The sequence below is a fragment of the Martes martes genome (genome assembly GCF_963455335.1).
Source record: "Martes martes genome assembly, chromosome: 12".
Lineage (NCBI taxonomy): Eukaryota > Metazoa > Chordata > Mammalia > Carnivora > Mustelidae > Martes > Martes martes.
Genome location: NC_137900.1, coordinates 37,560,124 through 37,632,212, shown reverse-complemented (window position 1 = coordinate 37,632,212; position 72,089 = coordinate 37,560,124). Strand labels below are relative to the sequence as shown.

Here is a 72,089-nt window from a genome sequence, read left to right as displayed (position 1 = left end):
GGAAGCCACCCCCACCCAGGAACAAGGGCTTCAACACCTCTGCCACTGGAAGTCTTGGTCTGGGAACCCTGGCTAGTAGGTGTTGATCATCATCTGCTTTTGAGATGCTAAGTGCAGGGCTGAGGGAGGGGAAAGCCGAGATAATATAGCCTAAGAGGTGCTCAAACAAAAGCCCTAGACTCTGAAACAACCATGAATGACCCTGAAGGACTAGAATTCACTGAGATACAAGATAATGCAGGAGAGAGTGAAAACGTTTGAAGAATCTGAAAACAGGAATGGAGACTAGAGCCAATCCTGTTTTCAAAATGTATTAGTATATATTTTCAACTCAGTAAACACCTGCATTTCAGTTTTTGGTGTTTTTTGCCTTTTTTTGTTTTGTTTTGTTTTGTTTTTCACTGAAGTATCTCATTGGTGGAAGGGCGTGAGCAAGTTCTTCAGGGAGAATTTAATTGGACATACTTCTTTTATCAGAAACATGCATTCAGAATGTCCATTCTATGTCATAGTGTATTTGCCAGTTTGTTTTAACATAAAAATGTATTTTTAATTAAATGACTAATCTCAGTGACATGAGAGACTGTGCTTGTGTTTTTCACAACCATACCCCCCAAACCTAGTCCAGCACGAAGTATATGCTCTTAGCAAATATTTGCAGCATATGTATTGAGACGATAAGAAGATGCAAAATTGCACTGTGGTTTCTCACGAATACTCCCTACAACACTAATTGTACCCTCTAATGGTAAGAAATAGGTGACATGACATATCTGTCATCACAGTAACTTTCTTATGGTTAGGCATAATAGAAAGAAACCCAATTTTTCAAAAAACAAGGTGACCGTCTGGACTTGTCACGAATCTGGGGATCCAGTGGCAATTGCTCTGGTGATGGGAGCAGCACTTGTTCCAAAGCAGCGTTGTTTCTAAAATAGGTCTTCATATATAGCAGCCTGCCTCTGTCCAAAGTTTTGCTAGTGTGTACTCTTATACTAAGCTTTATGTCCTCAGACTCTTAAACAGAAATGCTCTGTCATACATGCAGACTGAGGTCAGGCACTCAAGCTGCTTCAGCAACACGCCCTTAGGACATAACAGGATGGTAGGGCAGAGGCAGCATCCAGATGTCTGTTATGTAAAGGTGGAAACAGATTTGAAATTTGCAGGTCAAGGCAAAGGACAACAGTACTTTTATTGACCATGTTTCCACTTGTAAATTTTAGCAAAGAATCTAAAAGAGAGAATTTTTCTTTTTGTATCAAAGTAAAACTTGTTATCACCCACTTCGATTAAGATAGAGCTTGGATGACTTCCAGGTATAGCTTTCTGTGTACAGTCTCCATGCACAGGTTGCCAAAACAACTTTTATAGAAGGGAACCACTAAATTGTTCCAAGATAGATCTAGAAAGCAATTCTAGTGAACAATCTAATTTGATTTGTGAGAGAGCTGTGAGTTTGTTGGCAAACTGAGTAATTTTTAACTCCTCCCTATCACCACCATTGCCTTGCAAATATATGATCAACAACAAAGACAATAATAGTAGCAAACACTTTTGAGTATTCACCATGTGCCAAACGTGGGCTAAGAGCTTTATGTGGATGGCTCTTGTCATCCTGACAGCTACTCTTTGACGTACATAATGTTGTCATCTGTATCATTTGATTTACAGGGAACTGAGATGGGGGGCTGTTTTGGTGTTTTGCCAAAGGTTATCCAGGTAGTAACAGGCAACCCTGGGACTGCAGCCTAAACATTTAGACAGCAAAAGCTGAGTTCTTAACTACCCCAGCTATCCCAGGAAGCCATCTTCCTGTAAGTGAAAGTGAAGCCTCTCATATAAGTTTACAGTGCTCTTTGGAAAACTAAACCTGTTGTCTACTTTGCTTATTGACTTCTCCATTGACAATGTTAGCTAGCCTAGTAAGACCATACCCCTCAATTACAAGCCCCATTTCATTTTTTTTTAAGATTTTATTTATTTATTTGACAGAGATCACAAGTAGGCAGAGAGGCAGGCAGAGAGAGGAAGGGAAGCGGGCTCCCTGCTAAGCAGAGAGCCCAACGTTGCGCTTAATCTCAGAACCCTGAGATCATGACATGAGCCGAAGGCAGAGACTTAACCCACTGAGCCACCCAGGTGCCCCACAATCCCCATTTCTAACTGCAACACTTTCCTTTAGCTTTAGTAACCAGATCATTTTCTTATTTTATCACCTCGGGCTTTATTGTACTAGTAAATAGAACTGAAATTAAATATTCATTAATATCCTGAAATAAATATCACTGAATGAGGATTGAATGGTACATTGAGCCATTCATTTCATAAGAGTGGAATGTTAGGAGCCACTTAAATGGGGTTTTCTTTAGTGTGCTTTTCAAAGCAATAGTCTCACATAGACTGGATTATTTTATTATATTTTACTTTTAAATGATTAGTCTTTATGCATCCTTTCTTCCTCAGCTGTCCCCACAGTTTCAGTTCAGACTGGGACCAAGCAGTATTTTCTTCAATAGTGGATGCAAAAATGTCAGCCATATGGGGGTGAGCACTTGGTGTTCATGGCACGTATGCATCGAATGACACGACATCAGGATCAGGTTCTTCTACAAAAAGGAGTTATATTCCCCCTCCTTTCTGTTGAAGTCAAATTGATTTCCACATATAATTTCAGCTTGGGTTCTTTGACTTCATATGTAAATAAATGAAGCATATTATATTTTTTTTATAAACCAAATGATAAGCCCTTTTAAGTGCCACTGAAATTCAGCTTCCAGAAAGGGTTGCCATCTCAGTTTTCTGATTTATCAAAGCTACTCTGAGGTAATTTTGTACAGCCTACTAAAATTAAAGTAACCCCTTGAAGTAAGACATGCAATTTTTTTTCCTCTATCAATAGCTGTTTCTCTGACAACAAAGAGTGTTATCGCTGTTCATCATTTTGTCCTATATATTTGTGCTTTCCTTCCAAATTCAATATAAAAGCTTCCCTTATGTATGTGTGTGTGTGTGTATATATATATATATATGTATATGAGCTTACATTTCCAAATAATTTTTGCTTATTGCTTTTTTCAAGAATTTCAATCTGTTGATTTTTAAGAATTAATCAAAATAGATATTTTAAAAAACTAAGTCAATCTACTTTGAATGATCATATTATCACAATAGCTACTCCACATATATGTTTCATTGTTATTGCTCTAAAAACTGCTTTGGAGCTATTGAACACAGTAACAGTTTATATAGTCTACCAGTTTATAGTATGCTTCCCAAATTACTGTTTTATGTCTAAGGATCATTTTTATTAGTAAAAATGCCGTATTACTTACCTAACATATTTTCTGTCACTTAAAATGTTGACTATTTTTTTTTTTTACTATGTCAGAAATAGCCTTCAAGCCTGGCTTCTCATTGAAATAATCAAATATTTTTAAAATTTCAAACACATATTCATTTAATCATGTGGATGCTGCACGAAGTGATCTCTAAGGTCCCTTTGAGCTCTAAAATAAATTAGTTGTGAGGATCTATTCGTGGTGACTGTAAGCCCTAATCAAAGGAAAATGTCTTATTACAGTAGTGCTCAATGATCAGTGTGCATAAGAATCACCTGGGGTTCTTATTAAACATGCAGACTCCTGAGCCTCATCCCAGAGATTTGAATTCAAGAGGTTTAGGGCTACAAATATTGCCTTTAAACGATACCCTAGGTAATCCTCCCATAGCTGGTCCATATATCACACCTTGAGAAACACTGACTTACCACAACCAAATATATAATTGTGCTTGACAGTAGAATTAAATAAAAGGAAAATTAACAAATTTGCTTTTAGTCATGCACAGTGGTGGTCTAATATAGCTAGTACAAAATAAACAAGCTCAAGCTTAGAATTTAACAGGCTTGGTATTCTGGATCACATTGCTTAGCATTAGGAATTATGATTGGTGGAAATTGCTTAACAAAACTCCTCTTTAAGCCACAATTATGGCCTAACAGAATTAAGCACTATTAAAGTGGTCATTTTTTTTTTTTTAAGGACAATCTGCTAAGCAGGTGTAGTCAACAAAAAAGTTAAGTGAAAGTGACATCAGGGCCCTCTCATGCTGATCTCCATGCTGATTCCAAAGCAGAATATTCATGGTCAGGGTGTTTTTCCCTGAGTTGCACTCGTTGGCAATGCATGACTATGTTCACTACACTTCCTTAGATGTGATCGGATTGCTCTTGAGTGCTATGGTCAGATACCTGTTCCCTGACAGAAATCACAGGTACCAGAGCATCCTATGAACTTGAACAAAAAAAGTACCTGGCCAAAGTCCCAGCCTTCCATTAGAGTTTGGTTCTATTATATTCCACTCACTCCTTGCTTCAGTATCAGACCAAAGCATGTTACTCCCCATGGCCTCACTTAGACATGAAGACTTGTCTCTCTTTACCTTATTTCCACCTAAGATCCTCTCTAAGAAGTCAGATTCCTATTACTATTGGCCCAGCAGCTGTTTTTTTCGTTTGGGGGTTGGGGGGAGAGTTTAATCATATTTTATTACACTTACGTTTAGCTTAGAAATTAAAGGATTTTGATGATCAGGTATTGTTGACTAATTCAGAGGTATCCTTGATTGTTATGTATTCTGAATTAAAATCATACTTAATATCTAAACCTAAACAAATTCAGTATACTTTTCCTTTTTCCCAAGAAAAATTATCATAAGCAATAATCATAGAAAATTCTCTGCACACAGATTGTCAATGATTATCCTATAATCATTTTTCCAGAGACTGTGGTCCAAAAAAACATTAAGAAACATCTACTGGGCACCTGAGTGGCTCAGTGGGTTAAAGCCTCTGCCTTCAGCTCAGGTCATGATCTCAGGGTCCTGGGATCAAGCCCCACATGGGGCTCTCTGCTCAGCAGGGAGCCTGCTTCCCCCTCTCTCTACCTGCCTCTCTGCCTATTTGTGATATCTCTCTCTCTCTCTCTATCAAATAAATAAATAAAACTTAAAATAAAAAGAAACATCTACTTGTATTTAACAGGACACTGACTTACTTGTGTGTTCACTGAACTGGGAGGTGACTCACAGTGGCCAACATAGTTATGTTGCATAGCAACACATACTTAGATTCTTAAGAAGAAACAGAACATGAATAGACTAGAGTATCTTTAAACAACATTAGTAATATGTTCTGGAATTTAAGCTCTCAGGCCTATGATTTTTAATGATATTAAATGATTCAGATCACAATAATCTTCTTCCGCTTACAAATATTTGTTTAAAAGTTGCCTGTTAAACTTTCAGAATATCTATATAGTGATCAATTTCCCAAGTGGTGCAGTTATAATCAGAACATGATATGAATACTTTTAAGATATGATGAAAAGATGTTCTTGTGCTTTTAATGACAATATTGCTTTTATGATATACCAAATTGTCATTAAAGGATATTTTAAATCACTTCAATAAATCTTAAAGTGATTTTTAGGTATCACTTAATGTTTCCAGTTGACATAACAAATGAACCATTTCAGATTTCACTGAAAGCTCTTTAGTACATGTCAGCAGACTATTTTGGAACAGTTTCAAAAAGTGACAAATTGCAGTAAATCATCTCAAGGCAGCTCAGCATCGCAGCAGCCATTACAAGGTAGAACGCAGGCCTTTGTAAATCACTGAAGATTGCATATCAACCCAGTTTTGTCACACAACAGAAATAGCAAATAAAAAGCTGTCAGGGTGGGATGTTCCCTTTCCTAATATTTCACTTTATTTAGCATTTTTAATGTCGACACATTATACGGATTTGTAATAAATGGAAGAAAACACTCTCTACACTCATTTATCAGACATTTGGTGGGGTTGCCAAGCTATCACTGTCCTAATGAAAGAACTGACCTTAGGGAAAAGGTGCCATCTAGCTCCATACAAACATCTGCTCCTAAAGAAACAACAACAAAAAATCTTAGTGCCTCTTTGCGAACGATCACGTGAGGAAACTTCACAAAACCCGTACTAAGACAGTACATGGAATAATTTTTTTGTTTGTTTCATGTCAGATCACTTAGTACAACTAGCCAAATATATTTTATAAATAAATGTGTTACTGTTGAAACCCTAATGATTTTTCACAGACTGACTGGCAGTGTCATACCTACCCTCCTCTGAAGATGGGTCAATTGTTCATTCAAAATCCACAACCAAATTACTAGGCAAATTATTTTTCCATCACATGCAAGGTTTGTGAACGCTTGGTATACTAAACTTCCGATGCTAAAGATATTTGAAGAGATCCATGTTGTGATGATCTTCTGTGATTGTTAATTATGCCATTATAAAACATTCACTCTTAAAAATTACTGTGATTAACATCCACATTTCCATGAATGATTTGCATCAGTGATTTTCATTTAAAAGGACTCTCTTTAAATGCCTGATCTTAACTTCGAAAATATAATAGAAGATGATAACTAGTTCAGCGTTAATTCAGTATAATGTGGTTAACATGATTAAATAATTGTAGTAAATGGAAGCAGTGCAGGAGTGCAGAGCTAACATTTAATGAGGCAAATTGCTGAACTCCAGCCATGGACTAGCTTTGTGACCTTGGGCAAATCATTTTCTTTTTCTTTTTCTTTTTCAAATCCTTCTATTGTGAAATGGGGCAGTTTGTTTGTTTGATTGTTTTTTGCAAAAAGTTGGTGTAAACATCAAATGAATGATAGATCTGGCAGCATCTCAGAGGCAAACGAATGACACGATCCAATTAAGATTTGATGAGGACTTAATAAAGAGACTATTTGCAAAGACAAGAAGAGGACCAGGGATCTTGAACCGTTACCACCTGGAGGTGTAAGGGGAGGGAATGAGCACTAGAACCCAAAGACAGAAGGAGCTGTCTGGAAAGAGTGACTTGTCAGAAGCTTTGACTTCTCCTGGAGGGATGCAGCTAGTCCTTGGTGAGCACTCCTTTCCTCCGCTGGTGCCAGTACTCCACAGTGGTTGAATTTTACAAGCAGCCAGAGGCTAAAAAACCCAGCAATATGGCCCCATAAGTCAGTCTCCCAGGAAAGGAGCAGGATGCACAGGGAAAGAGTGAAGTTAGGGGAGGAAATGGAAGGCATCTAGGGCAGATGAGGTGTGCAAAAATACCTTGAAAGTATTAGCCAGCAGAAAATATTAACCACCAGCTAAAATTCAATGACAGAAGGTAGAAATTCTGAATTATCTCTTTTCCTTTCTTACTATGTAACTTTAAATAAATATTGCAGTTCATTTTTGTATCAAGTGATCTATAAAAGCTATGAGCATTTTTGTTAAGCTTATAATACACAATGAACATTATTAGAAAGTGTTAAATTTCAATGGTCACTTCTGAGACTCCCAGGTGCAAAAAAGCCCCTGCTAAATTAAGCAAAATTTCAGAGCACTGATTTTATAGCCAAAGAAGTAAATACATTTTGAAGTTGCTGATGGCAACCACTTACCGTTATAACTTTAGTAAGATTACCCAGCTTAAGGAGTTATAAAGAAAGCATATTGTTTGAAAATGAAATTCTCAAATTCATCGTTAACATTTTAACCAGAGAAACTGTAAATCACTGCCCATTGACCCACCTATCGAGTCCCTTATGCCAATCATTCTACTGGTGCTGATGCTGAGTTCTCTGGAGATGGCCCCAGAACACCTGCTATACTGCTATCCTGCTCTTGTAGGGCTTCTTGAGCTTTGTTTCCGTGGAGCTTAAACTGTAATGAGCCTGCATTCAAAATCACCTGTCCGAAGCCCATATTTGTTTTGTAGAACTGCAGGAGTTCTACATAAGGATATGGTTGAATAAGGTTGGAACATTGAATCACTCAGTTTCATCAGCACCCCATTTTAATTTCCTAATGGAGCTCCCACTGAGATGATCACTACAAGGATGGATGTGTATGTATAGCAGTTAAGCCACATACTTTGCAGGCATTACAAAGAGAAACTATTATTGCTCCCTGGGAGAAAGGAGACATGAGAAGAGCAGCTATTTATAAAAAAACTCTCATGGTTCCCATACCCACCTTCAACCATGAAGCAGGTATTTCAGCCTAAATAATAACATTTTCCTAGAAATAAATAAACACACACACACACACACACACACACACACACTTCATTCTTGATTTATTTACATTGCTCCACATTGGTCAAAGTAGGAGATTTTTCCCCCCAAATTATGTAAAGACCAAAAATAGTTGACTAAAGAAAATGGTACACTGTTACTGAATTTTATCTTACATATAGAATGGTGTTTAATACAGTTCAAAAACAATAAGCTAAATTTTGGCTCATAGTCCCAGTTCTTGAGAGGTTATCTATAAAAAAGAAACCACCTTTCTAAAGTAAGTCGGACTAGGATAACTGTTGTCACAAAGAACCCAAAATTGTACTGGATTAACATAACAAACATTTCTTACTCATGTTATAGTCCAGGGCAAGTTTCAAAGGAGCTTTGTTTCATGAAGTCGTTCAGGGACACAGGTTCTGCCATGCCTCAGATTCTCATAGATTGCCCCTAAAAAGAAGAGGAGAGAGCAGCACCTGGGTGACTCAACTGGCTAAGCATCTGTCTCTTGATTCTGGCCTGGGTCATGATCTCAGGGTTGTGAGATCAGGCTCTGTGTTGGCTCTGCATTGGACATGGAGCCTGCTTAAGATTCTCTCTCACCCTCTCTGTCCAACCCTCCCCCACCTCTCTCTCTCTCCCACTTATAAAAAAAATAATTTTAAAAGAAGAAGGAGAGAAAGAGATAAATAATGTAAATGAAGGAAGGTAGAAATGAAGTCTTCAGTATATCTAAGCACCATGCTTAGATTTCATCAACATTCAGTCACATGGCCCCATCCAACTGCAGAGACCGAGAAATGAAGTCCAGCTGCACGCCCAGAGGGAAATGGAAGTCTGGGCTCTTGAATGCTGAGTGTTTGTCACAGTGGCTTTCAGAGCTTTAGTTGTTGAGCATATCTTCTGTGTAACAGCAAAGAAAAGTATTGAAGAATGATAGAAACAACCTTTGAAAAATATCTGAGGGTCTTCTAAATTTAAGAGTTCAGTAGTCCAAACAACAGCAACGTTTAGCTAATAAGCAGGGTGACATTCTTCAGGTCCTTGGTGGGGATATGATTGTATGTTGAGTACACATTATACTGAGTGCTCAAAAATGCACAAAAATTATGTGGGGCATTATCTATGGAGAATCAACACTGCATTTAGTGAAATGCCCGAAAACTGCTAAAGAGCCCTCCCCCCTCCAAATCTATTATTACACAATGACTCAACTGTTGTCAAGATGTTTAAAATGTCCTAATAGTAACTATATTATAGAAATATTAGACTGTTCTTCAGTATTACAAACTGCTCATTAACTTTGGATTTACAACTGTAATAAATCTTTGTTTTTAACAAAATAATCTATTCTCTTCATCAGAAATCAAGGAGATATGCATATAATATACTAGATGTCCCCACCCTGTCTTTATCAAATAAAAATCATAAGGCAATGAAGGTATTAGGACCCTATAAACTTATCTTTGTTTTCCTTTTATATCACTTTTAATCCGTTTTACATGAGTTAGTCTGAATTATCAAATGTGCATTTCCTGGAGTTTAGAATAGTTTACCAAAACCTAGTCTGCCAGTACAGTATGTGTAAAAATGCGGGAGAACCAAATTTGATTTGAAATCCATAGGTGCCTGTCCTGGCTCCCCCATTTACTGGCTCTATGTTGCGGAAATAACTTGATAAAGATGACAGCAACTTAATGAAGCTAAGTATAATCATTATTACTGTTATGCTATACTTAATGCCTAGTTTAGTTTTAAAAATCAGATATGATGTTGAAAATATATGAACTGCAAGTAACTTCAGCCCAGAATGGTAACATTATATTAAACACAAAATGGTCTAATTTCTAATTTTTTTCAACAGTTATTTATTAATCCTTATTAAAATATGAAACAGTTTTATAGACAATTCTGATATTAAAATACTAGCTTGATATTAAAATGTATAACATAAACTCAATTATCCCTCATGATGCTTAGCTGGAAAAAAATCAAGCTAAGAAATATGCCTTTAAAACTTTGGATCCTAATCTTTTTCTCCCACATAAACACAATGAATGTGCTATAATTTTTAAAAGTTAGGACATTTATTAAAAGCGAAAGATATGAAAACTTTCATGAGTTGCTTTTATTTTTTTAATTTAATTTTATTTTTTTCAGTGTTCCAAGATGCATTGTTTATGCACCACACTCAGTGCTCCATGCAATAAATGCCCCCCTTAATACCCAACACCAGGCTCACTCATCCCCCCAAGCCTCTCCCTTCCCAAACCCTCAGTTTGGTTCTCAGAGTCCACAGTCTCTTATGGTTCATCTCCCCCTCCAATTTACCCCAATTAACTCGTGTTATCCCGTATGCTCCACAAGTAAGTGAAACCACATGATAATTGACTTTCTCTGCTTGACTTATTTCACTCAGCATAATTTCTTCCAGTCCCATTCATGTTGATACAAAAGTTGGGTATTCATCCTTTCTGATGGTTATGTAATATCCCATGGTATATATGGACCATATCTTCTTTATCAATTCGTCTGCTGAAGAGCATCTTGGCTCTTTCCACAGTGTGGCAATTGTGGACATTGCTGTTATGAACATTGGGGTACATCTGGCCCTTCTTTTCATTATCTTTGGGGTAAATACCCGGCAGTGCAATTGCAGGGTCATACGGTAGCTCTATTTTTAATTTTCTGAGGAATCTCCACACTGCCCTTCCAAAGTGGCTACACCAACTTGCATTCCCACCAACAGTGTATGAGGGTTCCCCTTTCTCCACGTGCTCTCCAACACGTATTGTTTACTATCTTGTTAATTTTGGCCATTCTAACTGGTGGTATCTCAATGTGGTTTTGAATTGAATTTCCCTGATGGCTACTGATGATAAACATTTTGTCATGTGTCTGTTAGCCATTTGTATGTCTTCTTTGGAGAAGTGTCTGTTCATGTCTTCCTCCCATTTTTTGACATAATTATCTGTTTTGGGGGTGTTGAGTTTGAGAAGTTCTTTATGAATCTTGGATATCAGCCCTTTGTCTATAGTGTCATTTGCGAATATCTTCTCCCATTCTCTGGGTTGCCTCCTTGTTTTGTTGAGTTTCCTTTGCTGTGTAGAAGCTTTTTATCTTGATGAGTTGCTTTTAAAACAACCACAAAGAAACACTTTTTGATATTTATGAATTTCTGGTAGGGCCATCCTAAAAGTAAGGACTGCCTCTGCATGAGGATATGTTTGAGCTTTATGTACAAATAGTACTAAAGGATGATGATGATGGTGGTGATGATAATGATGAGGATGATAAATAATAATTTATCTAACAACCATTGAGAACTTCTCTGTGCAGGACACATAAATGATTTGACATCAAATAATTGCACTCAATCAACTCTCGCCACATCTTGATGTGAGGTCCCCATTTGGGAGATAATAAAGTTGAGGTTTAACATGGGTAATTTCATTATTCTTGCTTATTTATCTTTACAGCTCTCAGATAAAATAGCCACATTTTGGAGATTTTTAAGTATACAATGTTTCCAAGAAAAAAATGCACTCTATTCAAAAGTGTTACTTTATTGTGTTAAAAAATCAAAACCTATCATATCAGAAGATTCTTGATCCTTAGCATCAGACAGATCTAAGAAATATCCCAGTTCCACTCCTTTCAGCTGTGTCATTTCAACAAGTGAAAAAGTATATCTGAATCTGAACCTGTTTTCTTAACTGCAGAATAAGGTAATAAGCTCTACTTCATGAATTATTCTCTGGGGAAATCAAGATATTACATACAAAGAGTAATACTCAAGAAATGGAAGATGGTATTATTTACATCAGAGTTGAGGCCAGGTATAATGGAGATAAAGAATTTCTTAATTCCCTGCTCTTCAAAATTTTTCCACTCTTGTGAGATAGACTGATGTACCAAGAATCCAGCTATAAACCACAACTGAGAAAGAAACACTTTTACAGAGGCAGAGTATACAGTGAGAACACAATACAAGGAAGATTAATTTTGACTTGCTTAAGGCTTTTGCTTAATAATTTTGTTAGAGTAAATCAACTATACTAATTGGTAAATGATCCAAGTACTTGGTCATAACATTTCATGAAGAAAGTCATCTACAGATTTCAATATATACCCATGGTTATTTGATGGAGAGTTAATAATAATTTCATATCTTCAGAGACATTAGGGCTTAGAAGGAATTACATTTCAATTTGTCCAGTATCCCTAATGTTCAAGCAGCATATATGAAGACAAGGTAAATAAAGGTTTTTGCAAAAGTTTGCCAAGTGAGTCATTGGTAGCTTTATACTTCTCAAGCCCAGATTAGATAGCATTGAGTCAAACAAGGTTTTCAAAAGAGAGCAAGAGATGAGAAGTTCAGGCACAATTGTCCCATCTGGTTTAAAACAACATAGGCTAAGGAATGTAACTCAAGAATTGAGGCTTAAATATAAAGTATTGTTGCAATAGAAATAAAATTCCATGTATCAAAACTGAAATGCACCTATTGTAACAGGAGAATCAATAATTCCTCTTGAACAGCAATTTGCCTTACTTACTTGACTCTACATTCTATAAACCATGGAAACATTTTTTTTTGTGATTCCATTAGCAACAAATTACATTTTGAGCAGGCAAAATCATGTGATTGGACTTTTGAGATTGTTGAAAAGCTGATGTTTTATACTTAAGGACCAAACAATAAACAAGAAGAAAATAACACCTTCCTCTCCATGCACTGCCATTGCAGATCTAGTTTATCCCTGAGTGAATCAGAGAACGACTAAGTCCCCTATCAGGTGACAAGCCTTAAAAGCAATCCCAGATGGGCATATCGTAAGTTGGAAATACACAGTTCCCATTGCTAAATGGTTTAGTGGAACTACAAAATTTTAGCACTTACACTATTTATTTTACCAAAGGAGGATTATTTTATGGAAAGTTAATCATTCTTGATTCTATATGTTATTATTAGACATGCTAATGTTTCTCCTTCTAATCTTCCCTTCTAGGAACACAAATGGTGGTCATATTTGGGGTTGTTTATTAATTGAGTTTTTGTCACCTTATCAACATGAATACAAGAGTTCAGATGATGATTTTAAAGTGTTTGCATTTCATTCTGCAAGAATCTATAACTTTATTTTATTAACTTTTACAAGCAAGTAATCAAGAGGAAAACGTAATAGAATGTTACCGTGGTGTAGTAAAGTAGTCAAACCACTTTAACCTAAAAACTACCATGACTAAAGGTAAATGTTAGAGACTTAAAAATGAAGATAGAACTAAAATACTTGAGATCCTAGTGCTTGCCATTTGTTCCCCCTTGAAATAAACACAAAGTTCTTGCCACAGTGAATTATTCTTTTCAACATTTGATGAGGTTATGAAAGCTGAAAATTCACATTCAGATATCACAACTCTACCTTATAAAAAGGATAAAAATATTTTGTTAAGAGAAGAAATAACCTGTCCTCTCAAATTACTATTTGTGTGTATCTCTGTTTATGTGTGTACACACATGTGCACATGCATAAAGGCAATATACAAGATAGTTTCATATTAAAAATTGCATTCCATAATTTTCTCCTTTATGCTTAAAAATCTGTCATAGACTAATGAACTTACTTACTCCAAAATATCTTCTCAGCCACTGGAGAATAAGGGGAAAGATGGGGAAATTTTCTTTTCAATATGAATATTTTTAGTTATGACCAGGTACAGCTAATGTTCTTTATTTAAACTGTTAAAAAAGTATTTAATAGGGGCGCCTGGGTGGCTCAGAGGGTTAAGCCTCTGCCTTCGGCTCAGGTCATGATCTCAGGGTCCTGGGATCGAGCCCCACATCGGGCTCTCTGCTCAGCAGGGAGCTTGCTTCTCCCCCTCTCTCTGCCTGCCTCTCTGCCTACTTGTGATCTCTCTCTCTGTGTCAAATAAATAAATAAAATCTTTAAAAAAAAAAAATAAAAAAATGTTTAAAAAAAAAAAAAAAAAAAAAGTATTTAATAAAATAATTCCTTATAATATAACTTGACATCAACAACCAGATTTCTAATGTATAAGATACACTCACAATATTTTGACCCAAATAATTCTGCATAAAATGAGTTCCTTGTTAGATTAATGTCAACATTTCTCAGTAATTGGATTCAAATCAAATTGTTTCCCTCTTTAGTGTCCTTTATTATGCTTAGCATCCTTCTGGGCATGTAGTGGAGAAATAATGCATTGGAAGACTTTTTTTTTTTTTCTATCTAACACTGCCTCCTACAGTAAGAATTAGTTGACAGCAATGTGAAGATCTCATGGTGTCAACCATAGAGGGGAAAATGATCCAGTCATCTTGAATGTCTTTAGACACATTGTACACTCACATTGATTTTGGCTGTTTTATTCAAACAATCTAATCCAGAACTAAGGAAGCCATATGTTTCCCTGAACCAAAGGATTACATAGCAAGCAATAAATCAAGAAATATTGAATGCATTTTCTACTATATGCAAAGGATCATGGCAGTGTGATATGTGTGTGATATGAAGTGTAAAATCTTCTGAGTCAGAAGTATAAGAGCATAGTGGACAGACACAAGTCCCCTCCACAGCTCTCCTGAGAATTTAGACAAAACACTACATTTCTTCAAGCTTAGGTAAAATTAAAATTCCAGACCTGACTCCCTCTGCCCTCAAGGAATTTACAATCTGGTTAACACAGATGTGATTTCAAATTAATATAATTCAAGGTAAAGCATAATAAGGCGAATATAAGTGTCATTACTATGTCATTGCACAGGGAGGGCCTAAAATAGTTAGTTATGCTGTGGGCACATTCCTTACCTCTACTTTCTGACACAGTAACATTCTGTGGTGTATCTACAGATTTTTATTTAACATTCTAAAATTACTTATTGGACACCAGCAGGGTGCTAGACAGGTTTCTTGGGGACAGGGGATAAAGAAACACACACACACACACACACACACACACACACACACACACACGTGTCTGTACACAAAAATCCCTGATTTCATGGAGCATGTAGTCTGTTGGGAAGAGTCAATAATCAATAAAGCAATCAAATAATGCAGAAATAACTAAGTAAAACAGAAAGTAAGTTAGATGATGAAAAGTGCTATGGATAAAAATAAAGTTTGTAGAGAGAGATGGGGAGCACTGTGGGAAAGCACAGGCGGCTTTGTTGTGAGCATTTCAAATACCAATGCTGTTACTTTCAATAATTAGGAGACCACTATATTTATATGGAAAGGGTACATGATACAATTCAAAAGCATGATTTTGGCTTGGTCAGCATCAGAGAGACCTGTTTGATGGCTGTTGCAATATTCTAAGATTGTAACAGTAGAAGTATGAGAGGTAGTGGGGATATTTTGAAAATAAAGTCACCAGAATCACTGATAGATTATATGAGGGGAATAGGGAGAGTGAGGAGTCAGAAAGAACTATATGGTCTATTGGGAGTTGCAGTTGCCATTATGACTGTAGAGTAGCAGAATTTGAGCATTGAGATCAGAAACAAGTCTTTGGAAATCTTGCTTTGGTGTCCTGTTAGAACAAAACATCTTCCTGCTCAAGCTAGACATAGCCTAATCCAGTTCTCTTTTCAGCAGTGTTGGTTTGGATGAACTGGGAATGTGCCAGTGCCCTCAAGAGGGAACAAGACTATTCCTCATTCTGCATGTGCATGGGTAGCTCAGACTTTGTCCCTTAACACCTTGCACTGTATTTCAATGGTGATAAACAACTAGAATGTCTGTGTGCTCTATGTTACAGGCTCAGTGATCATATAAGACACCGTTGTTCAACAATGAGTCACTGAGATACCTAATATGTCCAACAGTGATTTTGACACAGTACTTACATCTCAAATTCCTGTGTATCCAAGTCTTCAAAATTACTTTTCTTATAACTCTCTTGATTTAAAAAGCTTCCCTCACACACATAACTGCTCACTTTTTGTTCTTTACAAAATCTTTTGCCAAAATTCTTTTGTGTGTGTGTGTGTTTTTTTTTAGTGTGTATACTCTAACTGTTAATTCCTTAGAGTGAATGTGTCATTCTATATTAAATGGATACTAAATCAATGTTATTCATTTGGAGATAATGTTGGTTAATACTTAGGGAACTTCATATTATGCAAAATAAATGTCCCTGAGGAGCAGATTGTTAGTGAAATAAATTTGAAGAAACTTGCCAAGTCTGGAACATCATTAGAATAACCCTAGGATACCCACCTACCTGCCAGCCAGTCCCAACCATACCTCTATGAAATTCTGTCACAGCGATTCTAGGATGGTTCCTAGGATCTGTTCTTCACATACGCTTTCCCATGTATTTCCAAATACAGGAAATTCTAGGCATTTAATGCCCCTTAAAATATGCGTGATATGAAATGGACCAGTAAGAAAATTAAACAAAATATCTCCTGTTGAAATCACTTCTCTTTGAGAGATTTTTCAAAAAGCTGGTGCCTTTTGTTCCATGTATCAGACTTTATTTGATATTAAAAATCAATATAACTTAATTTATACTGCATATGTAATCAGGTCTCACAATGAATGTTTTTGTTTTATTCTTTTGTAGGCTATTTTTTAAACCACATATCATCTTTTGTTGGAGAAAAGTGATTATTTAGCCCTATATATTTGCACACAAATGTTAATGTTCCATAGTGCATCCATTCCCTGAAGCGTGGGAAGGAAAGGATTTGGAATCTGCAACATTGCCTACAGTTCATTTAATTATGATTGCATATTTGGTTAGGGACAAAGTAAATTCAATGAAGCATTAAAATCAAACATCCCTTTAATTAAACTGGAAAAGAGACTGAGTTTGTCTTAGATATTGTTTATTTTTATTAATAGGATGAGAATACTATGTCTCCAAAGAAGGTATAATTTCTGTGAACTAAAGATACTTCTATCCAGCTGTATTTTCTGTAAGCTTGAGTTTGACCCATGTCTCATTCGATTTAATATTTCCTGAACAATGGGGTGCCCGGATGGCTCAGTCAGTTAAGCGTCTATGTTCGACTCAGGTCATGATATCAGGGTCCTGGGATCGAGCTTCGAGTGGGGCTCCCTGCTCAGGGGGGAGCCTGCTTCTCCCTCTCACACTGCTGCTTCCCTCTGCCTGTGCTCTCATTCTTTGTCTCTCTCTCTCAAATGAATAAAGAAATAATTTTTAAAAAATTCCTAAATAATGGCTTTTAAAGCATGAAATGTTATACAAACTGTTATTGTTACTGTTATATTATGTAGTAATTTGCACATTCGCAGATGGTACACGTGGACTTTACCCAAATCATGAAGGATTTCGGAAAATTCACAACCTTCAAAATGATTAGCCCATACTTAAGCTCAATAGACTAAGCAAGTTCTGCTTATATGAGAGAAACTGTGCAGCTGCTTCTCAAATTAATTAAAGCTAAAATCACAAAGCCTTATCTCAGTGATAACGTCACTGTGTTTTTAAATTTTTTGATAAGTCATAGTAAGAAATACATTTCACTTTGAATCACTAGTTACATATATTCCCAATCCTAATTCTCAACGCGAAAGAATTCATCTGTCCCAGTATATATTTGAAATGGCTCTCCATATGTAATATTTACATTATAAAGAATCTTTTTACAAAGAAACTTTCTGGGCATAAAGAAATACTTCCATTAGTGTCAAATATACTACATTTTTCTTCATACTTAAGAAAAGTCTAAGTAACTATTAGCAAATGCATCTCTCTGTAAAATGGCAATCCGCACCCCCCCCCCCCGAGCCTATTACAAATAGAGTATGATAGATAGATAGCTAGCTAGCATGGTGGGTCATTTTCACAGTGGTAATGATCTACCCCTACAATGTGTTCCATGTGATTGTACTGTTTGAACTCATGTGTTTACAGACAAAATTATAGACATAACTTTTTCATTGGTAAACATTTGTTTGGGCTGTAAAAAGGTATTGTTTCTAGTTAGAGGACATCTGTGGCTGTTGGTCATGCTTTATTTCAGAAATATTTTTTTTTTGTTTTTTTCACAAAAATAAAAATCTGGAAGAAAAAAAAGACTAATTGAAACAAAAATTAAATTGTACCCAAATACGAACAACATAGGCAAATGCAAAGAAAAAGAAGAAAGCATTGAAAAGACTGGTATATGTAGTGTTTGTCCCCAAGTATATTTTTATTCCCTCAGTTTATTTTATTCCTCACCTTAAGCTATCTATTTCCCTTCTTTCTTCCAACTTTTCTCCAGATTTCTCTAACATCCTAGGAAAAGCCAATGGACTCATTTTTAAAATAAAATGTTTATCTTGTATCTAAAAAAAAAAGTTACAGAATTCAAATTTGCAAAGATAAATGAAGATAGAATGAAGTATTCATCATAAAGTCCATTAAAAACAAACTACTTTTAAATGGAGATTTGATTTATATGCAATTTCAGAGCCTACTCTTGATGCATAAAGCGGAGTATAACTCTATCTTCATCAAACTGGCACCTCCTGAGGCCAGTTTAGTAAAATAACTAACCAGAAATATCTTGGCAACCCAAAAATACACTCAACTAATTATTTGTTCTCACTTTGTTTTCAATAGAAGGCTCTCAGGTAATCACAATACAGTGATGTCAGTGAGAAGACTTGTGGAAGCTAATACTTTCCGTGTGTGTGTGTGTGTGTGTGTGTGTGTGTGTGTGTGTGTGTGTGTGGTCTCCTTCACTTTATGGTAAGTCTGAATAAAAGAACAATAAATATATGAACAAGTCATGAGGATTTAATATGCAGTATTCCTACTTTGGTTCCTAGATACTGATTTTTCTGGAATTTACTAGAAGGCTTTGTCCCCACAAAGAATACTAATGACCAATATATTGCTTGTAACCCACCAAGTTAGCAAAACACTAAAACAGAAAGATGGAACTTTTGAAGAATTGAAATGACTCAGTTCACATGATTTCTTAAAATTCCAGTGAAAAGCATCTGGAGAAAGTCTTTAATTTTTATCAAAAATTTTGATGTTTCATTGTAAAGTAAAAAGTAAGTGTGCAGGGGGTTTTGTTTTTGTTTTCCCTTTAGCATTTGTCATTAAACCAATTTTTTTTTAATATTTAGAGTAAATATTCCAAGATCTGGACTTAATTCCTACCAAAGCACACATTATTTTAAAATTACCTATATCATTCATGCATTTCCCCAGCCAGCCTGCAAATATCTTCAGTGCCAGATTATTGTTTTTTAGCAGTGTATCTGTAGTACTTAACATAAGATGCATAAGCACATAATAATAATTAAATGATATTGGGGTGCCTGGGTGGCTCACTGGGTTAAACCTCTGCCTTTGACTCAGGTCATGATCCAAGGGTCCTGGGATAGAGTCCTGGATCGGGCTCTCTGCTCAGTGGGGAGCCTGCTTCTCCTCTTTCTCTCTGCCTACTTGTGATCTCTGTTGAACAAATAAATAAAATCTTTAAAAAATAATAATAATAATTAAATGATATTAAATGATGGCAGCATATAACATTAAGAGCCTACTACATGCCACACATTCTTTTAAGTATTTTATGTACCTTAAATCATACTTATTCTCAGATGTTATTATTATACCAATATCAGAAATGAATAAACTAAAACAGAGAGAAATTATGTAACTTGTCCAGAGTTAAACAACTAGAAAGCTGATATTCTAAACTAGGGAGTCCTCTAAACACTATGTTTTAGTGCTTTGAGAATAAGTAAATCCAAAATAAATATTTGCTGATTGCACAATTAAATACAAAAGTTAGTCACACAGTAGATCTCAGTTACATAGTAGAAGGGAAAAGAATATCGCTAATAACCAATCCAAAAAACTGATCTTGAGATGGGTGTTTGTTATGTATATAATATCTCTTACCTTTTCTGAGGTGTTACAACCATCTTTGGGGGAGTGGAATATTACCTGTAGTGATGTATAAAATTTTAAAATCCTATCAGCAATTGAGAAACATTCCATCTCTCAGGAGCTGAAATCAATATAACTTCCTTATGGTTCTATTGGAGAAATGAGGGTGAGGAATGATAACCAAGGAATTAATTCAATATGTAAATAAGAGAAATCAATTAATTAAGTTCCAAGATTGAATATTTAAGTCAGGTTAAATAAGGCTTTGTGTTAGAACTATTTGTAAGAGCAATAGCCTCACTAAATATGGATGATGTGGACATGTGCTGAAGCATAAAATAAAGCTGTTGTAGAAATTTCTCAAGTAGACTCTTACTGTCTACTTGCGAAATATTCATTTAGTGTGACTTTCTTAATACCTTCTGGCATTAGGGAAATGTTATTGTGTTTAACATTTTCTAAAACTAAAGATTAATAACTTTTAAATTATGCTCAGACCACAATGAAATAGTGCTGTTCTCCTTAAGATGTGAATCTTGCTAACTTCTCTGTTCTGATACATGCAATGAGTAACCCACAGCAACATAATGGTTGTTATAATTTAATTAGTCTTTTCTTTAAGTGAACCCTAAGCTCCTTTTCATTTGCTTGTACCAAGTTCTTCAAACCCTTTGATAGGCATAATCTCATCCCATGCATTATATACATTAACAGCCAAAAAAATCATACAGTATTCAGAAATTTCATGTATGTTTTTAAAAGCAAGTGCCTTTGAGGTTATACTCAGAAATCTGAGATCTGTTCTTGCTAACTAGTTGCCGGAATATGTTTGAGTTTCCAAATAATTGCACCATTTGAGATCAAAATAAGTATGATAATGAACCATGAGGCCATTGCACACACATATGTAACCAAATGCATGTATATGGTTACTTAACAAGCAGTTCTGAATTAGAACCCCCAAATCATCCATTTACTAATAATTAGGCAGTGTATGTATGTTTGTTTATGTTTGGATAGGGAAGGTCAACAGGAGGCTAATGAGCTGAAATATGTTGAATTATAGATATATTTCATATTCAGAAAAACTTATTAACGATGGTCTTCATTTATGAGTTTCATATAAAATTGAAATAGTCGAAGCATCCTGGTCAAGTACCTGTTTTAAGCTGATGATGCAACATCTATTATGTCATGAAGTAAAAACATCTAGGGTTAAATAAACACATAAAAATATGTTTCATGCCCACATATTTCAATGAGTACCGTATTTATTTTTATTTGTAATAAAATTGGCAGCCAATTCAGAAGGTGCCAAGGTGAATGGAGAGCTTGAGTTACATTGTAGACTAGATGTTCTGGCAGGACCAAATTCTGACAAATTTAGGAGACAGATGAAATTTAACCAACATGGTCTCTCTTGCTAACTTACTATCCCCAAGGCATTTCCTCTAGTTGTCCTTATTGGTTTATTTCTTCCAAGCTTATTTTCTTTACTCTTTCCTTAGTTGATCCTATCCAAAAGATTGAGCACATACTGTAATTGTTAAATGTAGAACTCCAGCCTTAACCATTCTTCTCAGGTCAAATGTGGAAACACAGTCATTTATCCAACTTATTCAATCAAATGTCATAAAGAGATCTACATTTATCAGGCCTGAAACACAAATATTAATTGTTCTTCATTAAAATGGAATAGACACCCATACCAAAACTTTCAGTGAGGTTTACTAAAGATAACCTCTCTTATCCAAAGACTCATTACATTCAATCTATCTGCAAACCCTTTCAGTTATACTGTCCAAATACATTTTTCAACAATTCACTTCTCTTCACCCTTTTACTACCCACCTAGTTTAAGCCACCATTATCTCTCATTGCATGCTACAAGGTTAACCAACTACTCAGCATCTATTCAGATATTATGGCCCCATGACTAGTGTCCATCCCAAATGGTTGCTGACTTCCTGACTGACAGGTGTAAGAGGGTATAGAAGCTAAAAAAAAATGTGCTTAATTTCATTCTTGTCTAATTGTTTTCCCTGATTCCTCTCATTACTGCAAACTATTTTTCTGTATCACTGATGAAGGCATCATCTATTTAAATCAAGTAATGGCTTACATCACTCTTCTGCTTAAAACTTTACAAAGACTTCCCCTTGCTTATAAAATAGAACACCAGCTCCGAGCTTTGATTTAGGAACCCTGTGTAATTTGGTACTGCCTATATTGTAAATCTCATCTCTTACTATTCCATAATTTGCAGTGCTTCAGGCACAATAGCCTTCTTTCTATGCCTGGAACACTTCAAAGTCTTACTTACCTTACACCAACTTTCCCTTCTGTCATGATCATTCTCTCCTTTCTGCTCACTTGACTAGCTCCTCTCACCCTTCAGGTCTCAGCTTAAATGTCACCACCTCAGAGAAGCTTTCATGTTCTACAACAGCCCTCACCAGTCAACCTTTATTTAATTATTTTTTATTTTGATTGCCATTATAATAATTTATTTGCTTTTCGCTATTTATATCCTCTCTTGAGAACCTGTCCTTTAGAACAGGCAACTTTGTTTCTGCAGTATACCTGTGCCTACTTCTTAGAATATACTACAGGCTCAGTAAATATTTGTTGACTATTTTGTCAGGGATTGTTAACAGGGGAGTATGTTTCCTTTTTTGTTTGTTTTGTTTGCTTGTTTGTTTTGTTTTTTGCTTTTTTTTTTTTAGGGGGAGTATGTTTTCTAAAGAATCCATTTACCAAGGATTTCCTAAACACTCACTGTGTACACAGTATTTTGTTAGGTGTTGGGAAACTGAAATGGAAGCAAAGTCCCTGCCTGAAGGTTCTCACAGACTAAAGGGGAGATAGCTTGCTCACCAGACAATAGAGCACTGGGATAGAAATGCTAGTTAGACGTAAGAGCAGGTGTGGGGAGAAAGTTCAACTACACCTGAATACTACAGTGGGATAGCAGGTTGTAGAAAGGAATGCATGAGATAATTCCTGCTGTGAGCCTTGGTGGCCAAATAGGAATGGCTCTAATGGTATCATTCTTCTGCAGACAGCAAGGTGCTCTCACAACAAGCAGTTGGATTGGGGAATCTAAAGACAAGCAGGGCGTTGGGATGCCCTCTGACCCCACGATCATGCTGCTAAGAAGCAGCCCACTTTGTCAAAGTAAGGAGCCAGTTGTGCCAATGATAGCTGCTACACTGTGGAAAGACCCAGATTTGGGTATGTTATTGGCCAGTATTGATTTAGGGGTCTCTTTTTCTGTTAGACTGTGAGAAGGTTTTTTTGTTTGTTTGTTTGTTTGTTTGTTATTTCTTTTCAGTGTAACAGTATTCATTGTTTTTGCACCACACCCAGTGCTCCATGCAATATGTGTCCTCCTTAATACCCACCACCTGGCTCCCCCAACCTCCTGTCCCCCGCCCCTTCAAAACCCTCAGGTTGTTTTTCAGAGTCCATAGACTGTGAGAAGGTTAAGAGAGCTTGGCACAAAGAAGGAAGTAGAGGAAGTGCTGAATGGATAGACAGGAGTGAAGGGAGAAGAAAGGGAGGAGAAGAGGGATGAAGCAAGGAAGCTGGGAAATAAGGAAAGAAGAAAAACCAATACAACAATTTCTTGTTGTAAGGAGTTAACAAAATAGTGATAGAGATTTTTCAGTGTTTGGGTTATTTTCTGCTATCAAGTATGTCCAGTGCCTGGCAACTTCTGCAACATTTTAAAAATCTGTGTAAAACAGGGAAAATTGCCCAGATTTGTGACTTCCTTTGGTTTTTCTCCTATAACATTTTTGATGCAAACATAAAGCCTTATAAACTGGCAGACAATGCAACAAGGCTGAATAGAAACTGGCTGGCTTCAAGTTTATTATTTGAGGTCAAAAAGAAATGAGGCTTGAAATAGCAGCCAGCAGGTCTGAACTCACCAGGAATCAAATGAATCAGATTTGGTATGAGCTGAATTGTTTGGTTTTGTTAGTTCTTTTTACTAAAAACAAAAAAAAAAAAAAAAACACACACAAAAAAACAGTTTTAGAGCAGAGATTCTGTAATTGCTTTTTTTTTTTTTTTTTCAGTCTTATAATTGTCTTGAAAATAGTTGTGGCCATTTTGTCATTCTGCTCTGGGCTAAATATCAGTATGCATTTGACCAACCATATTAGAAATGCATCAATAAATATATTGATTATATGTGGTATTTCCTACTTCTGTCTCAGGAGAGTCATTTAGAGAAAGCCAGAGATTCTCACTTTAGCATAAGAAAACACACACGCACATATATGTACATGTGTGTGTGCACATGTGTATATACATACTTTTTTTTAAGATTTTTTTTTTTATTTGAGAGAGATAGTGAGAGAGTGGGAGAGAACACAAGTGGGGAGAGGGGCAGAGAAAGAAGGAGAAGCAGTCTCCCCACTGAACAAGGAACCTCATATTGGGCTCAATCTGAGGACCCTGGGAGCATGACCTGAGCCAAAGGCAGACACTTAACCGACTGAGCCATGGAGGCTCCTCAATGTACAATCTTATTAGCATATGTAAATAACATGTAATGAGGATCAATTAAAAAGCCTACCTCTCTTTTCCAGAAATTCTCAAAATATCTGTTGCTATCTACTGTCTCTCCCAAAAAATGTCTACTGTTAGATCAAAGGCATCTATGCCATAATGTTGTATCATGTACGATGCACACTTAAGTTGATATGGCCAATGTCTTTGCTTCCTAAGCTTGGTATGCAAGTAGGATCTCATTTTCCTCCTGTTTGCCGCATGCTTTGTTTATTAGCTGTAGTAATTCCCTAGGCAGTTTTGGTAGTTCCCTCCCCCAACTCTGCCTTTTAAACAAAAGGCCTACATAAGCCAATAGCTGTCCATTGGTCCATTTTCTTTTTCTGAGGTGTATTTTAGCCTAGATATATTCTATTTCTTCTACTTTTCTCGTTTTACATCACCATGCCCCACATCATCAATACCCATTCAATTTAGTTGACTATAATTTATGATTCATTGTCATGATTCATTGATCATTGTTGAACCTTTACCAAAATGATGTTTATTTTGTCCTAAATTTGCATTTGATACATTTTAAGACATACTCTTAAAATATTATGTTCCTTTTATTCGGGAAATGCTCCATAGTATAATTTGAGATAAAGCAAGCTGTATTCTTTTGTTGTGAAGAAACCTAGGTTTTACTCTAGAAATCACAATTGCTTTTGAACCCTTCATTTTGGTAAGAAACCATGTGTTCCATTTTTATCAGTCCATAGAGTGGTCACTTAGCTAACAACATGTGTCTTTCCTAGTGTCATTGGAAATACTTTTGTCCTTCAGGACCTCTTTGATTCTGTGTAGTTCAGGCAGAAGGGTTCCATGTTGACTTTCTAATCTGGACTACATTAAGGCTCATGACTTTATACAGCATGTAGCTGGGAGTCTCCTTCAAGTTGGTAATCAACATATGACTGACTCTACTGAGTAGTTAAATGAGTGATGTTCTTTATGCCATGCTACCGAGTACAGACAGCATGAAACCATGGCTGCATAATTGCCCCTAAATCTAACTACAAATGAAAATATTAGTGTCGCAGTATCTGTTATATGTCAGAATCTTTTCCACTAAAAATGAAGGATTCTCCTGCATGAACAGAGCAGTCCTGCTTTGACTCTCATTTCTCTTTCTCTTCATGGATCTCAGCCTTGCTAAACAAACAACAACAACAAAACAAACAAACAAGCAAAAAGTAGTGAATTGATGTGTCTTAGAGAGCAGACACTATAGAACGACACTGTCCACATGTTGCCTCCTCCGAGGTCTGTTTCTTTCAAAATAAATGGCAGTAACTATATTAATGGTGTTATGCTAACTTTTTATGCAAAGATTATTTTTATCATCATCAGGAATGGGGCTGAGTTTGTGTTGCTTATCCAGGTAGGGGAGATGAGTTTTTCCAGAGTTGTTTATAATCTTGCACATTATCCCATGCATTGGCAGAAACATAAGTTGGGAGTATGGAAGCAGCCTTTGTCTGTGAAACAGAAAGTAGCTAAACAGGAAACACAGAATTTCAATCCCCAGTTCTCTGGACAGGTGAGCCAACTAACCATATGTTCTTGATGTGCACTGTAGCAAGTATCATAGTATTTCAAGATGGGAGAGAACTTAGAAAGCATCAAGCTTAAAATCCTTTTAAACTTTTAGTTAAAACTAGGTTTGTCAAGCAGAAGAGTCCCAAATAAAACCTAGCAAGGAGATTTGACTAAAAGGGAAAAAACGGTGTAGTGCCTCATGATGGTTTTAAGCTTTCAGCTGACTCAATTCATAAATTTAGTATATTTACTTAATCATTTTTATTAAGTATAAAGAGTCTTCTTTGAAAAACTTAACCTTGATTTATTGTAATTATGTAGATAGAAGTGAAAAGATAAAAAAATCTTATTAAAAGACTAAATTAGCCTCACATAAACTTATCTTTCTAAAAAGTGGACTGTATAGTGTTGCCTCTCTTTATCAACAAAGCTAGAAATAAGATCTGACAGGTAATGATATTCCTCTGTAACACATAATTTCTTTGTAAGTTCTCAGAAAACCAAATGTCACTGAGTGACATATGAAGTCTGCAAGTGTTAACAGTGAAAGCACTTTTCAAGCATCTATTTTTTTTTCTAAAATACATGATTAGTATAACTTCTGTGATAGACTAGAAATAGGTGTCTCCCTTAACAAACTTCTGGGAACATTAAATATGTGGCAGTAGTGACTATTTTGATATTCATCAAACATTTCTAGGTTTAAAAACTTCAAGAATCTTTAATGTAATTCATGGGTTGAATAATAAATATTGTTCTGTATGTGAATCAAAAAATATCTGGCCAAGTTCTTCACATGGATAGAAATTTTCAAATAGGTAAAAATATCAATCACATTTTCATACAAGGTTGGTGTACAGGGTCTGTGCCATTTTGTTTGTGTTTGATTTACTACAAGAAAAATAATCATGATTTCTTAAAAAATGTTTGAACTGAAAATTTGATTCCTAAAGATATTATCTAACTTCTATAAAGTTTGTTTTCCTCATCAATAGAAGCAGATAATAATAGCATATATCTCACAGCATTATTATGACAACTAAATAGGATAATTCATAGAGGTGCTTAATATAGTCTATGGCACTTAATAAACAAACAGCAAGTACTAGCTTTTAATTATATTTTAGATTCAAGCAAAAGAAAAATTTTAACAATGACACAAACCATCTTGGAAGTGTTTAGGTTTAGAAGTCACTATTTATCGAAACATTGTAGATGGGATCCTTGGAAAGTTTGGCCTAGATCAGTACTTCCCAAATTTGATTCAGAAGAGAATTTCTGAAGGAAATTTTAAGCTACAAATAAGAGTGCTATTCTAAGCTTATTCTATCAGACTCTCCAGGACTGAGGCCTGAGAATCTGGATTTTTACCACCCTCTCCAGAGGTTTGCTTTCGTGATGGAGAACTACTTGTCTAGATAACTTCTAAAATACTTAGATATTCTGCAAATCAATGTCTAAATCTAAAGAGGTAGCTTTTATAATAAATGGAACCTGCACAGCTTTCATATTTGACAGCCTTTTACACTGTCCCAAATCTCAGACATGTATATATAAATGAATAAGAATTTATGCTAATGAGATACATTACCTGAGTGCTGCTGAGTTCGTCGAAGGATGGTTTTTAGAGCTTTCTAAAGGTACCTGATGGCGTATATCATTCTGGTCTCCTTGCAATTACTGATTCCGAACTTCCTAAGCTGATGGTCCTGGAATAGTTCTGCAAAATGTTATTAAGAAGCCACATAAATTATATTTTTCTTCAAGTAAATTTGGAGAACAGTTTTCTTCAGTCTAGTATATTCTATCCCTTGACTTCTTAAAGCCTTCGATATGTCATTGTTGTTTGTGAATTTCTAGGAGAGGTGTATAATCAGGCACATCAAAAGCTATTTAGATCATGGGTTCTTTATGGGGTGCCTACCTACTGGTATTCTTTAAAAAAGGTTTTATAAAACAATTTGGAAAATGTTATGACTTCAACCATTATGTTCCAAACACAAATTTAAAATGTTAAACAGTTTGAGATATAAAGCATTACAGAGACCGATTCAGGAGTCATTTAATCTCACAAAGGAAATAAATTATAGGTGATATTTTTGAGAATTTGAACTTATATTGGATTTTAGTATGAAGATCTTCAATTTTGTTCTGAAAATAAAGCTTCTTATAAATAAATTAAAACCCAAAGAGTTATCAGTTCACCATTTTCACTCAAATTTCCAAGACATTAGTGGAGAAACTAGTCTTCTGTTATTATCAAAAGGCAGCACATGGAGACTATACCAGCTAGTTTTCAGAAGATAATTAATTGGTTTACACAGTAATTTATAGTCCAGTGACAAGCTCAGTAAACACATGAATTAATAAACAGTCATAATAAGATAAAATAAAAAATATGAAACCAATCCATTTCACTTCTACAGAGAATCCAGGATGCTATACTAGAGAGCATACTAGTTTGGCAGGATATTTTTTTTGTGTGTTAATGAAGAAAAGATTACAGATATATCCATTAACTTGAGTGTCTTGGTCTTTCCATGTGACATAGAAATATGTGAACCTTAATATCTTTTTAGATGAATAATGTCCATATTCACGACTACAGTTTTAGGCTCACTAACTTTCTTTCGTAACCATGGGATTAAAAAAAGTGTTATTTCATGTATATAACTTTTGTCAGAAGTAATGGGAGTGTTGGGTTTGTATTTTATTAAAGAAGTGTGCTTTTATAATTTGCCTTAAGGTAGAATGAACCCATCATTTTGATCATATGGAATAATGAAAATGAAAAAGTAAAAAGGGCATAGTTTATTGAGCTCACACTTTCTAATCACCTTTCTTGTTTAATTATCAGCTGCTCATGCTTGCAGATAACTTCTAGGCCAGGATCACGACCCTGTCATTTCAACAGAGGGAGGCTGCATCTATGCATTTACCAACTTTTATTCTCAATTTTTTTTTTTTCCCCAAAAGGTGGGACAGTATGAGCAAAGCTGGAAGATTCTAGTCTCTTTGCATTGCACAGGCTAGTAGAGATAGTATGTCTATGTTCTTGACATAGAGAATAAAAACAGACATTCCTAGAAGGTAGATAGGAAGCCAGGGTGTGACTAAAAAGTTGCCAGGTATAAAATCACTGTGCGTACAGTGTGAAATTGGGCAGGATTTTTCTATTCCCACTTTAACTTCTACAGAAAATGGTCAGTTAAGTGGGGCTAAATGGATTGTAGCTGTTAACCTGTGAATCCTTGTAGTTTGGGGATCAAACTTGCCATATATGCTCAGGAAGTCATCTAGTCATGCTAATAATTGAGGAAGTATTTTTATTATCATATAATTTCTGCTAAAAACACATTTAAATACTTTCATGATGCCATTCAGCTTTCAAATCCTGCAGAGTCACCGTTGAAGGCTATTAGTAACAACTATGGTTTGGGTTCCGCAATGATCGGAAGACCCAAGAGTGGATATTTCTATAGTGTAAGGTCCGGAAGCAGATTTGGCCTGAGGTTCATGAGCTTTATGCTTCAACCCCTGTCTTGTGGGGCCCTACATAAGGGCTTGCACTTAAACTTGTGATTTTAAAAATTATTTTTCTGGCAAAAGGGATCCCCCATGTTGTATAATAAAGATCAGATGTTACACAACTGGGATCAACCTTTCTCATTCTTTTCATTTCTTTATCTCTACCATGCGTATAGTCAAGGTAATCCATCAATATAGTTGTTCAGGCAATGGGACAAATGACAGCCTTATTAATTCTGAAAATACTATGACCCATGACATTACAGTTAGTTTCAAGCTGTAAGAGGTTTCTTCCTTGACACATTAATATTAAAATAAAGCTTCTCAAGTTCACTTTATTCTAAGAAAGTGGAGGGATCCACTCTTTAATTAATTTATTTATTTAGGACACTTTTATTCAGTAACTGTGTTGTAACACAATTTTGGGCAGGTACAGAGATAAAGTGTAATTAATAAGAATAGATTTTTTTCCCTCAATTTGTTCGCTACCTCTGCACTGGGGATGAGCAAGGAAGGTACTTATTGAAGTTCTCAAGTATAAAGTAATTTAAAAATAGCTTACGTGCACAGTATTTTGTGGGGTATTACCATTTTATGTTCATATCTCATTTGGATCACTTTATTATGGTTAAGTACAATACATATTTTAAGTTATTAAAGTGGCAAATTATTAAGTAAAACAAGATGTTAATGAAAGGAGTAAGGCACAAGAGAACTATGTTTTACAAATCTAACAGTCCTTTTAGACTTAAGAATTAATTACTTGAATATAAGTTGTATGCACCCTGAAAAAAAATTAATTTCCTGAGCTCTCATTTGGAAAAAGATACAAAATTTAGGTCAGATAGCACTCACTTACAACATACTAAAACTTCATGAAGAACAAAAAGTGTATTAGGTGCCCAGGCGTTGTCCTTCTTCAAGAGTCGCCTTCCTTTAATGTATTTAGGAAGAAGGTTACGCCCATCTTCTCCTCTTCCTCCCATGTCAGGCTCCTTTCCACCACTCTGATCCCCCCTCGGGGGCCCTACTTTATCTTGCATACATGTAATGAACTTTTGCTATGGATCAGTCATTTCATCAAGGGCTGGAGAACCAGTAGTCAGCAAACTAGGCTTATGGGTTAATTATATAATCATCAACACAGATTAAAAACTGTAGCAAGTGGAAGGTATTAAGATGATTGAAGAGTCTCATCTTCCGGGCGTAAGGGAGTCTTTTCTGTGCAAGTAACAGTTAAAGTGAAATCAGAATGGTGACTTGAATATAATCACTCACTAAAATAAATAAGTAAAAAAGGTTTTAGGTGCATCAGACTTTGCTAAAATGTGTTGAAATATGTAAATAATTATTCTCAAAATATAGGGTTGTTTCCTAGATAAAGAGGAAACTCTCCCAAATGAAACCCTCTAGACATATCCCAATTTCTATACTTGTTTCCCTCCCTGAGGATATTCTTCTTCGATCTCGCTACCAGCATACCCTCTCCCTTCAGGGAGTCAGCAAAACAGATAAACCACCAGCAATTAGTTTACCAAAGTCTAAAAGTCATTTAGCCTAAAACAGTATACAGACTACAAGTAAGGGAGATGACGTTTCTATACCCCGGCCTAAGGCAACAATTCGAGCTTGGTTTGGTCACTCTAAAAAAATCTAGCTGTCTATAAAATTTATCTGACAGCATGAGACAGAATTTTCCATTTCATAAATACATAGTCTTCTAAGAATAATGCTGATCCTTGAGCTCAGTAGAGTTTCAATTCAAATTCAGGGAAAAGATGTTTCCCTAAAAGCCCAGTCATCTGGGCTTTTAGGGAAACATAGTCATAGGGGCCTCCACTCGGGATAGAGGCAGTGCTTTGTGTAGCCATTCACCTTTTAGATTGTAACCAAGGCATAAAAACCGGGACTCATGTCAAAGCCACCCCCCACACACCAATGCGAACCATCTACCTGGCCATAGAAAAATGAAGCAAAAACTTTACATTGATTTTTCCTTATAGTTTGGACCAGGTAAAATTCTGAATCAGGAGAGGCCTTATAATCTTTGTAGGGGGAGGAAAGGCAGGCCAAGTGTCTTTTACTCTCAGTAATGAATGATGAGTAGTTGCTCTAACATCCTACACTTATATTGTGGATTGGGGTTTGAGAAATGTGTCAGTATTCCCACTGATGATGTGGTTAAGAAAAACATTTAGCCAAGAAGCAATTAACTTATTCTTCTCCCTTTAGTCAAATATTTTGGGATGGTGCCCACCTATAGAAAAAAATGTTTTCCCACTGAGGTTTTCTATCTCCAACAAGCCCTGAGTAGGATTCTCCCTGTGTAAAAGCCTTTCCCAGGCTGAGTGTTATAGACGATCCTTATCATTTTACAACTCAGGACATTTATTGTTTCATTATGGAGCTATCAAGTAACAGGGCCCACAAGCAAATACAAATGCACTCATCTCAACTCCTGGACCATCCATACCCATCCCTCTGGGCACCCAAACCACTCTGTGGAAACTGAGTGATCTGCATGAAACCTTACAGGCAGCATCATTGGGCTGAGGTCTGCTTGTTTGGTTTGCATTCACTAAGCTTTGAATGATAGTTTTTGTGTTTGACAATAGAGTGTGGTTTACAGCTCTCCTGTTTGCTTTCTTACAACAGTCCTTACCATTTTACTCTACTTGCCTGAAAAAGCCCATTTATGAAACACAGTGTGAACCTGGGAAAGAAATCTGCCAGCTCCTACACTGAATGGTCCTTTCTTCTCACATTGTCTTGCTCTAAATATCAGACCCTCTTTTGGTGAATACTAAGTCACTTGATACCTAACCATAGCATATTGCTATCTATAAAGAAAACTGAGGCTTTTTAAAAAATTTTCCTCGTTTTGATAGCATTCTTCAAAGTGTGAAAGATTTGCTACATTGCTTTTTAATATGTTTGGAAAACACTGAATATTTCCTGGTGGAATCTTGGCAACGATAGTAAGAATTTTGTAGTATCATCCTACATGTCATCCCTAACGCTGTTAGCGATCATGAGTCACAACTTACAACACTTTAAAATCACATATCTTATAGGTAACCTCAGAAATCTGCTCAACTATTAATACCTTAAATTTGGGACTGGAGTTCTAGATGTCGTTGTATCAGAAACATCCCTTTCCTCACTACAGTTTCTTTAAGTGCTATAGGAAGCTTCTCACCCTCCCCTGGTTTTCTGGCCTCAACTCAGAACAACTCCATCAAGCCTGAGGAAGCTTCCTCAGGACAAGGTTTCCCTCTTTTACTGTAGCTATTGTACATTTGTTAGTACTTTGTGTGCGGTCACTGCACATTAAATATCCAATGAAAAGGTTTAGGCATCAAATGAAGAGACAGTGTGATAGAGGATTCCACACACATAAAGGGAAGAAACAGGAGACCAGAGAGGGGGAGTTTGTTTTATAGTACTTATCAGAGAGAAAAAACTCATTTCTTTTTTTCCTCATCGAAGGTTTGTGATCCTAACACGGCCGAAGCAATTCAAGAGGTACAAAACATATTTGCTACGGTCTCATGGATTTTTATTGGCTTTTAAGTTATCTCATTGGGAAGAAGATTCAAAACCCTGATTTCCTCGTAATTTCTTTCACAGTTTTATTAAGACTAAAATTCTATGTGATTTTCAGCCTGCACATTTATTCTCTTTCTTAAAAGCTTTTCATGTTGCCATTTGATGAATATTGGAAGTGAGTGGATTATCTGGATAAAGAGAATTAGTTGAGGTTTGCATCAGTCAAGAAAGTAAAGCCACCAGAGGCTTTGAAGGGAGTGGCTTACAATATAAATAGTCCTAATCTCCCGCAAGCATTGACTTTCAAGAAAGAGAATTTTCTCAAGACTAGTGTTTTTAATCAGCCAGATCTGCAACAAGATTGAAAGTAATGCTGGTGATAAGGGGAGCAGCCCGTGCAGGAGAAAAAGCAGCAAGCAGTCAATGATCTGATTCATGAGGAATGTTATAAGTTGGAGAGAAGGGGGAAATTAAGAAGTCTATCAGATCCCCTAACTACATCTACCTCTGAAACAGCCATCTGAAGACATCCCCACCTGAAGTGAAAATGTACCATTTGGACAGGAACGAGTTATGAGCTGGAGGAGGGCGCCCAGCGAGATGTTGGAAATGTAGACAGAGCTTTAACGGTCCCAATGTTTCTATTTTTCATGCCAAAAAGGATCAGTGCCAGATACAAAACAGGTGGAATTATTCTAGCATGGATTTGAAGGCAGAAAGGAGAATGGCACATGTGTTTTACCTGAGATGCAGGATAGCAGTCAAAGCAGTTAAGGTTACAGCGATATGAGAAGAGAAATGGCTCTCGCCACAAATTGCTGGAGTTTCAGCTCTCATGGCCTGGCCCCTGTCCTTATAGTTTTGTTTTTGTTTTTTGTTTTTTCTTTCTTTCTTTCTTTCTTTCTTTTTTTTTTTTTGGTCCTTGAAGAGAGAGGAAAGTGCATCTGAAGTGCTTGTCTTCAGTGAGGAGAAGGAGTTGGGTCTTCTGGTCTGTTTTTTGTATTTAGTAACATGTAAATGAAGAAGGGGAAAAAGTAGAGGAAATAAATGCCTCTAAAGTTATTTCAGTTGTATTTTCTTGAGTGACTTTTCAAATGTTTTCCTCAAGTATTTCTACAAAGAAGAAAAGAATTTTCAGTGGGGAAGAGGAACACATAACCAACATCATTTCATCTTTTACATGTAATTTGCCTTGAAAAAATTGTGGTGCATACACATTTTTTCACACATCCTGGGGCAAAATTGTTAGACCAATACTATTCTACAAGGCCACTTGTTAACAGATGTAAAGTGTGATCTGATAGTCGCTACTTTTGGCAAAACCCAAAGCATATGTTGAGATTTCAGGAAGAAATTTGTTTAGCATATCAATATGGAGTGCCTCACATGCTCAAATGACATATTCCCACCACTGCCCTGGGTCACGTCTATATTCACTTCTAGAATTAGCACTTACTGTACAACCTGGACTCCCACCTGGAAGGGAGTGACCTGAAGATCCCTGCTTTAAACACTGTCTCAAAGGATTTTATGAAGTGATTATTAGACAGCCAGCTACATTGAAAATCAGAACATACTGAGGACTCTACCAAGTACTAAGAGAAATTATATTAAATAAAAGAAATGTTATTTCCTCTGAGTGTAATACTTTTCTCTTTTTCTCTTTGATGAATTTCCACATTTCCTTTGAAATTCCTGACATGGGTAACTGGGTAGCTCACTCTATCTTTTGATTTTCCCTGCTGGACTGTCAAGTTCCAAGAGGATATGACATCTCTCTTTCTCTCCATGTGTACCCAGTGCCTAGCATGAGGTTGGGCAGAGATTTTCAATATAAGGCCACTTAGTAAGTATTTTAGACTTTGTGAACCATACAGTCTCTGTTACAACTACTCAACTTGGTCTTAGCACAAAAGAAGTCACAGACAGTATTTTTTAAAATGAGTGTAGTTTTATTTTAATAAAACCTTCCTTACAAAAACAAACCACAACCTGGGTATACTCTTCATTCTATGGTTTGTTGACTGGCCTAATACAAAATCTGGCACAAAATAGTGGCTCAGCAAGAAGGTCTTTCAATAGTGCAGGCTGAGTTGATGGTCGTCTGTGAGGATGGAGAGAAGATGGATTGGAGCTACTTGGTGGATGGACAAGTGGTGATTTGATATGAAAACTGGGCAAGGAGAAGAGGATAAATTTAAGTTTCTGGCTTATAGAGTTGGCCTTAAAGAGAAGACATTTAAGTTATAAATCGTGGAATTGGGCATATTATCAGAAGTGGGGAGGGAAGGATGAGTTATATTTGGTGACACTACATAGGAAAAATAGTATAATACAGTTTATAACGGTGGCTCTTAGACTTTAGTGTGCATCATAATCAGTCAGAATGCCTGTAGAAAACAGGTTCCTGGATTTATCTCCAGATTTTCTGATTTGGGGGGGGAGGGGTAGAATAATTTGCATTTCCATCATGTTTCCAAATGATGTTGTAGATGCTGTAGAGGTCACTCTTTGAGAACAACTGTCCTAAATCGATGTGCCAGGTTATGTTTTGCATGTCATCACTACTGAGAGTGAAGGAAACAGACAAGGATCAAGGACAGGATTTGAGGATGCCATAGATGTAAAAATGTGCATACTATTATCTTCCAAGCAAAGATTTAGAGCTCTTTGAGACAAAAGAAATTTTTTTTGTCATCTTCCCCTACCAGACATCTTCCTGTGAGGAAGAGTCATGGTGTCATCCCTTCCCTCATCCCAACCTTCAATCCTGTAGAGTCTCCTTGGTTCTTCTGATATGGTACAAAGCTCATTTGGTCCAGTCTTATCAGACCCAGGTCATATTGCTTTTCCTCTGTTTCTATGGCCTTCATACAAATGGTCCTCTCATCTTCAACGTACATATCAATTTTCAACATCTGCACCTTCTTTCCATCTGACCTAATGTTCCTGGCACACTCCTAGACTTTCCTACTAAATTGGGAAGGCCACCATCTCTAGCCAGAATCAAAAAGAAAAGAGACATTGCTATTAAACAATCATGTGCCCACTCATTAGCAAAAAGATGAAGAAAATATTGGAAAAATGTCAAGCAGGAGGAATATCAGAGGAGGCCTCAAATCTTTGGAACTTTAATCTCTATGGTTAATATTTGTGTTAATATTAATTAATATTAATAAGATAATATTGTTGAGAAACCTCTTGTAAACCTTTCAACTACTAAAATTAGGGAGATCTCTGAGGTGTAGACTGTTTTCTCTATTTTCTTTTTTTGTTGCTCTTCTTTCTCTGCATTATAACTATTTTGGTTATTAAATTAACAATTAAAAGGACAGCCAGTATCTATTGAATGCTTACTTCTAAGTGCATGTACTGTTAATGTACATTCTCTTATTTTATTTTCATGACCACCACCGAGATAGGTCTTTGTATCTCCATTCAGAGAGATTCAGAGAAGCTAGTTAACTCACTTATAATGAAATGGTTAATGAGCAACTGTGAGAGAATTTAAGCCAGTACCTGAATGACACGGGAGCCTATTCTCTTTACCAATCTTCAGCTCCCCGATTTCCTTTCTCCATCCTGCGTCATCGAAGAAAAATGCACAGATGCTGCATCTTTAAGGGTTTCACTGCTTATCTGTACATGGATGTAGATAAGTATAACAAGCTTAGCAAGGTTTCAAAGTCAAAGGCCATTTTAACATCTTCAAGATACTGATCCACAACAGGATACAATCTTAAAGATACAAACATCCAGTTGAAAGATGTCCCTCATTATTTATTGTCAAGGAAGGAGTCACCAAACCTTCCCCATCCTATTCCCTCATCATTATTGTTCTTGCCTGCAAGAGAGGAACAGGCTGGCTACCGCACAAAAGAAGAGGCCCTTGTTTAGCACTTTGCAAGGACTAGCAGGTGATGAAGGGGAGACTGACTTTGGTTTGAAGAGATGCCAGTCATATATATCTCTAAGTGGAGATGCCAGTTACAAGGATAACTTAGATTCATGCTCACCATGAATATTTATTAGCATTCCAGTGGTCTGAGTAATATTCATACCGTAGGACATCTGCAATCATATAGCTCCTCTTCTATAAGAACACTAGGCAGAGGCAGTTGCAGCTCACCTGATCTTCACAGTCCCGTTAGAGTTAAGCAGGCAATGATTAGGTCTGGACATGTGCTGGGAGGAGAAATAATGTGTGTCACTTATGAGCAAAACATATAAGATCCAGTAGACAGCTTTCTAATTGCCTCTTACATTGACTTGGAAACCACATAGACCAAGTATTGCAAATGGCATAACCACAAGACAAAAACAGCCTGGATTCCTGAGTCCACCACATGGAAGAGAGCTTTCCTGAACTGTCCCTCAGCCTTGGGTGGACTCCATGTGAGTGAGAAATAACACTGTTTTTGTTTTACTGTGGATTATTTGTTACTGCACCACAGCATTATTATCTAAACTATTGCCAGTGATTTAATTTGTACTAATTTATTTACTCTGGACTGGGTCAAATGAAGGTTTCTGTTGATTCCATAATATATCTTCACTTTTAGTTGAAAAAGACCATAGCTAAGTCCAGAGCATAAAATAAAAACAAAAAGTAAGAAGGAAAAAAAAATCAATAAATATCATTCAGAGTAGAGAATACTTAATTCATATAGACAAATGAAAAGAACGTAGATTTTAAGTGAAAACCTATAATTCAAGAAAACCATGATTCTAACCACTTAAAAACAACATTGGATGATATAAGTCCTAAGGGCTTAGAGAAGTATTTATTACCTTGCTTACTAAATGGTTTTCATATTTTACAGACATGAGTAAGAAGCATGGCAACATTAGAAGAAATGAAAAAGGCAATAATGATGGAAATTTTGAGGGAGAAAAGTGGCTTAAACATTTGTCACACATAAAATGTAAAAGGAAGAGCATTTAAACTAGATTTTTCCCTGAAATATACACAGCATAGGCTTTCAAAGAACAAATAAAGGCATGTAACTGGAAGAGGGTAGACTAAAGGAGAGTACATTTTTACCATCAATCTTGGGGGTGACAGAGATCTGAACAACTGTAGTTAAGTGTGGATCATAAATAACGTGTTACCATCTCTGCAGCCAATGACAAATAGCTTGTTCATCCGTAAGAAATTCAGGAGAATTTGTGGATGAAAACTTTCCAACCTAAGGGACAAGGACAAATAAGCTCATATATAAATAGCTGGCAGCCCCATTCTGTCTCCTAGTCCACTCCTCCTATTTTACCATTTTCCTGTAGGTGTATCTGTAGGTGTGTGCGTGCAAACAAGCACTCATCTATGTACTCACACGCACTCCTACTTCCTTCTGGTCTAAAGCAATCTGTCATTTATAATTAGTAGGTGTTTTATGGTAAATAAAAGTTCTAAGTGTAGAGGCAGGTAAGAGTTTTAGGTTTCCTCCTATAACCAGGTTACATGAAAATGAGGCTTTAACAGGAGGAATTTGGTCACAACATACAAACATTTACTGGCAAACAAGCATGTAGCTTATTCAGTAAGCTCCTTTTAGTAGTTTGGCCCTACCTGTGTGAAAGATTTGCTTGAGGCAAATGCAAAAATATGTTATCAGTAGGATTAACCATGGTGACAAGTATTCTCAGAATCAGTGGGTATATACCAGACCATTTCAGATTCTGGCCACTTCCAAAAGGTATATAGTTAACTGGTCTCTGGACTCTTACATCACATTCCTGCAAGGACAAGAAAGTCTGTACAATATTTCTTGCATCCTTATCAGTAACAAAAAAAAATTATAACGCACATTATGCTAATCGGATACTAATCAGACATAAGAACATTAGCAATAAGGATAGCTGAAGTGCATATCTTTGGAAGGTGGGCTTCTAATTAGAAGATTTAAAATGCTCCTATCCCTGGAGTGTGTTCTCTGAATTAGGCCAACTGACCTCCCATGGGGTGTGAGTTAAATTAACACAAGATACACATGTATATCACACTGCCTATGAAAAAATATTGTCAAGGATCATAAGAAGCAATAAATAAAAATTTCAGTCCATGGGGATGGATAAGCCATAGATTTCAGGACACATGAGGAGAGAGAACAATTATCACATAATTTTATGTATATACATATATATCATACTGATGCACATATGCATATATGTGTGTATATAAGCATTTAAGCCATTAACTATAGAGTTTGCTCAATTACTTGAATTATTTGGGTAAATGATAACCCTATTAAAGTTAGGTAGGACCCTGAAAATAAGATTTTTTTTTTTTCCTTTTCATTGTCAATGGAAGATAGGTTGAGAGAGTGAAGAAAAATATCCTCCATCGGCTATCTTCTACGAAAGATTTCGGTGGTGTAGTGGTTAGGTACGTGACCTACAGAGTCAGTCTGTCTGGTTCAAACCTTTATTCTGCTGTCTATTAATTGTGATATTAAGCATATTATGTAACTATAATTTATACTCTTAAAATGGGGATGATAACTCTTATGGATGCTGGGAAGATTAAGTAGATAAGATTGAAGATAGATAAGTAAATAAGATTAAATAAATAACATGCTTAAAGTACTTAGAAGAATCTCTAAAACATAGTAAGTAGTGCATACCTGTTATTATTTTTATCATAACTGATATTTTATTATAACTTTAACACTCTAATTCTGTATAATTTGCTGCACTAGAGATGTGATTTGAGAAATACCAAGATAATAATAACGGTTTCATAAGATTTTGTGTAGACTAAGTGACATAATGTGCTTGAAGCCCTGGAATACAGCAGTGACCAACTAAGCAATAATAGTCATGATGTTGAGTGACATTTCGCACAGAACTGTGTTTTTGTAGTTGATATGTTGAATCCCCGGAAATTTTTATGGGCATCCCAGCCACGAAATATACTTTTCTAAAGTGCAATGTCCTAGAGAAAAGCACAAAAACTCTAGACTCTGAAGATCTACAGAGACTCTGCCTTAGGAACCTGTATGCCTCCTTCTGTTTCCCCGACCCTTCTTGTACCAGAAAGAACCCTGGGTGAAGCGAGGGAATATGCACCCAACACAGGTGGGTGAGGCAAGAGTGCAGATCCTGCTCCTCAGTATTGAAAATGATGACAACCTTAAATACTGAAAGTCAGAAAGGGAAAAGCTAAACTCTAAAATGGTACTGACACTTAAGCAAAGGCACATCAATTTCACTTTAGTTGAACGGATTTGAAAAGCTAAACTGATAATCCGGTCAACATTTTCAGTGTGTAGCTCTCTCATTTAGTATGTTTAATCCACTCTCCTAGATCATTATACAAATGCTCTGTTTTGTGCCATGGGAAATTCTGATCTTAGCTGATGAAGTACTCAGTCACCTATAATCTTGTGAGAGCCACAAATGACGATAATTGCAATTTATGAAGCAACTAGAACAAAAAACACAATATGCTGAGTTTGAGCTGAGGTAATTGTATTTTTACTTCAGATCAGCAGAAATTAAAAAAAAAAAAAAAAGCAACACCCTCTGAGCACTATTTCCAATTTTTTCCCTCAATTTTATTAACTACAATCATTAAGGAATTGCTGAAGAAAAGATAAGAGCTCTGCAAGTTGACTTAGAGAATCTGCATAGGAAAGAGGGAATAAACAATGTGCAAACTGTAAGAAGCCATGGAAGAAGCAAAGAAGGTTTAAGCAGTTGGAAACAATATTCAACTGCCACTGAAGAACTTTGAAATTGAATAGGGCCACCTCTAAAGAGCTGGGTGACCTTGAACTTTTCACTTCTCCTCTCAGAACCACTTTTTCCTCATTGATTAAATTTGAGAATCCAAATAGGTTACCAGTAAGATGTCTATCATTCGTCAAATTCTGTGAGTATAGAAAATGTAAGCTATTACTACACTTTATTATGAATAAATATTACATGTATTATCTGAGGCTGTGGGCAGTGAGTGTTCTTTTCTTTAAATGTCTTAAACAGAACTGTTTGTCTGAAGTCTTCATTGTACTTTCTGTCTTGCCAAGGCATCTTTCCTCTTCCATGGTGTTCTGTCTGGTATCTCACGTATCACAGGGATTCGCTATTAGTTTTTGTTTTTTATTTTGTTTTTTGTTTTTTGTCTTGTCCCGCAGCTATTATAAGTTCTTGCAGCTCAGGAATCATGTCTAATTTACCTATTTCCCCAGTGCGTAGGAAAGTGCCCGGCATTTAATGTGGAATGACAGGATAAACAAGGGAATGACTAAGTGAATAAATGACTGAATGAATGGTTTGTTATCAATGAGGCAGAAAGTAAGTAGACACCGAGTACCGAATCGTTCAATGCAATTCAGTGTTAAAATGTATCTTCAAGCTCCTATTTCGTGAGGTCATCACAAGATACTACCCAAAATGGTTCTTACAGCACTTGCTTTGGCTGACAGCAGTCACATTCAGTGAAAATGACAGTGAGCTTGAGTATAGAAATATTCTCAAGAAATAACTTTAGAAATAAATAACTTTAGAAATAACTGTTTTTATGAATGGATAAAGATGTGGTATATATATATGTGTGTGTATATATATATATATGTATATATATATATGTGTGTGTGTATATATATATACACAATATATACAATATATATATACATATATATGTATATATATACAATATATACAATATATATATACACACACACACATATATATACATATATACATATATATATACACACACACAATAGAATACTATGCAGTCATCAAAAGAAATGAAATCTTGCCATTTGTAACAATGTGGATGGAACTAGAGGGTATTATGCTGAGCAAAATAAGTCAATCAGAGAAAGACAATTATCATATGATCTCCCTGATATGATGAATTTGAGAGCCAGAGTGGGTGGACTGAGGGGTAGGGAAGGAAAAAATGAAACAAGATGGGATCGGGAGGGAGAAAAATCATAAGAGATTCTTAATCTCACAAAACAGAGTTGCTGGGGGAAGGGAGGATATGGAGAGGGTGGTTGGGTTATGGAGATTGGGGAGGGTATGTGATATGGTGAGTGCTGTGAAGGGTGTAAGCCTGATGACTCACAGACCTGTAACCCTGGGGTAATACATTATATGTTAATAAAAATAATTAATAAAAAAGAGAAATAACTGCTTTTGCAAACCTAATCACCATCAAACAGCCATCACAAAAACCTACCTGAGTAGGAATGGAGTATATGTATATAAACCAAGACTTCATCATCCACCTTGGGGATTGGTACACTCTGGTCCATTGGCCAAATATACCTCATCACCTGTTTTTGTAGACCCTGTGAGTTAAGAATGGTTGTTACATTTTTTTTAATGTTTGGGGAAATTTTTTAAAGAATAATATTCATGGCACATGAAAACTATAGGAATTTCAAACTTCATTGCCCGTAAGTTAAGTTTTATTGAAACACAGCCATGCTCATTCATTTGTTACTGTCTGGCTGATTTAATGTCACAACAGCAAAGTTGAGAACTTATGACAGACACTGTATGGCTTGCAAGCCTGAAATATTTACTGTTTAGCCCTTTATAAAAAATTTGCTAAGATTTATTCTAACCGATGTTCAAAGTTCCTTTTCTCCTATCAAAACCAATTTACAGTAATGGCTTTGTGTTTAGGAGAGTTGCTTCATCTTCAAATGTAAAATTTCAGTACCTGCAAAACTTGGAGAAGGTTTATATTATAATATCTTTGTTTCTTCGTTTCTTTTTTATGGAAATAGGATATCTTAAAGAAAAGATTTACTCTAATCAATTTTTTCACATTATTTTTATGAAATTTAAGCCAAGAACTATGGTGAGCAATTAAAATCTTTAAAATAATACATTTTCATTTAACTTAAATAAATTCATCACATATTTATTTATTTATTCCACATTTCCTCTTAATCCAAAATGACTTATCAGTATTTTTCATTGGAATTCAAGCAGGGGTCTGATAGATCCTTCTTAAAAGACATTTGCTTAAAACAATTTATAAAGTATCACTGAGCTGTCCATAAAGTTAATATGGTGAAACACACACAGAAAAACTCTTCTTCAATGAAATTAAATGATTAAAAAAAAAAAATCCCTTATGCCCTTTCTCTCAAATTCTGAGGGTTAACTATTAGAAATAATAATTACTAGCTATGTTTAGAAAATTAGCTAACCCACGAAATAAAAAGTCTAGAAAATCACACATTTTGGTTTTGTAGCTTTTTCATTTGTGACATTTTTACTTTTTCTCAAAATGCTATTCCTCAAAATGAGAAAAAGTCTCCACCAGGTTAATTTACTAAATATGCTAATTTGTTCCATGGGAGCAAATCATTTCTAAGTAACTTCTACCTATGATCATGTTGTAAACTGTAGTTTGTATATTTAAGAAAATGTTTTTCCACATAGGCTAAATTATTTATGTAATAAGTAACCATGGTGGGAAAGCAAATCTTTCAGTTCCAAATCAATGAGAGGGTGAGTTGTTATCTGGCTGATTGATGGTGATTAGGCTCTTGGAGCAGATCTGGCCTACGTGCTGGTGAATGCCAAATGGCTGAAGGCTACCTCTCTCTATACTCCTTTGCTGGCAGTTATCTTCCAATGAGTTGGAAGAAGCTACAGTTCCAGCAGCATGATTTTGGTTCAGTGGCTCAAATTGGCCATTTTCTTCTGCTTAGATCATTGTCCCTACCAGGCACTACCTATTGGTGGTCAGTCGTATTATATAATGTTATATATCAGTTTTACTTCAAAAAAAAAAAAAATAGAGGCACATCATGACTTCCTCTTTCTTGCTTTTTTATCTGGGTAACAGGAAATACTCTCTCATAAGACTCTCTTAAAAATAAAAAAACTATTAAAAATAGAGTGGCGACTCTACCCTAGATATTTGTAAAACATATGCAATAAAATCCCAGCTGTGATCCTCAATAATCTTGTATAAGACTAGGAAGATATTTAAATTTAAAAGGAAGTTCTATATGCTTGCCTTTGAGACATCAATAAGTATATCGTCTTGGCAGATGATTCATTTTTTTACCATTTTTCATAAGTATTAAATCAAATCAACCCCCAAAGCATTGTGGGCTTTGTTGTTGTTGCTTTTGTTTGCTTGTTTGTTTATCTTTCAAAGACCATATAAGTCAATGCACATCATAGCCTTTTCATGTCAGGGAGTATCAGTATTTAGCTCCTATCAATTACTTAGGATAGGAGCCTTAGGAATAAAATATTTAAAAAATTTGTAAGCCCAGAATTCTGGAATAATTGATACTGGAGTTTCTATATGTACAGTCAAGGAATAATTTCCTCCCACATTAAAGATTTAGAGTAAAAATATTCTTGCTTACTGTACATGTGGATTAATAATATGGTTATTTAGGAATAATTGAGTGGAGTAACATGCATAAGTGACAGATGCATATCATGTCTTTAGCTTCTCAAGTTGTTTGTGGATAAGAGCATGGTTTTAATGCTTCAGAATTCTTTTTAATCAGGTGCTACAAATTATAATAATTCTCATATTAGTTTCCCTAATTTATAAGAGTCAGTCATGACAATCTTGTGCAGACACTTTGGTTATATCATCACACCCTACTCTGCTGACTCTTTAATGCATCAAAAATATCTTGGGACACCTGGATGGCTCAGTTGTTAAGCGTCTGCCTTCGGCTCAGGTCATGATCCCAGGACCCTGAGATCGAGGCCCACATCGGACTTCCTGCTCTGCAGAAACCCTACTTCTCCCTCTCCCTCTCCTACTCCCCTCCTTGTATTCCCTCTCTCACTGTCTCGCTTTCTCTGTCAAATAAATAAACAAAATCTTTAAAAAAAAAAAAAAAAAGAATATCTTAAGAATCCTCTTCCATCTCTATTCTTTTTTTTTTTTTTAATATTTTATTTATTTGACAGACAGAAATCACAACTAGGCAGAGAGGCAGGCAAAGAGAGAGGAGGAAGCAGGCTCCCCATAGAGCAGAGAGCCCGATGCGGGGCTCGATTCCAGGACACTGGGATCACGACCGGAGCTGAAGGCAGAGGCTTTAACCCACTGAGCCACCCAGGTGCCCCTCCATCTCTATTCTTGATGTTATGGGAGTGGGGGATACTAATCATATCTGCACAGGTGTATTTTTATAAAGCTGCCAGAAAATCCTTCTGCTCATTCAAGAACATCATCTGTCTGTAATTAATGTTCTGTCTTCTTGAAATAAAGAAACAAGAACCTACCTATCCCAAATTTCACCCAGCAGTTGAATTCACAAGCATCAATTTAAGCTCTGAAAGATACTTCATTCTGATGACAATACTAGGGTTTTTTGTTTGTTTGTTTGTTTGTTTGTTTTTGCTGAACATAATTGGTGTTTTTTTGTTTTTTCTTTTTTTGAAGCTCTTACTGTCTTGCTCTCTGTCTCTCTTTCTCTCCCTCTTTCTTTCTTTCTCCTTTATATTGGCCAATTGGTTCAAATTCCATATTAACTTCTTGTATGTGCTATGATTTTTCAATATTACCTTCTTTGACCAAACAGGCCTTGCTGGGTCCCTCCTTGTCAATTACATTTCTTCGCATTGAATACTGGACCAGCACCTCTTTCTGTGTAATTAAGAAAAAAAACTTATACCCTTCATTTTGCCTGAGTGTCTTTGGATTTTCCATGTCTGTGCAGATTCCCACATGTATGCTTTTAAATTTTGTTTTCTCCTATTAAAAAAATTAAAAAGATTAACATTGCCTTCTTTATTATTTTAGATAACCAAGTATAATAAAAATTAACAAAATAAACCTGTATTCACATCAAGGAACTTATGTGTATGTGAAATCAAATTAATGCATTATAAATTCTTTTTTTTTTTTTAAGTGAGAGAGAGAGAGAGAGCGCGCGAGCACAGACAGAGTGGCAGGCAGAGGCAGAGGGTGAAGCAGGCTCCCTGCCAAGCAAGGAGCCCGATGTGGGACTTGATCCCAGGTCGCTGGGATCATGACCTGAGCCGAAGGCAGCCACTCAACCAACTGAGCCACCCAGGTGTCCCTTAAATTCTTAATGAAATTACTGTGGTGTTTATACACACAGTGCAAATAAGAATTTGGAAACCCAAGTTGGAAATATAATATGAGATTAGGAACTATACATTGTGTCACTGTGAGTTTGCTATGGATTCTTATATCTAAGACTGACAAAACATAATATGAAAGAAGGAATGAACCTAGATGCAGGTTTCTGAATGCAAGACAGAAATATTCCCTTCAGAATGTGGCTGCCATTTTCATTGGACTCTTTACCTTATCTGTAAAGACGCTAACAGTGTCCATTTTTGCTGTCAAATTTTTCCCTTGTTTTGCTCTTTTCATTTATTTGGTACGAACAAATAAATGCGGGGATCATCTTCCTGAGCAATGTTCTGTTTACCTGCTTATTCTAATAGGATATTAAATTTTCTGGTTCATGTCATTCCATCCCAACATGAAAACGTAGTTGTGGGAGTGGTATTCCCACCACAAAAACGGTGGTGATTGAAGTAAACCCAGCTATTTTCACAACTCTGTGTCACTGGGGATACATTTTCAAGGCTCTTTTCAGAAATAAGTATATCTTAGGACGTCATTTTCTTTCCCATAAATTCGGGTGCCAAAATGGAAGAGCTACAGGGTTGCAGGCATATTTGGGAGCAGATGGTAATATCTACTGCTGTGTCCAAATAGGCTGGTGGGCATATTTATCTGATATGTTTTTGAGCTATGATAAGAAGCCAACCGTCTCTTTATTCACCACTGAAGAATACACTTTCAAGTAAAGATAACCCTTTCTGTAGAGTCTGCTTGCCAGTTAAAAATAAATAATACACCTGCTGAATTTTTGTGTTTCTTCAATGACAGTCATCACAAAAAGCATACTTTTTATGGCTTATTTAATGTTTTTTTTAAAGTATTTCTTTAAAGTACTTGTGTATAAATAAGATCATTGCTTATTAACATTGTACGCTAATTAGAACACATTTTCGCCTTAGTTGCTTAAAATATAGACTTTTTTAAAATTTGCAGTGCGTCCTAACCCTTCAGTATAGCTCTCTCTAACTCTAATTAATTCGCATTGCAAAAGAAATGAGTTTGATCTCAGCTGTAGAAGTCACAGTGACTTATCCTTTCAATGAGGTGATAATTGGTGTCTGGTTAATTCTATTCATAGAAACCATGGGCCATAAAAAAATAATCCTCACTTCTATTACACAGCATGAAGCTTCCAGGAGCACCTATGCTGTTTCCTGGTATGAAATATTTTTATTCTTAAACCATAATTCCCAATTGTGGAAATGCATCTTTTAAGCAAATACCTATAGCCCGGTTAAGAGTTACTCAAGAAGACATTGTCATGTTGTTTTGCATGTGGTCACATGGGCTTTAATACAGAAGATTATGTTATTTACCTCCAAAACACAAGGCCCAACAGGACAGAAGTTAAGGTATCTTCTTACAAAAACAAAAACAAGTACTGTTCACAGACATTTGTTCAGCATAAAGATGATTGGTGATATGCAAGGTATTTTTACGTGGGAGTGTAACATTTGAGGCATATGACAGACTATAAATGCTCCTGCTGTATGTATTTGTAAATTATGAAGTAAATAAGAAAATTATTAGTCATGAACTAGCACCAAAGTGGAGAGCTAAAATATCACCAATATGATTGCATTTATTTGGATGTTGCTCCTTACCTCTCCTAACACCTGTCCCCAATAAATACGTGTATGACCTGCTTTGTGTTTATCATTGTTTTGGCTTTTATGAAGTCTTATCACATATTTATGCACATAAACACATACACAACTTTTTTAATTAAAATATCATCAGGGGCACATGGGTGGCTCAGTGGGTTAAAGCCGCTGCCTTCGGCTCAGGTCATGATCCCAGCGTCCTGGGATCGAGCCCCGCATCGGGCTCTCTGCTCACCGGGGAGCCTGCTTCCTCCCTTCTCTCTCTGCCTGCCTCTCTGCCTACTTGTGATCTGTCTGTCAAATAAATAAATAAATAATCTTAAAAATATATATATAAAATAAAATATCATCATACCCAGTATTATCTCTCACTTGCTTTTTCCTCTCAATATTATGGTTGTAAGAATTACCCACACCTTTTTATGAAACCACAGTTTGGTCTTTTTCACTATTACATAAATCCTCTGTACTATGAAGATTTGTACCCATTATTTTGTCTGAAAATCTCAGCTGCTTCCAGCTTTTTAATAACGTGGACAATACCGCCATAAATATATTTGTATATTTCTGCTGGTGAACATGTTTAAAAGTCTCAGTAGGAGTGGAACTGGTTAAGATGTTCAAATGATTAACTCTATAAAATTTGTCTAAATTTATCTCCAAAAATTTATCAACTTGTATTTTCTCTCATAATATGTAAGATCCACATACAAAGAGGTTTTAAATCATTGGGCTATCCTAGACATAGTTGTTATAATTGTTTTTATCATTAGTAACTTTTCTGATGTTATTGTGAACATACAGAATTATAATAATAAATGTAAATAATAATAACTAAAATAAATTATGATGACATAGATAATAATAAATATATTTATGGGACAAAATAAAAGAAATCAGGAACAGTATGAAAGAGAGTACATCACTATTTGGAAGAAGAGAAAGAAATGCAATGTGCAGACAAAATATCACCCCAATGAGTGTCCTTGGGGGATAAATGGGTAATGAGTGTTTGTTATTTTTTAATAATTGCATAATATCTACATAAACACATTTACTTTGATTTATGTAAATATATTGATATCTGTTAAAAATTTAATCGTTTCTGATAAATTAAACCCCTTGACCACTGGAGAGTCACTTCCCAATTGCAGTTTTCTCTCTAGTTATAATATTAAGAGTTTAGTAGGCAACTTCTCAGATATTATACATATATGTATACATATATATAATTATATTGTATGTATATTGCATACAATTATAAATATATACACACAGAGAGAATATTGTGAACATTTTTATAAACATGGTTTTATACCAGAAGTTTGCATTTCTTGTGTTTGCTTTCCTTTCTCAAATAAATGTCCAGAAAATCTTTCCACCTAAGTATATATAGCTTGATCTTATTTCATATAAACAATGGATGTCTTATAATTTAGCCATTATAGTTATATGATTAAATTATAGGACATTATATAGAATGACATATAACTGATAGATGTCCTATAATTCAGCCAAAATAGTTATCCTGTGTATGTATTTAGGTTTAAACAGTGTTACAATAAATATCCTAGTGTGCCTTTATGCCTTTGAGAGAATATGGTTCTAAATTAGGTACCTAGAAATAAAATGTCTTGACCCAATTGCATACACATTTTGAATGTTAATAGTTACAGCCAAATGTTTCTTTAAAAAGCTAGAACTGTGAAGGGTCTAACATTTTACTCTACATTCAAGCTATTAATTGAGCCTGCCACGATTTCATAGATGCTGGCAGAAGATAAAACATTCTTGGGTCAGAAACAAGACTTTATTACTCACAGGAGTAGTAGTAGCCATTTTCTTATGTAGATTTCCCAAGCCCGCATTCCTACAGGGACATGTGAAGAGTGTCAGGTGATATCTGCACACGTAGTGTGTTATGTGAGAGAAACCTCGACCTTAGGGGGCCTGACACTTTATGATGGTCAGTAAGCATGCCCGCCCTGTCATCTGAAGGAAAAGCTTGCCTTTATTGGGTTGAATACTATACAAACATCATCTTTACTCATTAAGGAGGTGCCATATCTATCTTTCAAAGACAGATCTAAAGCTTTTCAGTATATAAACTCCTTTGAAAAGACAGTTTATAACACAGGGCTGCTACTCATAAGATACACAGACATAGGAGACCCACAAAAAAATTACTTTCCAACAATTCCCTTCAGAGAGGATTTCCACTTGCTCCCTTTAGGAACCATGGTGGTTACTAACTTGTGGGTACTTTAAATCCTTTCCAGGTTAATTCAGGAGTATCAAGTTCAGTCCCCCTTAACTTTTGCTGCAGGATCCAATCTGAATCTCTTAATTACAGTGCTGATAATGCATTTTCTTTTAGAACAAATCATTTTTTTCCCAAGTGCTTAACCACCAGGGAGGAATCAAGAAAATATAACACCTGTTTTCTGCAAATCTCAGAAAACATATATTTTATGTATAAGGATCAGCTACTGCTCATATCCAGCTAATTTTTGCTCTGTATATGGGGAAACCAAGTGTTGCCTTACATTCTGTTATTTTAAGAGAAGAGATGAATCTACATTTTGATGTAAAAACACCCAATTTTCAAGTGTTGGTGAATTAGTTGAAATAGATTAATAATATTTTACACAATGTGTGATGCAGCAGAGAAACTGTAGGAGATAACTATACATTTGATATTTAGGAGCTCACTGGTGACATGCCTTTCTATCCCCAATCATGGCCCCATTCACAAAGCTTCCATGGTATTTTATATACCTCCTCTACTAGATAGTATATCATATTGAGTCATGATTGTTTTTTCCAATTTAGATAAAATTTATTTACTATCTTGGAGAAAATTGAACTGAAACCTTTGGGAGTAATCTTTCATACAAAACAAACTGAGCCTGGGTGCCTCAGTTCATTAAACATCTGCCTTCGGCTCAGGTCATGGTCCTTGGGTCCTGGGATTCAGCCCCACATCAGGCCCTCTGTTGAGGGGCAGGAGTCTGCTCCCTCTCCCTCTGCCCCTCCTCTCTCCTTATGTTCTCTCTCTCAACCTCTTTCTCTTTCTCTCAAATAAATAAATACAATATTTAAAAAAATAAAAAAGTAGAAATTATATCCTTATCTGACAAGTATAATTTATATATTATGTAGTTTTTAACATCCTCAAAAATATCAGGGTAAGTGAAAAAAAGCAAACACCAAGGACACTACAGTGTTTAGTTACATTTTATCCAGTGTCCAGAATAGATAATGGAAGTAACGTGGTGGTTGCCTAGGGCAGAAGGCAGGTATGATGGGAATGGGGAGCAAATACAAATGGGCATAAGGTATCTTTTTGGGGTGATGGAAATGATTTAAAATAAAATTGTGATGGTGGTGGCACAATTCTTTATACTAATAATCATATTAATATAAATATACTAATACCCACATTAAAAAAAAAAAAAAAGTTGGGGCGCCTGGGTGGCTCAGTGGGTTAAGCCTCTGCCTTCGGCTCAGGCCATGATCCCAGGGTCCTGGGATCGAGCCCCGCATCGGGCTCTCTGCTCAGCGGGGAGCCTGCTTCCTCCTCTCTCTCTGCCTGCCTCTCTGCCTACTTGTGATCTCTGTCTGTCAAATAAATAAATAAAATCTTTAAAAAAAAATATATTAAAAAAAAAAAAAAAAAAAGTTGACATCCAATGTGACAAACTTGCAGAAGACTCATGATACACAAGAATTTCTAATCAGTACAGAAACTAGTGTTTGGGAATAATTGTCAGAACTATTATTTTAGGGCACCTGGGTGGCTCAGTCTGTTGTGTCTGCCTTTGGCTAGGGTCATGATCCCAGGGTCCTGGGATCAAGTCCCTCATTGGAGTCCCTGCTCTGCTGGAGCCTGCTTCTCCCTCCACCTCTGCCTGCTGCTCCCTCTGCTTGTGTTCTCTCTTTCTCTGCCAAATGAATGGGAAAAACAAAACAAAACAACAGCAACAACAAAAAAAAACCCCAAACTATTATTTTAACAATGATGTCACATTCCATAGCTCAGAAAGGTCCATAGTTGTCTCTTGGGAATCCTAATGACTTTCCTTTGTGGGAGGTCACATGGAAGAAAATTTCAGAATCTGGTTACCTGTGCTAGCAGTGTTCTTAGCACAAAGAAACTCAGGAGACCTCCTTGGGCCTTGCCTATGACCAGTTATATATTTTTATTATACTACAAAATGCCTTGATTTTATAGATAATTTTGGTGAGAATCAACATCTTAAAAATAGAAATACCTCTCAGTTTTGTATGTCAACCCCGTATTTTATAGCCATAAACTCTTTCAACTCTTATTTAACTAGCTTTTATTAAAAATACAGATTTTTTTCAGATTTTATATGTAGACAACTATGTTGTCTATGAATAAAGGGCAGTTTATTTCTTCCTTTCTATCTGGGGGCCTCTTTTTCAAATTTTATTATTAATAAGACTTAACAATAAGTCTTATTAAAAAATAAGACTTAAATAGAAGTAATAAGAACAGACATCTTTGCCTTGTTTCTAATTAGAGGAAGAGGGCCTTCAGTCTTTGAACATTAAGTGTAAAGTTAGCTATAGGCTTTTTGTAAATTCCATCTATTAGTAAAGATACTGCTTTCTATTACTAGTTTATTGCAGGCTTTTTTTTTTTTTTTTGGAAGATTTTATTTATTTATTTGACACAGAGAGAGAGATCACAAGTAGGCAGAGAAGCAGGCAGAGAGAGAGAAGGAAGCAGTCTCACTGCTGAGCCGAGAGCCTGATGCAGGGCTAGATCCCAGGACCCTGAGACCATGACCTAATTCAAAGGCAGAGGCTTAACCTTCTGAGCCACCCAGGTGCCCCCAAGCTTTTTTTTTTTTTTTTTTTTTTTTTTTTTACTATGAGTGAATGTTGATATCAATCTCTAGCTGATTTTCAAATCTTGAACCATTCTTGCTTTCTTCAGAAAATCCCCATTTGATTATGATGTGTTATCACATCAGTATATTGTTTGATTTGATTTGTTATTATTTTGTTGAGGATTTTTGCATCTATGATCATAAGAGATATTATGATTTTGGTATTAGCATAAGGCTAACTTCATAAAGTGATCTGGCAAGTATTCCCTTCTTTTCTATATTTTGAAAGAATTTGTGTGGAATTGTTTTCTTGTTGTTAAGTGATTGAATGTACTAAGGAAGACATCTAGACTTGCAGTTTTCTTTGTTTGAAGGCTTTAAATTCTCATTTAATTTCTTTAATTGATAAAGGATTATTCAGGCCATTTGTTTCTCCTGAGTGAAACTTGATACTTTGTGTCTTAAAAAGAACTAGTTCATTTTATCTAAGTTGTTGAATTTATGGCCATTAAGTTGAGTTTAATATTCCCCTTAGTATCTTTTTAATTTACATAGGATCTGAGATCATGTCCCCCTTTTAATTCTTGATTTTTGTGCCTTCTTTTCACCCGCTCCTTTGATCAGTCTCGATAAAGGTTTATCAAGTTTTTTGATCTGTTTTGTAAGTGTCTTTTGGTTTCATTAAATTCTCTATTGTTTTCTACTCTCCAAATTATTTATTTCTACTCTTATCTTTATTTCCTTCCTTTTGCTTGTTCTTCTCTTTCTGGTTTCTTAAGATGTAAGCTAAGTTTAGATAATTTATTTGAAACTTTCTTCTTTTCTTAATATAATTATTAGACACTGTAAATTTCCCTCTATAAACTTTTTTAAGTACATCCCACAAATTTTGATATGTTGGGTTTTCAATTTTATTCAATTCAAAATGCTGCTAATTTTCCTTTTGACTTCTTACTTTATCAATGCATTATTTGTAAATGTATTATTTAATTATAAATACTGGAGAATTCTTTAGATTTTTTTTAAATTTTTGATTTCTGCTTTAATAAGTTATGGAAAGAAAACATTATTTATGTAATTTTTCATTTTACATTTGCAGGCTTATTTTATGGCGGAGCATATAGTCTATTATGGTGACTATTCCTTAAAGCAATTGAAAATAATAGGCGTTCTGCTCTTGTTGGATGGAGTGTTTTATTTATGCCAATTAGTTAGTTAACATTGTTACTCAGACCTCCTATATACTTACTGATTTTCTACCTGATTTTCCTATCAATTGTTAAAGAACATCGAAGCTTGCAATTAGGATTGCAGATTTACTTACTTGATCTCCTTTCAGGTCTATTGGTTTTTGGTGCATGTATTTTCAAGCTCTAGTGTTAGGTGCGTACACATCGAAGATTGTTATGTCTTCCTGGTGATTTGACCCACATTTCTCTGTGGAATGTCTCTCTTCATACCTCTTCTAAAGCCTACTTTGTCTGATTCTAAAATATCCACTTCAGCTTTCTTTTGGTTGGTACTTACAGTTTATACATTTTCTTGCACTTTCACCTTTAACCAAGCTCTCTGTCTTTTTATTTAAAGTAAGGTTTTTTTCAATAGGATTTTAAACCAATCTGAAAGTTTTTATATTTTAATTGGTGTGTATAGAACATTTATATTTTTTGAAATAATTGATATGGTTGGAGATCATAATAATTTTTAATTTGTCTCTAAGTTCTTAAGTATTAACCATCTTTATATTTAAAGTACATTACACATAATGTGAACTCAGTAGATGTTGATTAAGTTTATATTTCTTTCAGATTCATTGTCTTTTTCCCTGTACTATGGATTTGTTCTAAATATAGTATCTCTAATATTTTGAAATCATAACTATTTTCATGTAAGTTGTAAATGAAAAAATACTTATTATACTTAGTTTCTAAATCACATTTTCTCATGAGTACATTTCACATACCCATGCAGGATGAGAGTAATATAGAAAATGTTAAATATCAATCAGTGAATATTAGATTACTTATCATTCATCTACTTATTACATGTTGTACTTTTGATAACTATGAATCCATTGAAACAGAGGAAGAAAAAAGTAATAAATTTATACATGCTTTGCTGCAGAAAGCAGTAGCAGCATATGGTCATGAATAAAGTATCACCATTTCAATATCTGTGTCTGCTTTAGTTCCCAGTAGTATTATCTGTAGAGAAGACCTTTGCTCTACAACGGAGAATACTCTCAGCATTTGAAAAAGCATTTATTTCTGAGAAGTAGAAGAACATGATAGTGGTTTAACATTAGCATGTTTATAACAATAGTGAGCCTAGTGTTTTGTTTTCATTCAAAACACTATTAACCTTTCCTCCTGGAAAATAAAAGTTTAATTTAGGAGCGATTGTTCTAAAGAGGCATTACTTTCTCATGGGAGGAGAATCCCAAAGGTGAGCAGAGAGAAAAGAAGGTTGCAGAGATACTTAGTAACCAGTGTATTATCCTGGCAGATAGAATGTGACATTAGAGAGATAAGGGGGCGGGGAGATATTTTAATTTAGGGTTCTTGGCATGTCTTATTCCCACACTCCACACAACAACCAGTTCATTGTTAAACATGATGGTAAATAATATACAAACTAATCCTGAAAGCAAGCAATATGTGATTTGCCCCAAACCTCAGGAAAATCAGTGTTCTAAGGTATCATACACTGCACCATCGGATTGTCCTGTTAAGATTTATTTAGTGAGAATTTGTGCAAATTTAGTGTTGTTACTGTTTGCTTTATATGTAAGTCATTCTCCACAACTACTCATTTACTTATTCATTCCACAATTGAGGGTATTCAACACTGTCTTAGGTGCTAAATAGGACTATTGCTGTGCAAATGAAGTTTTTAAGAGTTGATTCTGGAGATGAGAACCATCTTTAATTATACTGGGACAAAAAATCTTATTAAAGTTACCAAGAATGCTTCCAAGCCTATTGAAGTATAGGAAATAATTTGCAATACTAAAAAATGTATATTTTATTAATAAAACTTCAATCAGAACCAGAATCATATTAGAGATCTACCAGAAATGCAGCAAAACACCCCAAAAATGTGCCAATATTAGTAAGGAAAAAAAATCTTTAACTTCTCAGTATAGTCAATGGAATAAGATAGCATCAAAAACTCATAAAGAGTTATTTCAAATGTGCAGTAACTCAACTGTAAGGATGCAACTTGAAAAAAAATGATGTTTTGAGAAAGAGGATAACCTTTGTTCAAGAGCCATCATTAGTATTACCCCACTTTGGAATACTCAAATGTTCTTCAAGTTTGTATAAATGTGCCAGGCTGCCCAATATTATTGTTTTCTCTGAAACAGTTGTCTGTCAACCAAAAATCAGGCTTAAAAAAATCACAATTACATATACTCCAGACCTATGTAATATTGGCATCTTCACTAATCAACCTGGGAATGTACTAGCATGATTAGAAATGTGTGATATTTAACAAGTCATTTTCCAGAAGAAGACGAAGAAGATAGAAGAAGAACAAGAACAAGAACAACAAGAAGAGGAGGAGGAGGAGGAAGAAGAAGAAGTAGTACTAGTACTAGTAGAAGTAGTAGAAGAAGCAGCAGCCATTATTCATGTGGTCCAGTCCCAGAAAGATTTTGTGATGAAGGCGGGGGCAGTGGCTTTGGGTTGAGTCATGGATGGATGGACAGTTCCAGGTGCTGGGGGTGTACCGAGAAGTTTAGGGCTCCTACATCTTGGTATCCTGCAGGAGGAGGAGAAAGAGAAGCTTGATGCTCTGCAGGGTACCCTCTCTGCCTTCTTTGAAGAAGATTCTCTTCTTACCATCATCAAGGAAACTGTGAAACAATGGTCGTTGGAAAGTTGGGATGTTCTCACCAAGGTGAGAAAAGAAGATGAGATACAGGCTATTGCCACCTAAATTTAGAAGCAGGCAGACTGTGGTGAAGCCCAGGATGGTGTCAGAAGGGGAGAAGCAGATAAAGCTGCACTCCTAGCCCAGTGTACTGCTGTGACAGATGCAGAAGACAAGAAGGACGAGAAGGATGATTCAGGTACCACCACAATGAATCTTGGTTCTGATACATCTTTACTCCGAAACGCCAATGTGGAAGATGTCCTCAATGTTGGAAAACTGAAGTGAGTCTCACTTTGGGATGAGTCCCGAAGGAAGAAAGAATAGGACAAGCTGCAGATGGAGAGGGACAAACTAGCTAAGCAGGAATGCAAGGAAAGGAAAGAGAGAAGGGCACAATGAGGGGAGTGGAAGCAATAACTTTGGTCCACTCTTTTTTTTCTCTTCATGGAGTTGATCAATGGGAGAACTGATTGTGCGCATGCGTATGTAAGAGAAATGAGAGAATGAATAAAGTTGTTTCCCAAGGCATTTCCCTCTATTTACATGGTCCAAAGGAAAATCACAAACACTTCTAATTAGAAAATGTGCTGTGTCTCTGTGGTGTGGGTAGTCAGATTATTGTAGCTGATGTCTATACCAAAGATCTGGAATGGGGGCAACTTTTACATTTTAATACTGAAGTTGTGGCTCCTTTTGGCCACTTTGAAAGATTTTTCTAACTTAAGATAAATAGCAGAAATATTCAGAAATCTGGCAGTTACAGTTTTCATTCTGAACAAGCAGAATCATGACCACTCATGAAATGTGGGAATATAAGGTACTTTGAAAGTAGTATTCACACCTTAATGTATTGTTTTATGGGTGAAATCAAAAGTTCATGAAATGCCCTATCTGGATTCAGATATTCTGTTAACATGACAAGGAACTATGAAAATGGAAGAAACTATGTGGTAGATGTTCTAGATTTGAGAATTTTTTTTGTTGTTAAGCTTCAACCTATGGGAGGAAAAAGAAGTATCTTTTTAAATAGAGATACATATTTTTCCTCATCTAGGTTATGATTTTGAAGAAGGATGTGTATCGGGTGAAAGGATATCATTGTTAGCTAGATTCATTTTTTATAATCATAAGTTCTTTTGAGTGCTAGTAGAGATTTTATTCCTGATCTGCCCTAAAACATGAGTATAAAGAACTGATAATTACAGCTTGAGAGAAACTGCAGGAACCATGTGTTTAAGAAAGAAACACTGGAAAACAAATATATTTAGGAATGTATATTGTGAGTGCTCAACAAACTTATTTAATGAGTGAATAGAAAATGAGCAAGAAAAATGAGCAGGAACTCTCCATTTCTACTTTTGTCCCAGGCCACATTCAGTTGTAAATAAGGTCTTTCTCTACTTCAGGCCGCAGACTGTCAAAGGGCCGGAAGGGAGCAGTCTCCCAGACAGGTCAGAAAATAGGTATTTTATCCCTGAGGTTGGGAAACTACTGCAGGCAAGCAAATTTGGCCCAGTCTCTTTTTGGTGCAAGTCAACAATGGATTTTGCATTTTTAAAGGGTTGTAAGAGAACAGATATGTGACAGAGATCTTTTGTGACCTGTAAAGCCTAAAATATTTACCATCTGGCCCTTTGGAGATAAACTTTGCCAACCTCTGTCTCACATCATTAACTATGAGGTTAACAAACATTTTTTTACCTTTGTACAGAAAGTAAAAAACATGGTTAAGGAAAAGATGTGTCACCTCTATACACTCCTATGACCGCCGCATTACATTTTTAGAAAATAAACTATATAAATCACAAAAACAAACAAACAAACAACAAAATAAATCAAAATAACCTTTTCTCTTTGCAATTTTCAGACACAGTGAAAAGAATAAATATGTTACATCATCACTGTTCCCCTTCTGCTATTCGATTCTATATCTATTCTATGTTATAGATATTTCCTCTTTTCTTACTTTGGAACCTTTCACAGAACTATTTTATCCAGCCCTAGCAAACATGTCCATCTTATCCTCCTATCTCCACCTTTTCTACCTATGCCATATTATAAAAATCTCAAAATCATCAGTCAAGCAAGGTTGGGGAGGAGAACATCAGTAAGCAAAGCAGGATTCCCTTTAGAAGGAAAGGAAGGGAAAATTTAGCAATCTTAAGAGAAGAGCAATTTTGTTTTTGTTACATGGGATTTCCAGGCCTTTGGGTGCTAAAAGTTAGTAGAGACTTACTGAAAAGAGGTCCATGAAACATTTATTCCAACTCACAAATGAGAAACTTCGGTCATGTAGTTTAAGTGATCTGCCCCTGATGATAAAGGTATATGCAAGGTATATTTGGGAAGCAGTTGTCCCAACTGTGTACTTATGTGAACACTGTGCAGCCTGTCATTATCTCTAGCAGAAGTCAGGAAGCTCTAACTCTTGGGGCCAGATTTGGCCCCCTGCCTGTTTATGTCGATAAAGTTTACCGGAACATAGTCACATTCTTTTGTTTACCTATTTTCTCTGACTGTTTTTTATGGTATAATAACAGAGTTAAAAAGTTGTGACAGAGGGGCCCCTGAGTGGCTCAGAGGGTTAAAGCCTCTGCCTTTGGCTTAGGTCATGATCCAGGGTCCTGGGATGGAGCCCCACATGGGGCTCTCTCCTTGGCGGGGAGCCTGCTTCCTCCTCTCTCTCTCTCTGTCTGCCTCTCTGCCTTCTTGTGATCTCTCTCTGTCGAAAAAATAAATAAAATACTTAAAAAAAAAAAAAGTTGTGACAGAGATGAAGGCTCACAAAGTATAAAATATTTATTATTTGATCATTTACAGAAGACTCCTTTTCAAAAGTAGGATATCTATTATCTTGTGTCAGGTCCTTCAAGACAAAGATAACACTCTTCCCCCACCCCAACCCCCACCAACAGACATATGAATACAATCACATTATAGGGTTCTGTCAAATCCTCTGGCAAGTCATATCTGATCTGGGAAAGGCCTGCCCTTCACTAAGGGGTAAAAATAGGAGTAATATTAAATGAAAACCATTAGAATTCTTTTGAAAAAGCTCAAATTTATTGATTGTTTATCATTTTCCTGGCACTGTTTTAAATATTTTACAGTATCAACTCATGTAATATTCACACAAAATATGTACCATTATCTGCTATTAACTCATTATAGTTGAGGAAACTGAGACTAGAAAGGTTGAGTAACATGCTTAAAGCAACACAACTATGAAGAGTCAAGTTTTAAATACAGAATACTGTCTCTAGAGCCCACAGGCTTAAATTTTAATTGGTTTAGCATCTCCAGAAATAGTAAGGAAATCTACTTTTTTGCAACTGCAGTAACCCAAGCAAATCTGCATGTGGATAGCTAATGTTGATTTAGAATAATCTGTGATAATGTTTGTAAAGTATAAATGTCTGTTAAAGCATTTGTTCAATATATACATCTTGACCACCTACTGCATTCCCAGAACCCATTTTATTAGATGAAGATAGTTCCTTCTTTGAAAGCACTTACAATCTGGCAGGGATTTCCTTTCTAGAAAGTTCTGGATAAAAGTAAAGACAACAAGAATCAAGAGTCAAGGGTTCTTGTGGGCATGAGGTTTTTATGCTCTTTCTGACAGTAGACAATTATTGTAAATCAAGGGCAGGCATTCTGGTTAAATGAAAGAAATGAGAACATTATAGCCAGAAAGGAATGAATTTCACCTGGTAACTTGACTTTGGAGAAGTTACTGCAAACTCCCTGAGTCCCACTTTCTTTTCTTTTTCTTTTTTTTTTTTTAATTAATTTTTATAGTTTAGAATATTTACTTCCCAGAGTTTTTCACAAGGATTAAGTGAGATCATATATGTGATGAATTCTAGAGTAATGCCAACAACTTAGCTGGCATTCAACCTTTTTTAAGTTTCTCTTATCTTTCTTAAAAACATTTATCTATAATTTCTCACATCTCAGTCCTTGTTCTGAATTCTTCCTCTTTGAAATGCCATACACATTTCTTTTTGAAAAGACATTCTCCCTGAACACACAGGGTTACAGCAGCTGCATTCAGAAATAAGTCATAACTATCCTCATTCTTGGATATATCTAAAGATCATTGAGAAATTATTAATCATGGATTGTATGTACATACATATGCTCATTATTTGTGATTTATCATCTCCTTCATGCACATTCTATTTCTGACAATATATTGCAAACCCTTTAGGACCAAACACCTAAATTCTGTTTTGGTAACTCATTAGGGCATTTGGTGGATATTTTTCACATTTGTGATAATGAAATATTTTAGACTATTTCAGAAACAGACAGAAACTCACTAAGTTCATGTTAAATAATGATATTAGAAGACTATAATGGAGAAGTAACAGAGAGAAATCCAAGGGGTAGATGCATGGCCAATTCAGAGATCATGAAAGTCAGGGTTTTTGCTTTTCCAGGAATTTGCTTTTCTGATATAATTAGAAAAAGTAAGCCTGCCATTCTCTCTGTATATCTCTTCAGCCACAATGACTGTATTTCATTATTTCTCTTCTCTTCTCTGTGTCACGGTGTTTATTCATAGCTTTGCCACTTAGTTCCTACATACTATCTTTCCTCTGTATCTTTTCTTGCTTTAGCTTGCTACAGTAAACTTTATGTTTGTTTCACTGGGTCAAATTACCCAGAGAAATTTTGTGACTAACTTAACCAATCATCTTTGTCTGTGGTTGGATAAAGTCTTTTCCCAAAGCCACACAGGATGCCATTGTTTAACTCATAAATTGTCAATTATGGAATAGTTTGCCCATCCTTAGTCATTTCATCTGTGGCCAAGGGAACGGATTTCTATTGATAAACAGAATTTGGCTATATATATATATATATATATATATATATTTTTTTTTTTTTTTAACAGTGTAAGATCACATTCCATAATTGGGGTAGGAACTGAGGAGAGAAGATTATGGGCTTAAATATAACATACCCTTGGAAAGGCAGTTAAGAACTTAATATGCTTTCTGGTGCTTATAATGATTTATGAAGGTCATAATAATTTAATGGAAGAAACAAAAGCAAATCAAATACAGAGAGCCATGTGGCACAGAAATCAGTCTTTGGGCTCCTAGAACTTCTTGAGAAAAATAACATTTTTCTTTGTTTCTCTAGTAACCTGCCTAATATGTGGAGCATAAAATATTGATATATAATTGCTGAATGTGTAATGAATGGCATGGGTTCTTGATTGAGCTGAGCATTTCAATGTTAAAACCACCATCACATGAAGTTTTCATTCTCTATTGTTCTCAGTGGATGGTATGAGCCAGTGATAAGTTCAATATTATTTACCAATAGATTCAGAATATCTTTGCATTTAAGACTTCTTAAGTGGACAGTGTGTTGAGACACATTTCAGTTCACTTGGTGCCACTCTGGAAGTCATCCTGATTTAAAAAGAATATTTAAGTCCCAGTTATATCAGTTAATCTTTAACAACATCACCTTAACAATGTAATCTATTTCTAATGTAACAATACACTACTATGTGTAAGCTGCATTCATATTTGCTTTCACAAAACTAACCCAAATTGTTTCTGCTGGTCTAGAAAAACAAACCCCAAATATCTGCTAAAAAGTAAGCAGCCTATAGTTGGAATCAAGTAACTGACTATCCTTTCTGCGGGCAATTTTGGTCTAAACAGATGACCTTCCTATATTCAAAAGATTGAAACTAATATAGAATTTCGGTAAGTCTGGTAGCCCACAATATATGAAATATTTAAAACTTTTGGACACTCAATGCAAGAAAGAGATGTGTTTGACCTTAAATCCCTGTATATAGCAATGAGGCAGCAAACAGACAATTAAGAAGAAAAATCTGAAGGCCAAATGTCAAAAATGAGAGTGTTAACCCTGAGTTGTGACATTTTAAAAATGTCCTTGGCTCACGTTGAAGTGCAGTTGCTAATGTGGTCATTTATTTGTCTATTTATAAGGAGAAAAAAGCCCTGAGATTTCTAAAATGTTTAGAAATGGATCTTATTCTCTCTGAAAATAACAACAGGCTGTTATTTCCAACCTAAGGGTCAAAGCTAGGAAGAGGTGTCCATTAGTACCCATCAAAGTTTACACTTGCATAGTGCATATCTTAGAGCCAGAATTAGGTCATTATTTTTTTTAACCTTAACTTATACTAAAATATTCTCTGAGACATTGGAAATAATTAGTATAAAATGTTTATTCTTAACGGCAAGAGTAGAGCATTTATTCTTTCAATCCTACCTGTGTGACTGTAAAATAATCTAAAAGATAATATATTTATGCTTCATCTTTCTTCTCAGTTTTGACCATCAGCACAATGCCATTGTAATAGGAGAAAGTCCCTTTATCAAAGTGTTGATCAAAAATTCACAAACACTTCTCAGACTTGTAAATGGCCACACTAATTTTGTTTTCTAATTAAATAACTATAACATTACTACTGAGTCATACACTTTAATCAATACCTTCTTTTTAATGTTTAATTATGCATTAGAAAGCAGAGGAACTTTAAAAAACAATATATTTGGAGAAAAAAAATCATCTTGCCCCGTATGTGCTTGAGATGGCTCATTAAATGTATCTTCTATCCTTTATTCTTAAAACACACACACGTGTAAGATAATGTCTAAGAAAAAAATATGCTTTAGAGAAAGTATAATGTTGATATTTTGATGTAGAGATCTTTTTGGATGGCTCTTTTGATGAGAGATCAAAACAACAGTCCTTGAGCTATGTTGCTAACTACCCTTCCTCTTTTGTAGAGTGGCCTGCTGCAACATCTTTCCCGTATTTTGCTATACATGTGTCATTTGGAGTATACTTTTATTACTACCATTGTGAGGGACAAAAGCCAAAGCACTACCTCTGCTTAAAAATAACACTCTCAGAGTCTGATCATTTTTAGTCCTTGAAAATTTCTAGATATTATACACATTGACTTTGGCTCCCAGAAATGTGTGTCAATAGAAGCACTTGTCTTTTTTAAAGAAAGAAATGTGGTATAGCAGCACTTAAATCAGAAGACATCAACACTTAACCCAAAGAGGCACACAGTTTTGTGATACCCCTACTGGGAGTATGTGGAGTCACACTGCAAGATTCTAATGCCAAGTCTGCCACTTAAAGCTATATAACCTTGGGAAGTCTCCTAGCCCTGTCCATACCTTATTTTACTAATCTCTAAAAAGGGAATAATAAAATGATAGTATAGCCCTTTTAGAGCTGTGAAGAGTCTATTCAAGGGAAGCAATTCAAACAGCATGTGGTACATAGTAGCAAGCTATATTTACAGTGAAATTAGTATTCACGTATAACTTTTCTTCACTTTACTAGGCATAATTTTACATTATCTTTGCATATATTTTAAAAGATTTTTAACAACTTATTCTGGACTAGAGTGGCAACGTGGTAAATTGGAGAGGAAAATCTGGACTTCAGAGTTAGAGAGATTTGGAATGACTGTCTTACACTTTGTGTGAATTCAGACAAGTTTATCAACTCTCTAGACATGAATTTTCTATTCTTTAAAGTAGGATTCATATATTTAAAAATAAATAATATAATGCATTCAGGGGTCTAACCTAGTAATAGGAGCTCAAAAAATAATAACTGTGGATTATGATTTGACCAAGTTAAATTAAATCCAGAATTGTGCATGATTATTTTATACAAAATACTACTAGTTCAGAATTTAGAGTGTTCAGGAAGTCTTTGATCACTTAAGATTGAATTGCTAGATTGATCTAGCATATTGATTATACTTTAATATTAAACTTCAGTCAAGACTAAGGACACACTTACTCCAGGAGTACATTATTACCATTGTATTAATCTGATAAACTAATGAACTGGATGAAATCCCACCTCCCCGCAGTGTACCTTTGTCTATAACTGCAACGTACAGACTGAATTTTGGTGTGAGGTAATCTGATACTCCCTAGAGGGTATACATACTGTGATGTTCCATCTCCAGATTTTGTCACTAATGTGTTTCCCTCAGCTGTCTAGAGCTGCTTGCCAAAGGTTGTGTCTCCTCCCAGGGAAGATGTGACCAATAACTGGCTGATTGGAGGGACTTGAAGGCCTTGCTCCCTGACCCAATTTGGGGCAGCTCTGAAGAGCCATCTTAGCTCCAGAGCTCACTGTAGGACCAGCTGATCCCTCTCTTACAACCACAGAGCAGACGGCTTCTCCCTCTGCCCAGTTTGCCTTCCACCCTTCCTCCTAGGTGTATCTCCTGAGAATGCTGCACAATAATCCTTTTGCACAAGACTCTGCCCAGAGACTGCTCCTAGAGAACATAGTCTAAGATCCTCACTAGTTTTAAAGGTTTTAAAGCAGGGAAGCATGAACCAAATATGTGTTTCTTTTGTATTATGGAACAATGGATGAATTAAAAGTGGGGGGCTGCCTTAAGAACTTGGTCAGCCCTTTTGGAAGGCACAGCATACATAATCAAAAACATATGAAAACACACCCACATTTAACACTAATTATTTACTAGAAAAGTTGGGGAAAGAAATGTCATGAACTTGCCTTTGAAATTATTTGGCTATGTGTTATTGATATAATTTATGATTGGGAATATTTCTTGACATTTTGTGGACTTAGAAATTCTTGAAAAGTGGAGAAATTTTATCCACTAAACTGTTTTCCAATATAATAAATCTTTTATTAATACTAAATTTAATAATTAATGAAGTGACATGATGTTGTGCAGACATTTAATTAAACATTTATTCATTTTGATATTGTGGCTTCTTTTTTTGTGTTCTAGAGCCAGTGAGTTTCATGTTAAAGACTCAGATTTTACATAGAGATCTTGAAAATCTCATAGGTCACTGAAAACTTCAAGTCCGTGAATGTATCTGAGAAGAAATCCAGTATATTTTTCATAGAAAGAAAAACATGAATTTTTCTCTTCTTAGTAAATTCTCTCTAGGTTAAAGCCAGATGGACACATCCTCCACAGTTTGCACCAGAGTTCACTCAAGCTTGACAGAGAGGAGTAAAGGAGACAGAGCTGAGGGGAGGAGGGTGGTGGGTATACAATGAGAACACAAAATTAACTCAGGTTCAGCATGGGTCATTTCCTCTCACTTTTCCAAGGATTTTTCCATTTTCTTCAGCTTTATCGTATATGTGTAGTCATATCTTTATCTATAACTGTGACCATGTTCATGTGGTTAGTTCAATAAAGTGATGTTTCACATAGCTCTCCAACCACTGCTTCTTAAAAGTTGAGCATCAAAATGCACATATATTCACAAATCTTTGTGTGACACTGTCCTCTACTACTCCCAGAAAACTGGCTCTTTAAACCAGTTTTTAAACCCCTTATTACACATAAAGGATAGTAGACTCATGTACATGCATGTGTATATGCTTTCATCAAGAGTATCCAACCACTTTTTATACTCAGTTTGCTCAATCATAAAATCACCAAAATCAGAAATGGCAAAGAATTACTGTATCAGCAAATTAAGACCATCAAGTTTATTCAAGATAATAACATGTCAGTCATTTGGATTCAGTCCCACTCTGTTTTTAGAAATCATGGAGAAATATTCACCCAAAATATTTTTTCCTTAACAAGACAAACTTTGTTCTATATCATCAATATCTCTGAGAAGGTATGTAATTGGACAATATAATATTTTATCCCAAAATTGCCCTAAACTAAATTTCACTATTAATTCCTCAAAATTCACTCTAAATTTGACCTGAAAGTGATTATTTTAGCTACAATATTTAATTTAATATAAATATTAAATAAAATGTTAGCCAGATTAAATAATTATAATCATTCATGTCTCCATGTCATCAACTCATATCGATCTATATTTCAGTCAACACTAATTCTATCAGATGTACATAAAACATAGGGACAGATGGAAAGGACCAAATAAACCTCAATTTATGATCACTTTGTGGACTTCTACAAGAACTTCTTTATCAATCCAAGGAATTGCTACATGAAAGTGAGCATTCCACCAAAATTTCCTCTTATGTGAATCAATCCTGAAGTGTTTTCAGTGTTAATGACCATGTTTACAAATTATTCCTTACTCTTCTTATATTTTGTCCCAATCTTCCTCTCTTTTCAGTTATTCTTTATGTAAATTTAGTATTTCAGCTATCAGCAGGTTCATAATACTGAAAGAACAATAAAACCCAGGAAAAAGAAGCTGTGTTAAGAAATGTAGTCATCATTTCACAGTCAAAGGAATTATGTTAATATGTTAAGAGTTACTTAACCTCTCTCATCTTCAGTTTCCTTACTTGTAAACAATGTGTATTTCCAGGATGATTTTAAAGGTATAAAATAGCTCATATGCAAGGAGGTCTTAGGTGTATCAGGCACTGTGTTAGACATCTTAGATTAGATATCTAGATATCTTAGATATCTTAGATATCTTAGATATCTCACTTAATTCTCACAACTTCTCTGGAAGGCAGTACCATAATCAGTCCTCATTTTACAAGTGAGGAATTGATGATACTAAGATTACACAGCCAGGGTACCTACTATTATATTCAGTAAACTATATGTTAAATATGGGCTATCATGCCCAAAATGACCAATGAGCTTTTCTTAATGGATTTTGATGAAGTAGAATGTGAGAGGGAAAGATTTATTTTAAGGAATTGACTGACACACATTTGTGCGAGCTGGCACATCCAAAACCCATAGGAGAAGTCAGCAGCCTGGAGATTCAGGTAAAAGTTGCTGTTGTGAATCTTGAGCCTGAAAACTGAAAAGTCAGGCAGAATTTCTATGTTACAATCTGAAAGCAGAATTCCCTTCTTTGGGAGATTTCTGGTTTTGCTTTTAAGGCCTTCAACTAATTGGATGAGGCCCATCCACATTATGAAGGACAAACTGCTTTACTTAATTAAAGTAATCTAGTGGCAAATGTTAATCTCCTTTAAAAAATACTTTTCCAGGGACACCTGGGTGGCTCAGTCATTAAGCCTCTGCCTTCAGCTCAGGTCATGACCCCAGGGTCCTGGGATCAAGCCTGGCCTCTGGCTTCCTGCTCAGCAGGAAGCTTGCTTCTCCTTCCCCCACTCCCCCCTGCTTGTGTTCCTTCTCTCGCTGTATCTCTCTATATTAAATAAATAAAATCATTAAAAAGAAATATTTTTCCAATAACTTCAAGACTGGTGTTTGACCAAACAACTAGACATTGTAGTCAAGCCAAGGTGGTACATAAAATTAAGAATCACAGTGTATTTCATTTAAAAAATACCATATTGCCGTATACATTACAGTCACAGAGATATTATTCAAAACATCTGACTGAAGAGTCTATAAGTTTGTAACTGTTGTCTTGCACAGTCTTTGGCACTAAATGGGAAGTAAATAAATCTTTCTTGAATCTGAATCAAAAATGTGTGTGTGTGTGTGTGTGTGTGTGTGTGTGTGTATTTATATAAATAGAGCCGCACTGACATCATGACACATCATAATCATATATATATATATATATATATTCTCATATAGATAGATTCACACTGACACATCATGATGACCCAGTCTATAAGTCCATAGTTTACCTTTGGTTTTACTTTTGGTGTTATGCACTCTATAGGTTTGGACAAATGTGTAATGACATATCCATCATGACAGTATTGTATAGAGTATTTCACAGCCCTAAAAGCCTCCGTGATCTCCTGTTCATTTCCTGCATATCCACTCTGGCAATCACTGATTTTTGTGTTATCTCTATGCTTTTATCTTTTCCAAAGTCATATAATTGGAATCATGAACTAAACAACTATCTCAGATTGACTTTTTTTTTAACCTAGTAACATGTATCTGAAGTTTGTCTGAGTCTTTTCACAGCTTCATGATAATTTATTTTCAGTGTTAAATAATATTCCATCATCTAGATGTACCATAGTTTATGTATTCACTCACCTACTAAAGGATATCCTGGTTGCTTCTAAGTTGTTGCAATTACAAATAAAGATGCTACAAACATCCACACAATATTTGTGTGGACATATATTTTAAACTCCTTTGGAGAAATACCAAGGAACACAATTGTTGGATCATATGGTAAGAGTGTGTGTAGTTTTGTAGGAAACTGACAAACCCTGTCAAAAGTAGCTGTATCATTTTGCATTCCCACCAACAATGAAAGAGAGTTCCTATTTTTCCACATCCTCACCAGCATTTGGTATTGTCAGTGCTCCAGATCTGGACCATTCTAATATGTGTATAATGCTATCTCATTGTTGTTTCAATTCACATTTCCTTGTTGACATGTCATGTAGAACATTTCTTCATGTGCTCATTTGTCATTTGTATATCTTCTTTGATAAGGTATTTGTTAGGGGTTTTGACCTATTTTTAAATAAGGTTTTTTTATTATTAATTTTGATTTATTTTTATATTTTGGGATAAATTCCTTTATCACATGTGTGTCTTTTGCAAATATTTTCTCCCAGTTTGTGGTTTATGTTCTAATTCTCTTGATCTTGTCTTTAGCAGGGGATAAGCTTATAATTTTGATGAAGTCCAGCTCATTGATTATTTTTTTTCTTGGTTCATACCTTTGGTGTTGTATTGAAAAAGGTGGTTATCTAGATTTTCCCCTATGTTATCTTCTCAGAGTTTTATAGTTTTGCATTCTACATTCAGGTCTATGATCCATTTTGAGTTAATAACATAGTGTTTAAAAATGTGGGCTCAGTAACTTAAGATCACTTTGGAAAGTTATGTAAGCCCTCATTGCCTAAGATCCTTCATTTGTAAAATGGAGATAATCATATTCACACAAATCATAGGACCATAATGAAGGTTCAGTGATATAATACACACTGAGTATGTAGAACTGTGTCTAGTGAATTGGTGTTACCTTGTAAATGAAGGGTTGGGGTTTTTTGTTTGTTTGTTTTTTTAAGATTTTGATTAATAGGGAATAAAAAGACAATATATATTTCCAGTTCACTCCTTGAAAAAAAAACACCTTAATCCAGAAAGGTAATAAGGAGCTTGAAAGAGACAGCAAAGAATGCTAATGTTCTATACAATGGTTTTTAAAACTTTTCCCTACAAGAGTTGCTTTCAAAGGACAGTGTATAGTTTGGTATGAGTCTGGAACAATGTTTTGTCTGTTCTAGTTGAAAGCAAATGGGAAAATTAAAGAGTTGTGTGTGTGTGTGTGAGCATGGGTGCACATGGAAGTTTCAAACTCCTCTTTCTTGGGAAAGAGTCTTCGTTATTCTGAGATCATGCCCACACTATACCTTTTGGTGTTATATTTTGTTTTTTTAATGTTAAAATCATTAGATACTAGTTGATGGTTTTGAAATGTCATTATGTTATAAAATCAAAGGTTGATACCACTATGTCTGTCCCCAAAACATATTTTTTATTAACATTTAATGTATTATTTGTTTCAGGGGTACATGTCTGTGATTCATCAGCCTTACACAATTCACAGCGCTCACCATATATGTTTTAAAATTATTTTGGTTTGTGAAATCAGATGTCCGGAAACCAATGCCTGAGGACATAATCATGATTTTAGCCTGGCCATCTCTGAGATAAAGGTTCAGCAGTGTTGAGAAATAAATGTGATACCGGGAACAAAACTACAAAGAAGTGGACCATTTCTATGCGTTATACACAAACAAGTTAAAAACATTTTTCTTTCAATAGAAATGAGACTCCAAGCACAATAGTGTTTTGTTTGTCTGTCTGTCTATCTGTAAGTGGCAGAATAACACATTGCCACACATTTGGCAGCTTCAAACAACACACAGTATTATCTCACCGTTTCCATGAGTCACAAGTTGAGGTTTGTCTTAGTTGGGTTTTCTCTTCAAGATCTTACAAGGTTGCAATTAAAGCATTGTTTGGACTCTTTTTTCAACTGTAGGTGGCCTCAGGGAGAATTTGCTTTCAATTTCATTCTGGCTGTTGTCAGAATTCTTTGCATGTGTATGTGACTGAGGCCCCTGCTATTTGCTGCTGGTTGTAGGCTGGAGACCAACCACAGGAGCTAGAGACCCTCCATAGTTTCCTGGGGCACCTACAGTGTCTTGCCAAGTGTGCGTCCTTAGGCTGGCTGCTTACTTCATCAAGCCAGCCAAGAAAATCTCCCCTGTTTGGAGTTCTAGTTCCTCTTTTGAGGGTTTTTGTCAGATTAAGTCAGGCCCCTCAGGAGGCCTTTTGATTAACTCAAAACCAATAGCTTTAAAACTGACATTACATATCTACAATACCCTTCACCTTTGCTATATTGTATTGTTCAAAAACAAGTCACACGTCTTCATTCAAAGGGTAGAGGACTGATCATACAAAGCATGAACATAAGGGATGCAGAGAGATGGGAAATGGCCATCAGGGTTACCCTAGGTTCTGTCTACTACAGAAAGGATGAAATGTGTTTTCCCAAACCCTTTACAGGCAACACTACTGGTGCAGGCTAATAAGAGCTAAGCACTAAGTACTACAAGTACTAAGGTAGTCTGATTTCTAGCCTAATCTCTGCCACTTATTAGCTGCTTAAACTGGACTGGTTGCTTAGCACATTAAGTATCTCACTTACGAAATAAAGATAAATACAAACCTTGAACTAAAGAGTTTTTGGAGTTCCCATAGAACATCAAAATGCGGTGATTGTAGGATCATCACCTGAGTGAGGTAGTAAGAGCAGACAATGTGTGTCTATGGCTGAAATTCCCAAAGATTAGGTAAAAATTACATTTTCTTTTAAGAATAAAACTAATTGAGGAAAAAATTATACAGAACAAGATAGGTTTCATTTCCTTTTTTAAGTATGCAAAATAAAAGGAAATTTACCCTCTACTTTCAACTTCTTGAATATTAGTGCCTCTGGAACTTTGATAAAGTTGACAGGATTAACTGGAAATTTTTGAGTCATTTGAATCAATATAGATACCTATACTCAAAGAGAAATAACAATAGGAATGTGTAACAATTTATCACAATATTTCTATACCTCTACAAAGGAATAAGAGGAAACAGCATAATATTTCTTGTAAAAGTACAAGACCCCTTATGTAAAATGGCTTTATGAAAATCACCTTGATTTACTCTTTGACAAGTTGGCATCTTTGAATTGCATAAATTGCTTCTCCAACCTCCGTGTAAATCTAGATAATCAAGTGAAGCTGAGACAGAATGTAGCTAATTTAAGTCAAGATTTCCTTATGAATAAATAAAATGCTAAGAGTTATGTAGCTCAGCTGGTCTCCTAAGTTCTGCTTACACTTGAAATACATGACTGATTCCTCAAGGACTTTATCCAATGAAGGAACAAGTGGGGAAATATTTTACAATAAAGTGTTGATTTACTTTAAACTGTAATCTCTGGCAGACAATTGGGCAAAAAGCTTTTTTTTAATATAAATTCTTTTGCTCCTATGTGAAATAATAAGCAATAGATGATCC

At 35.6% G+C, this 72,089-nt stretch overlaps 1 pseudogene across 1 annotated transcript; it reads left to right on the top strand.

Moving 5' to 3' along the window:
- Positions 1-23,125: 23,125 nt before the first annotated feature.
- Positions 23,126-57,031, top strand: LOC308353344 (coiled-coil domain-containing protein 43-like; annotated as a pseudogene). Its single transcript has 2 exons — positions 23,126-23,234; positions 56,399-57,031. The product of its transcript is annotated as a coiled-coil domain-containing protein 43-like (transcript).
- Positions 57,032-72,089: the final 15,058 nt, after the last annotated feature.